Here is a 72,089-nt window from a genome sequence, read left to right on the forward strand (position 1 = left end):
ACCATTGAGTATATATGTTGATATTTGAAAGAAAAAAAAGTAGATCTCTAAGGTATTTTTCATCTTATCATATCCTTAATTATACATTTATTTTCCTTTGTGCGATTTCTTTCAGTAGACTCTCAAATTGTTTCTAAGACACACATTTGTTATTTTTTAATACTTGTATTGTTGTTTATTTTAATCATGTAGAATACTCTTTTGATATATTTATCTAATTATTTTTTATTTTCTAACTCATTATCAATCATACTGTAATATTTTCACTATAATTGTATAAATAACTTTTATTTACTACAATATAAAAATTTAATGTAATTGCCATGAATATTTTTTTATCACCATCCAACATATATTGGAGTTCAAAAGATCTTTTGCGGCATTTTGATCAAGTGATGTATTATAACTTTTAGGTTAAATTATTCCTTTGGTCCCTATTTTCGTAGTAAAATATCAATTTGATCCCTATTTTGGGAAATTCGATGCAATCAAGTTCTTTCCGTTAGTGGTGTAGTAACTGTGTCAGTTTCTGAATTTTTTGAATTTTTTATTAATTTTTTTTGAATTTCTTTTTTATTTTTTTAAATTTTTTTAATAAAATTAAAAATTTGCCACGTGTCAAGCTGACATCGTGCCACATGGCAGTGATAGTAGTGTCACGTGTCACAATTATGCCAGGTGTCATTTCCCTATTCTCAATTTGGTCCTGGTATTTTAATTTTTGTTTCAGTTTATTCCCAATTTTTGTAAAAATGGTGTAATTTTGTTCCTCTCCAAATTTAAACCAAATTAAATTTGTATATAAATGTGCACAAATATTCCTATCAAAATTGATATTTCAAGTTAATACTTTTAACAAGATTAAGTTTATTTTAATTTATATTTTTACATTAAACTTTATTTAAAATTATTTTAAAGCTTTTAATATAAAATAATGTTAATAACAAAAAAATCATAAATTATATTGATATTTTATTACATCATACTTTAATATTGTTTTTTATTTGAATTTATATTTTAAATAATTGCATATTTTAAAATGTGTAAAATTCAATAATTTCTATACAAATGTTTTAGCTGGTGTAGAAAGAATAATTATATAAATTTAAGAAAAATTAACTAGTTTATGTAACAATAAAAAATAAATAAATTTAAAATTTGAAAACAATTTTAAGTAAAATTGAATGTGAAACAAATTTAAATAAACTTAGTTTTGTTGAAAATATGTAATAAAAATATCAATTTGAATAAAAAAATCAAATTTAATAAAAATATTTGTATAATATTTATATAAAAGTTAATTTTTGTTTCAATTTGGAAGAGACAAAATTGCACAATTTTTACAAAAATTGAGACTAAATTGAGACAAAAATTAAAATATAGGGACCAAATTGAGAATGAGAAAATTACATCTAGCATAATTGTAACACGTGGCACTGTCACAGCCACGTGGCACTGTCACGGCCACGTGGCACTGTCACGACCACGTGGCATGATGTCAGCTTGACACGTGGTAAATTTTTAATTTTTAAAAAAATTTTAAAAAAATAATAAAAAAATTATAAAAATAATAAAATATTCAAATATTCAAAAAATCTAGAAACTGACACATGGCACCCCATTTAACACGTTACTACACCACTAACGGAAAGGACTTGATTGCATCAAATTTTCCAAAATAAGGACCAAATTATGATAAAAAAATATTGAGGGACCAAATTGATATTTTGCTACGAAAATTAGGACCAAAGGAATAATTTAACCTAACTTTTATTAGTGTATAAAAAAAATATTGATTAGAATTTAAGAAATTGAAGTAAACAGACATTTAAAATATATTTTAATTTGAATATTTGTTTTTCTTTTATATTTTTAAAAAATATTTTTAAATTTTATCAACTAGGTTTCATTAATGTTTGCAAATTTAATAAATATTTTTGTTCTAATGAAATTTTATTTGGTATTCTAATCTAAAATGTAAATAATTATAATTTATTTAAAAGTAATTGATATTGAAGAAACAATCATCGTCCTAAATATTTATTATGTTTCTTTTACCGTAATTTTGTATTTTTTTATAAAAATAATTAAAATTAACATTGAAGTAGTAAGACAATGGGTATGGGTATGGGTACTAAATTATACCCATTACCCGGTGGGGATGAGGATGGGACAAAAATTTGATACCCGTTGAATTTGGATATGGGGATGTGGATGAATTTTTTTTATAGGGATGAGTATGAGATAACGAAACCCGTCCCCGCCCCGCCCATTGCCATTCCTAATCAAAATATAACACTGCATTTTAGTTTGCGGTAACCACTCTTTAGGTATGTATTTATTTATAATAATATTATCTTTGTAATAATTAATATTATTATTATTATTATTATTATTTATTATTATTACTAACTATAATATACGAAAATCAATACTTAAATTAATCGTAAAATTATTAGTTATTACATTTATATTTTATTATTATTAAAATTATTAACATAATTAGTAGTAGTAAAATTATTGATATTATTAATATTATTATTATTAACAATATTAGTGTATAATATATTAATATTATTATTATTAAATTTATTAATATTATTAATAGTAAAATTGTTAATATTATTATTAAAGTTATTAGTAAAACTAATATATAATATATTAATATTATTATGGTTAATGTTATTATGTACTTTTATGGATTATTGTTAGAATTAATAGAAATATGAGTAAAATTTACTGATATTATTATTGTTATTATTAAATTTATTAATATTATTAAAAGTTGTAAAATTATTATTATTAATATTAATATTATTATTATATTTTCCATTATTGTTATTATTAATTTCATAAAATTATTAGTATTAAAATTATTATATATATTATTATTGTTAGTATTATTTGTAATATTAATGTATAATATATTAATTAGATAATAATAATAATTATTAATTATAATATATGAAAATTAATATCTAGATTAATAGTGAAATTATTATTGTTACTATAAGTATTATTATTATTATATGTATTATTAATTTTATTAGTATTATTACTAGTATATATTACAATTATATAATGTATATTATTATTGTTAGTAGTAATACTAATATATAATATATTAGTTTTATTATGTTGTTATTATTATGTTTTTTAGTGATTAATGTTAAAATTATTAGTAAAATTTATTAGTATTATTATTATTATTATTATTAAATTCATTAATATCATTAGTAGTTATAAAATTATTATTAGTAGTAAAATTTAATATTATAATTATTAAATTTAGTAATATCATTAATCGTTGTAAAATTATTATTAGTAAAATTTAATATAATTATTATATATCATTATTATTAATATTATAAAATAAGTAGCTAGAAAAATTATTATTAGTTTTATTATAATTATTGTTATTATTAAATTTATTAGTATTATTAGTAGTAGTAAAATTATTAGTGATGATTGTAATATTAATTAATATATAATATATTAACATTATTATTATATATTATTATTATTATTATTAGAAAATAAGTAATAAAAAATAATTACTATTATTATGATTGTTATTCATTTATTTATGTATTATTATTATTATTAACTATAATATCCAAAACTCAATATTTAAATTAATAGCGAAACTATTGGTATTATTATTGTATTTTATTGTTATTAAAATTATCATTGTTATATTATTATATTAGTATAATTATCATTATTATATTATTATATTAGTATTACAACCGTTAGAATTATTATTGTAGTATTTATATATATATATATATATATATATATATATATATTACTTTTATTTATTATAGGAGATTATATTTTAATCACTTACATTTTAATTTATTTTGTTATTATCTTTACATTTCAGTAATCATTGAATTGAAAAAAGTAGTTATTAAAACTAGTAAAATTATAAACTAAAAAGTAATTTTTTTATTAGTATTGATATTGATATTAATATAATGATAATTCCGAGAAATATTTCTTAAGAGTAGGGGAAGGAAAGTTCTTAGAATTCATGATAACCCAACGAGTAATAGAGGCCAACCCAAATAAATTTGAAGCAATATTCAACATGGGGAGCCCGACCAACCTTAATGAGGTGGAAAGACTAGTTTCATTGGCTTGTTTTCAACCATGTCTGGCTCAGAAGGAAAAGCCTCTCTTTAGGCTCTTGAAGGGATCCCAATCTTACAATTGGAATGAGGAGTGTGAAACCATGTTTCAACAACTCAAAAAAGAGGTCGTAACTCTACCTATCTTTAGTAGTCCTCAACCCAATTCTCAACCTCAATAGTCTTAAATTTTTGCGATTGAACATAAGACTTGTACCTACCCAGCCCAATAGATGATGCTAAGTAATGGGGCCTAATAAGGCCCAATTAGCCTCATCTCTAAAAAGACTACAAAATATTTTAAGATACATCTATTGGGAAAAATACTCCTTATTAATGGTAATTATGACAAATCTCGGTAGTTTGATTATGTCTTGATATTCCTTATTACCGAATATTTTAAAGGCTTAAATACCTTTTTGGTCCTCATTTTCGTAGTGTTTGTTGCGGATGGTCCTCATTTTGACAGAATGTTTAAAATGGTCCTCATTTTTACCAAATGTTTAAAATGGTCCTCATTTTCGCAATTCGTATTTTATTTGGTCATTTTCTGTAACGCCATTTAAATCATTAACGGACCATTATACAAGTGGCACAGTTTGTATTAGGGTGTGTTACATGTACTGTACAGGTGTGATAATTATATATTTGGGGATAAATAAGTGAGCTAGGGTTTTGGTAAGGAATGTTTGGGCAGATAGTGAGTTTTGACAATCTTGTTCCTCCATTCCCAATTGGTGTTGCTGCAATCTTCTTCTTCCTGCAATCCCATTATATAAGATTTGACAATTAAGGAAACTACTTGATGTTCATTCTTGTAGCATGGGGAGTCAAGCAACACCATTACCAACATCAGAAGAACCATCTTAGCAGTTTATGATGAAATTACAAATTAGGAGGAGGCCATGATAGTAGCTACAAACGTCTTAGTTATTTTTTGGAATTTCTGATGTAGAATTCATTATTGATGTACTGCATTTTGACTTTCCTTAAACTTCGTTCAATTTCAGGCATGTCTGGATCATTAGGCCTGTCTGGGTCGTTGGGCCCGTTCGGGTCGTCGGTCCCGTCCGGATCGTCGGGTTCGTCCCGCTCGTCGGGCTCGTTTGGATCATTGGGCCCGTCTGGGTGTCGGGCCTGTCCGGGTAGTCGGACTCGTCTGGGTCGTCGGGCTCATCCGGGTCGTCGGGTCGTCGGGCTCGTCCTGGTTGTCGGGTCCATCTGGGTCGTCGGACCCGTACGTGTCTTCGGGCCCGTTCGGGTTGTCGGGCCCGTCTGGGTCGTAGGGCCCGTTTGGGTCGTATGGCCCGTTTAGGTCTTCGGGCCCATCCGTGTCGTCGGGCCTGTTCATATCGTTAGTCTCGTCAGGGTTGTTGGGCATGTCCTGGTTGTCGGGCCTGTCCCGGTTGTCGGGCTCATCTAGATTGTATGGCCTGTCTTGGTCGTTAGGCCCATCTGACTTGTTGGCCCCATCTGGGTCGTCGGGCCCGTCTGGGTTGTCGGGCATGTTTGTGTCGTCGGTCCCATCTGGGTCGTCAGGCCCGTTTGGGTTGTAGGACCCGTCCGGGTCGTCGGGTCCATAGGGGTCGTCGGGCCCGTTCGGGCTTGTTTGGGTCATAGGGCCTGTTAGGTTCGTCGGTCCTGTCCGGGTCATTGGGCCCGTCCAGGTCATCGAGCCTGTCCGGGTCGTCGGGCCCTTCCATGTCGTTGGGCCCGTCCGTGTTGTCGGGTTTGTCCTATATTCGGGCCCGTCTTGGTCGTCGGGCCCGTTCAGGTTGTTGGGCCTGTTTGGATCATCGGGCCCGTTCGAGTCGTCTTTCTTGTCGAGGTCGTCGGGCAGGTCCGAGTCGTTAAACCTATTCGGGTCGTCGTGCTTGTCCGGTTCGTTGGGCCTGTCCCACAGATAGTAATATATTTTAAAAAATAATATATTTTTCGTGTGGAAGATGAAAGCCCATGGGTTGGCCTTGGCCCACAGGGCTTTTGTAGGGTTTTTGGCCTTGTAGGCTTCTTTGTTGGGGGCTTTTTTTCAATGTGGGCTTTTTTGGCCCTAGCCCACATGGGCCAGGGCCAAACCCCGTGGGCTGGGCCAAATTGACACCTCTACTTGTGTCTCAACCCTTGGAAACATCTCATCAAGGTCTGTCAAAGCCATCCAAATCTTGCCACTTGTCCGAAGGCTCACCTCAAGATCTAGTAAGAACAAGACTAAAAAATAGAACAACTTGCATTTTCAAGAGTAGAAAATTAATATAAGAAGAAAATTATCACTTGAATTTAATAAAAGTGGTTAAATATGTTTTTGGTCCCTTAACTCTAGTAAAAATCAGAATTAGTCCCTTATGAATTCATATTTTTGCCCTCATTTAAAAATGGTTAAATATTTTTGTCATATAGCTTACGAATAAAGTACAACATGTAAACTACATAATCTTCACTTCATTTCCAGATTTAACACAACAGAAGCTTGACTATCAAATGAATATTCATCAATCTTCATCAACCTCATGTAATCTCATGCACTTGCTTTATGTTTCATCAAATTCATGCACCAATGTCACTTGTGTTAACATTAAGATTGTATGGGCGAAAGCCAGAGTTAATGTCAGGCCCAAACTCCACCATAGAAGGGGGTCATTTAGCTAAACATCGGATAATGAACGGTGTAGGGGTAGAATTCCATGTCATATATATATATATATATATATATATATATATATATATATATATATATATATATATATAGATAGATAGGTTTAAGAAATAACTTCCACAATGTCCTATTTTCACGCCTCCTAGGGATTCACCGCATTAAGCAGGACAATTTCCACTCAAAGGGACCATGTACTCACGTGCTGAAGTGGGAAAATGTGGGAAACTGGACTGATGGCAAGGAACATGTATTTAAGGACATCAAACACACAAAAGTAGACATATTTGACAAATTAATTAGACAGGAGAAACACTAAATGTTCTTTACCTAAATTTACTCAAAGGTTTAGGCAGAATACTAACGCCATTTTCTTAGAATCCATAAAAAGGTTGTTTTTTTCCTTCACCTCTCATCTTTTTTCCTACACCCCATCAAAGCCATAAATCTTAGATTATTCTTCATTAAAATTATAATAAAATGATTTGAGTGGGAGGAGGGTGGTGAAGATAAAGGTGAAGGGTGAAGGAAGAAAGTGTGGATTAAGAAGTCACATACATATACATATGATTCTAAACATGACAACTTATCAAGTACTCACCGAAATTGCCTTGCTTTATTTGAAGTATTGTGTAGGTTGGGAACTAAAAGCTTTATTTTTCGGAACACAATAAATAATTCTGAATTATTCTTTTTCTTTTTCTGGAGAGCAAAAATTCTCTTTTTTTACTAAAAACATTTTTCAGAAAGATTTTAATGAGGTGGGAGAAAAATTTTGATGGGTGCAGGAAGTAATTGCTTTATCTTCATCTTCTATATCACAATATTATATTTTGGAAAAAACTAAAAATAAATGAAAGTACATTAGTAGAATTTGTTGGTGTAAATAACACATGTTGGATAAATATCTAGTTTGTATAACATTTGTATTAGTTTACCCTCACAACTTGGTTCGTAAAGTCCAAAAATCATTTTTATATTTTAACGTATTTTATCTTCAGGCAATTACTTCTTGGAGCATATCTTGCACTATCATCTTCAGAATTTATCTTTTGGAACACAATAAATAATTTTGAATTTTGTTTTCTGGATAGTAAAGATTCTTTCCTTCTGTGGAAAACATTTTAAGGAAACATTTTGATAAGGTGGGGGAAGAAGTTTGATGGGGTGCAGAAAATTCCCTTATCTTCATCTTCTATATGACTATATTACATTTTGCCACCCATGGTTTATTCCTCCATCCAATGGAATGTTAAAAAGGTTTAAGATGCTTTAGATTGTGAATGATTATGAAATTTAAAATGTATTTTTAGATATGAAAATATGTTCTAGATTTTATAATTCATAAGTCAATTTCGAATTATAAAATGTAGAATGTTAGATTATGAAAATATAAAAGAACAATAAACCTACAATGAATTAAGCAGTTCCCAATACCCAAAGGATTTAATGCGGAAGCATATTTGGATTGGCAATTGGGAATAGTAGATGAGATTTGGTATTTGGTCTTCCAACAATAGAGCACCTGAAGTTTTTTTCTTGAATTTCTCTTCTAATGGGTTGAAAGAGAAAGGAACATACATTTTTGTGCATGTCCTCATATAAGAACCATAATCCCTTGATGTAACCTTTATTATTTACTTTTTTTAAAAGTCAATATCCCTAATTTGACCCCTTAAACAAATTAGAATATTACGAATATCTATAAAATTATTATTTTTACGACATTTATATACTCTTAGTCATAGATATAATTAATTAGATTACTTTAACAAATTGATTAATAAAATATAATGGTTCTAACATATTTAATTATTTATCATATACATAGATTTCCATATTATGTAATCTAGTAATCATTTTTAGTTTACATAATTCAAAAATATATTATAAATTGCATAAAATAAAAATGAAATCTAAATTACACAACTTAAATTGTATTTCCAAATTCTGCAATCTGAAAAAGTATTGAGAATTTACATCTTAATGTATTTTTAAATTATTCAATTTGAAAATATATTTTTGATCTAGAACGCATTTTTGAATTATTTAGTTATATAATTCAAAACACATTTTAAATTATATAATCTAGAAAACATTGTCAAATTCAAAAATATATAATGCATTGTACAATCTATAATTAGTAATATATTTTTAAATTGTAGAATCTATTGCATAATATAAATATATTTCTAAATTATATAATCTAAATATTTTGAGGATAATTCAGACTTTTCAATAGACATGTAAAAGGATGGTAAGGAGGTGCTAAAAGAAATACCCACCCCTCTGTTCTTATTGAACCTTTTTGTTTGATTTTTCATATCGCTTCTCATCTATTTGACAAAAACTAGTATTTAATAATGCATATAATACAATAGAAAAGACCCATTTGTATAGACTTGCTATTTTTATTTATATAAAAAAGGAGACAAGAAAAAAGAAGAAATAAAAAAGGAGCGAAAACAGCATGTTCCAAAAATAACCTATGAGTGTACTTTTATGAACTCTAAATGTTTGTTTATATGAATTATTTTTTGTTATATCTCTCCTTTTAAATAATTCTTTAAATGTTTTTACAAATTTAAGTCCTAAAAATATCTCTTCACTTGGTGGTGTAAAAAGCAATTACATTAGGACAACAGTTAGAAGTATTCACCATTACATAAAGCATCACATGATTAAGGGAAGTTTCCTTGAGGTGCTGGTCCAGATATGGGACTAGGTTCGGATGTAGGTTCAGATGTAGGTCCGGATGTGGGTCCGGATATAGGTCCAAATCCAGATCTAGGAACAGATGCCTACATTAGACCAATAGTAAGCTTCTTCAATATGAATTTTCCCTAACTATTAATATCTCTCTTCCATCCGATCATTATTTCCATCATTAACAAGATAAATGAACTAAAAGATGTTTACTTTTATACTGCAAACATGTTAAAAATGTATTAAAATTATGCTAAAAAAATGTCATTTTTGTACATAACACTGTACTTCATACGCATTGAATGAAAAGTTGTGATTTTTGTAAAAGTGAAAAAAAAATGTACCTCTTCGGCAATGAAAACACCAACATCGTAAACGGGAGTAAGATCAGGATAAAACAAGCCATAATTACGCTCAGAAACTGTGGGCTTCAGATTCTCATTGAACAGAGAGAAGATGAAAGTCTCGAAAGTTCGACCAGGCATAAGAGGGGTCCCTTTGCCAGAGTTAATGTGCTTGATGAGATTCCCATTATACGACGCCGCATTCTCAAAACTTACACCCTCTTCGTGCGGCTCACCAATAGAGGGCCAACCCGTTTCGGCCACCACCAGTTCCACGTCACCATACCCCAATTTCTTCATCGCAGAGAAAATCGCGTCCATTTGCGTGTCAAACATGTTCGTATAGTGCAACCACGTGGCCTCATCTCGAATTCCGTTGTTTGGTTTAAAGAGCGCGTAGTTCACGGTCTCAGGTTCGGTTGGGGTGATGCCGGCGAACGGATATGGGTTCACCATGAAGGGGGACTTGGTTCGTCGATGGAAATCCAGCATAGGCGCAATGATGGCTTTGTCATGGCCACGACGAAACACAGTGGCACTGGGAGTATCTGATGAGTCCAAGATCCCGAGTGAGTGAGGAGTGGAGACTTGGATAGTAGTTTGGTTGGCGAGGGAGAGAGCCTCGTGGAGGGATTTCATAGCTGGAAGAATGTTGGTGATTAGTGTTTTGTTGTTGCTTTCCACAACCTCGTTCCCGACACAAATACGCGTCACAACGGTTTTCGGGAGGAAGGGTAAGATATTTTGGGAAAGCCAAGCCTGCGCGCCAGGAAGTGATGAGAGAGAGGTGATGGCATCATTCGGCACCGTGACAGTTACAGAGATTCCAGTGCCTGCAAAGCCACGGAGGATGTCGGGGTTGGCATCGAAGATTTTGATGCGATCGATGGTGGTTTTAGATTTGAGGAAGGTGGCCACCATTGAGGGTGGTGGGAGGTTGTCTGCCATCGTGCCATAGTTGACACCAATTTTAGTGTTGGATGCATAAAGTTGTTGGAAAAGGATGCACGCTAAGAGAAGCAGAAGGGAGTGACATGAAGATAGTTGAGTTTCAGCCATGAAAGGGAGAGTTTGTGGGAACAATGTGTGTGCACGCGTTGTTTCAGTCGATTAATTGTGGAATTGTAACATTTGATGGGTCCCATTTCTAGGTTCCAATATAACATCATTCCAAGATTTAGCTTTCACAACATTTAACACGTGTCTTCTATGGTTGGATTTTGTATATGAAATGTTATTTTATTAAGCTTAGTCCTAATGGGACTTTTTTTTAATGCTATCTTATATACAAGAATTTGTTATTTTCTTTCTAATTTTAAAGAACTTTTATATTTTAATTACACACCATGCTTGGATTTGAAATTTGTAGTAGATATATTTTGAATTGAGAAATTCAATTATCTTTTTAAAAAAATAATAATTTTTAAATAACTTTTAGTGAAATGAATTTTAAAAGAATTTTAAACTTTATGAATTTTGAAAATTGTCTCCTTATTTAAAATTTTATAATTTTAAACTCCCCTCAAAATATAAAATTGAAATATTATATATTTTTTTGTCTCAAATTATTATTTTTTTCATATTTTTTCTTGATTTGATTGTAGTGGACAAAGTTACTGGAAATTATATTTTGACACAATTTTATTTGACAAATTTTAATAAACAATCATTTTTAGTAAAAAAAATATTAAAATTGTATTACTTAATTTTTATAAATTTTATAAAAAATAAAAAATCACTCTATTTAAATAATTTTGTCAACAAATATTTGTAAAAAAAATCTTTTTCTAAACTTATCGGTTGACCGTGTTGAATACTGTCGAAATGTTGTCTAGTGTAAGTTTTCTTAGTATTGTTGTTGACAAATTCTTTTAGATTAAAATTAAGTGTGATTATTTTGTGTCAAATTATTAATGTTATTTTTTATTAATGTATGTTGATGTTATTTAATGTCAGTCGATGTTTCTTGGTTAGTATCAATAAAGTTATTTTATGATATCAAACATAACTCTTTTCATTAAGATCATCTAAGAGTTATGTTTGATCTTTATCAATTTTAAATTGCTGGTCTCACTTTATAAAATGAGTTAGTTTTAATTTTGGTTCCAATAAACATTTTTTTTTTTGTTTCATATCTCTCTAAAATTGAAATTTATCACTTTTGATCACAAATATTATATAGTATTACTTAAGTATTTATGTAGTGGAAAGAAAAAAAAGTTAAACGATCCTTCCGAGTAATGCATACCGCTATGATAATAATGTCAGCGTGTGTTATCTTATAAAAACACTACTTAGTTTATCTTAAAATGAATATTAGAAACGTAAAAGAGGTGAAAATCATTTTATTGGAATAAAATAAAGCTTCAGTCATTTTATAAAAATTTAAAAGAGTAATTTTAAATTTTATAGAAGATTAAAACAAACAAAAAATTATTAGAGCCAAAATTAAAAATCATTAATTATGTAAAAATGAAAGTCATATAGTCTAGTAAAAGAGTGACATTTTTTTTTAATTAAAACATTCAATATTAGTATTTTTCTTTCATAACATAATTTAAATTTACTCGCACCATGATTGATTATGAATCAACAAAAATAGAAACCAAATCAGATAAAAATAATACAAACAAAGGCACATGAGGAAACAAAACATATGAAATGAAAATTTGACAATAAAAACTCTTAAAATCTTGCCACTGAATATAAGACTAGAAAATAGAAGAACTTGCATTTTCAAGAGAAAAGAATAAATATAAGAAGAAAAATTATCACTTGAATTTAATAAAAACTTAAGATAAGATTTTAGAAATATTACTATTCTTATTTTCATTATCATTAAGTTAAAACAACAGTTATTAATATTTTCAATTTGATACTTTATTTTTAAATAATTAACATTTATTTAATGAATATTTTTAAAATTAAATTATAAATTTTCTTATAGAATGAGATTTTAAAGTAAGATCACCATTGTATTTTATATTCACCATTATATAAAAGATAAACAAATAATTACCCCTTCTTCTGACAAAAGAGATAAAAAAAAAAAGGTAAAAATAAACTCTTTAACTAAACATTTAAAAACATCTTCGAACCATAGGTTCGCCTTACACTAGGTTGATGGTTTAACCTGGTTTTGAACATATTTGAGGATTCAAATTTTAGTATACTATAAATGTATTTAGTTAAAGTAACTATTTCGACATTTATTCCTGAACTAAAAAGTTATCCTCCTCCTTATTTTCTTTTTACGTTAATCAATTTATCTCATTTTTTTCTCGAAGAATATATATATATATATATATATATATATATATATATATATATATATATATATATATATATATATATATATATATTTGTACATGTACTTGCTATTTTACTATTTTACTTATTAATTATATATATTTTTATGAAAAAACTAAAAGTCATATAAAAAATATAAGATTAATAAAAACTCAATGTTAAAAATATATGTTCTAAATATTTACATGATTTAAAATTTGAGAGACATAGATCTTTATGAATTAAAACATAAATAACAAAAAAATATTAGAAAGGAACATAATTAGTGAAATGCGCGTATTAAAAATTATTTGATTTAATGAAGTTGGACTTTGTGTTTCTTGAAATACAATATATTATTTGAATAAAATTATACAAAAAGAAAAAAAAATGTAATTATTGTACCACACCCCTGACCTAGCCGCCGTCCTGGACGGTCAGGCGAAGATGCAACAAGAACTTGCAAATCTGAAGAAACGCAGCGCTGATGAGATGGAGGTGCTGCGGCAAGAGAACTCTCGCCTTAGGCGAAAGATCGAAGTTGATCCCACTCTGAAGGGAAAGACCAAGGAGGCGTCTGAGACTGCAAGGTCCCTGACCTTCCAGCCCACAGAAGAGGAAAGCGAATACAACCCCACCCCTCACACCTTCACCACCACCCAACAAACACTCATTCCCTCCACCCATCCCACTCACTTCCCATCCACTCAACCAGGACATATTGCAGCCCTAACCCCTGCTGCTACCATCCCCACCACCCAGATCCCCTACAACGTACCCACCACCCTACATACTACACATGTTCCACCCTACAACCCATAATACCTTCCAACATCCCACATCCCCCTCACAACTTTACCTCCACCTTCCCCGTTATGATCAACCATCCCATCCCGCCTCATCTGCTCCCACCTCACCAGCCCAAACGTCGTCATCCCTTCACCGACTTTATCGCCAACACCCCCTTTCCTGCCCAATGGGAACCCTTCACACTAGACCGCTATACCGTTGAAACTGACCTTGATGAACACCTTAAAGTTTACATCACCCATGTCGCCCTGTACACGTCTCAAGACACAGTCTTCTGCAAAGCTTTCCCCACCACCCTCTAGAATGGTTCACAACCCTTCCACCCTACTCCATTTACAGCTTCGACGCTCTCTCCCATATGTTCTCCACCCATTTTGTTGGCAGCCGCCCACATTAAACTACCACAATCTCCCTCCTAGGCATTAGATAAGAACAAGGCGAACCTCTCCGAGCGTTCATAGATCGCTTCAGTAAGGCAGCTCTTCGCACCCCACACCTCAACCAAGAAATGATACTCCAATGCATGGCACTCACCTTACAACCCGGTCCCTTCGTCAACAACGTCTACCTCCACCCACCTGCCTCCATGCACGAACTCAAATTGCGTGCGACTGACTATGTCCGCATGGAGGAAATGCAAACCATCCACACCAAATTCTGCAACGACTATGCAGCCACCACCGCCAACCCTACCCCACAACCTCCCCGCCCCGACGCCCGCCCACGCGAGCCCCGCCAACCCCGCTTCACCAGATATGCCCCTCTTACTGTGGCCCGATCCCGCATCCAAATGACGACCCTTACGTATATGCCGGAAACAACCTAAGTACACGACTTGGGCCGACATAGACTTAAGCTCATAACTGAACGAAGCCTAAACTAACAACAGAACGACCAACCTAGAACAGTGCACGAGCAAAGACGACATCCATCAATTGGAGAAGTAACCGGATCAGACCGCTCCTAAATACTTAGCAAAATGAAAGCCCCATGCCATCCAATAAGCCCACGATAGTCAAACTTAGGGCCTGGGCCAAGGCCCAGGCCCACCTCCAGCCCAAACTAGGGTCCAACCCATATCGTAATCAGACATAATTAATACTCTATAAATACGCGTGGACCCCAGTAATTAAAGGTATGCATTCATTACTCCATCAATCACCTGATTTGACCTTTTGAGAGCTTTAACTTACTTGAGCTTCGGAGTCCCTTCTGCAGGTAACCCCTCCTGGGTCCAAGCCGACATGTACCGACCGGGAAGAGGCCAATTGAGGAGATATCGGACTACATGGGTAAGGTGACGCTTGTGCCTAACTTATCTTGTTTGTTCTCTACAGGAACAAGAACATTTACTATCTCCATATTATCTAGTGGGTTCTCTCATTCTGCTCGTCCTCAAGTAGGTACTGTTCCTTAAATACTAGTTGGTCTACTTATCCCATGTTGCCTCACTTGGATACGTGACCCACTCCCTGGCTGTCCTGACACGTGACCTCTACACATAACATTGTCCATAAATCGACTTTGGCTAAATGAACATCTTATATCCGAGATCAATCCTAAGTTGTTCACATGGACCTAGGCCCTCAACTGATTTATGCCTTTTCACTCGCAGTTTACTAATAGGATAACATCAACATAAATCCTTGGATCAAGACCTTGACGATTAACGGATTTATACATCGCCCTCCAAGAGACATATGAATCACTAGCCGCTGAGGCCTAAGCTTGCACTTATACCAAGCATAAGGCCTAGTGGTAAGATGATCTCATCGTACATCCTTAGATTAAGACCTCAACTACTAACGAATATATACATCGCCCTTCAAGAGACATATGAATAAGATATGATGGACTAGTTCCCTATGTCTAAACATATTAACAATATGTTTTTCGTCCCCAACTATTTATTAAAATTCTTTGCTTCACGATATGTACCAATTTTGTCCCTCAACTTTATAAAAGAATATAAAATGTCATCGATAACAAATGACAACTAATGAAATTAAATACTTCTTGTCCTCCCTACAACTCTTTCTCTCTCTCCTCAGTACAACTTGCTTCCTAGTGGTGGCAAGGTTATCTTAGAAATGGTTACAAAGCTTGTTGGGATTAAAGAGATGGTGTATGATGAAGGATTATCTTGTTCCTTTTTAAGATTATTGAATATGGTGTGAGTTGATTAAGAAAGCTAAGTGAAATCCCCACTGGACACTAAGATAGCAAGCTATCTAGATGTGAAGGTTCCTTTCACAAAGATCAAGAGAAGGAGATGATGGATTGATTCAAAACAAAAAGGAAATGGAAAGCACATCAACCATAGAAAACCAAGAACAATTAAAGGAAGAAGAAACATAAAATGGAAAGGAAAGAAATGGTAAAAATGTGAGAAGCACGCCACTACAAGGCTAGGCTAGAAGCCATGGCAACCTTGAAGATGAGTGGATGTGTGCCGCCACTTGTTATGCAAGATAAGGCTTAAAAGTATTCACTCCCAAGGGAGGAAACTCTCTCTCACAAATTGATGAGGCTCCTTCGTCGCGGTATCGCCGGAAAAACTCTCCCAATCGGCGTTCCACCGATTGAATCTCGCAGAGAGCGAGGGAAAACGCAGCGGAATGAAGATTTATGATGTTTAAGCTCGGTTCGCTCTGATTTCTCGCTGATTTGGTAAACCCTAAGAGGCCAAAACCTAATCTAGGGTTTGGGTGAGCTGATGAACGGTGGGAGTGATCTCTACCGGAATTCTCATTCATCAAAGCTAACTGTTTACAAACAATGGTCTGCCCTTTTATAGAATCAAAGGCAACCGTAACAACTAAACCCAATCCCTAACAGAAGAAAAAGGAAAGATACAAACATTAACGGGAAATGGGAAGGAGAACGAAGGTCGTCTAACAGAATCTCCTAACGGCAAGTGAGATTAAATCCTAACAGCTATGATAGAACGCGTGAAGGAGGTGCAATGCTCGCGTGAAACAGGAGCGATGCTCGCGTGAAGGCAGGGCTTGTGAAAGAAACCCTCGAGAAAGGGGTGGCCCTCTTTTACTAACCCTAGCAGACATACTTTAGGAAGCGTGACTCTTGTGTGCGGGAAGCGTGATTCTTTAGAGAAAAATGGGCTGTACGTGGAGAACACTTGTCGTGATGTAAGCCCGGGAAGCAATTTGGCTGATTCACTTTGCATGCCCAACATATGAGGTGCGTTGTTGCAGTTTGAATTGTGTTCTAGAATCAAATGTTGGGCTGCCTTTAGCAAATGGAGGCCCGAGTTGAAGGAGCGCTGTAGCAAAAATTGTGGTGGTGTCGGAAGCAGTTGTGCAACGTGGAAAGGATGACTTGGGCTGCAGCTAGATAATTTGTTGGCCCAATTTCATTATACACGCTGAAGACTAAATCAGATGGTGCAAAAACAAATGGCGTGATCAGCTAGACGCTTGAAAGAATTGGGCTGCTACATGCAGGCCCAATTAACGCTGGTCTTGAAGAAAGTGCCCATTGCCACTTTGCAGATGTATGAGGTTTGCTGCTTGTGTTGGGCTGATTGGTGTGTTGAATTGGGCTGTAGGCCCAATATCAATGGGAGCTTAGAAATAAAAGGCTGCATTTACCAAACAAACCCAATTAGAACAAGTTTTTATTTAATTAAAAATAAAAGAAATTAAAATGAATAGGCCTAGGCGTTGGCCCAATGCTATAAGCCTTATTGGGATCACATCATCCCCTCCCCCTTGAAGAGGATCTGTCCCCAAATCTAGAGGGTTATTAAAGGCTCACAGCAACCAAAATAATAGTACCACCATGATCAAAAACTAATCTGCAATAGTCATCAAATAAAATAGAATTAAAATCATAAAGACCATGCAGTAAAATTGGATGGAAAATTTGTGAAAATGGGCCTTTAAAGATTGCAAAAGATGTTATTAAGCCCATTTCACAAAAGGAATGTTTTACACTTTGACTAAGATAATTTTTGAAAAGAATTTTAATGTCAAAGTGTGTTTTGGCAAAACAAATTGAGGAGGATGAAATAAGGAAACGAGATGAAGAACAAAAATTTTGAAAAGAAAAGAAAACAAAAGATTTAATGAAAAAGTGAGTAGAGTTTAAAGATGGGAAAACTCCCTTTTGAAAATGGAGTCTTCATGTAAGGAATTGGTGAAGAATTGATCACCAAATCCCTAACATAGAGTTCTTTTTGCTCTTTCGAAATGCACTTTAACTCTACCACTTGTGATTGTATTTCAAGATTACTCTCTTGTTTTATTTTCTCTCTTTCCTCTAGTTCTTTTCTCTCATCTTCTTTTGCTTTTCTTAGACTCTCCTCTTTAGCCTTTTCTTCTTCCTCTCTTTTTTTCTTCTCATTTATCTCTTTTTCCTCTAGTGCTCGTTGAGCACAAAACATCTCAAACTCTTCTTTTCAAGCTTTTGATGTTTAGCTTGCTCTCTCTTGTATTTTTCTCTCTTTCTTTGTTCACTCAAGAGCAAGTCTAAATTATGCTTAAAATATTTTTCTAGTCTAGAAAACTTAGCAATGTTTTGGATGAATGCATCCCCAATGTCAATAAAGTCTTCTATCCTAGCTTGTTGTGCTTTAGTGATCCTAAATGAAGGAGGTATGAAATGTTTCCACATGCATGTTTTTAATTCATAAAATGTATTGATGCATGATGTTCTCCCCTTTTTCACTAGATATTGCCTCTCTTGCCACCAATCTAATGCACGTCCTACAAATATAGATGTAACATGCCTAAGAATGTCTATATGACTATATTTACTAAACAAAGGTTGCACTAATTTTTCAGTATCCCACATCCAATCTTTAAATGATATTGGTCCTATATCGTCCCCAAAGAAAGGAATGTCACTATGAATGGTGTGATGCAACTCATGACTACCATTATGCCTACCTAAATGCACACTATTATGCCTATCTACATGCATACAACTAGAAGAAGAAAAACTCATTTTGAAACAATTGTAGCAAAACAATTTTTCACAAAGTTGATGAATTTCTAAAGAGAAAATAGTGGAAAAGAGTTCTAGAGATACTCCCAGGAAAAAGGAGGTGAGTCACATGGACAAGCTTAGGAACCAAGCCTTTCCTAGCCAGAGATCTCTAAAATGCTTTCACAAAATTTCTCAATAAAAATACAAATGAAACAGATGGGTGAAAAACAAATTGACAAAGTGTGTGAAAAGAGTGAAAACTTAAAGACCAGAAGAAGGTCAACTAGGTGTAAAACAAATGGTACCTAGATATCACGGGACCTAAAACAGAAATACAACCAAAGCATACAAAACAGAACCTGGACATTGAAACACATGGCATAAAAGCTGAAAACATAAAGACTGAAATTGGAAAAACTGAAAACATAAACTAGACGAAAAACCTAAGTGAAGATACAAGTGGCCTTTGGAACCCCTTGTACCTCACACTAAACACGCTTAAACTATTACAAACCGAGCTAGGTTGGGATTGCTCTAAAGCATTTTCCCACCTAAGCCAAATGAAACAAAAACTGAAATCTGAAAGAAAAAATTTACAACCCAAAAGTCCATGATATCAAAACAGAAATAAGACAAAAAGAACTATGCTTCTTGTTGCAGTGTGCTAGCTATTGTTCCTCTCAGTCTAGTGTCGGACTTTATCCCAGCTCACTCCTATGACTCTCTCGTGATGCACTCCTTTGAAGTCCCAGCTCACTCCTTTTTCCTCTCGGTGGCCACTCAAACTGTTTGTCCTCACCACAGTTACACTTTGTAGAAAAGGTATCACCTACAAGGCTACCAAAAACAGTGAGTGCAAGCCAAATAAACCAAGAACAAATGAGTAGTCAGCCACGTTTGAGAGTAAAAGCAGAAAACAATAAAAGTTCAAATTTGAGATAAGGACAACATCAAGTGATGGATATAATAGACAAACTCAAGGATAGCCAATAAAGACAAGCAAGAAAACAAGCTAACCAATAAAGAAGGCACACAAAAGGAACCTAAGAAATGTATCTAGAACAAGATGAACAAAACAAAAATCAAACAAAGACTCAAAACAAGTTGAATCAAGAGCACATGCAAATTGAAATTGAAAATGATAGTAGTATCTGTGTGAGTTGTGCTACACTCTTTGCACACTAAGGAAGTAAACAAATTCCAAAGTCTTGCAACACTTATTATTATTATTATTATTATTATTATTATTATTTTCAGATTGTTTCTTTTTTAGCATAATCTTTTCACTGATTTTCTTCCTTTTCGTGCAACTCTCAAAAACTTTTAAGAACAGTTTACAACACTTGTACTACTTCCATTTCAATGACCAAATGCATATGGCAGATGGCAAATGATCCAACTTAAAAACAATGATGAAAAGCACACAAGACAAGAAATCGCAGACAGTGCAATGCAGAAAAGGCAAGTGTTGAATGGAAACTGTCAAACAACAATAAACAGATACCAACTCAAACTGATTCAAGACAATGAATATGACCAAAAACAACACTGCACTAAGAAGCAACATTCAACATAAAAAAAAATTGCAGCACAAATATGAGTAATCTGCCATGTAAAGCTTCGGACAAGGCATCATAAGATCACACTATTGTCATGGAATCAAAACAGAATCTGACAAAAGATAACTCAGTTTGATATAGAGAGTGTAGTAAGTTCAATAACACAAACTAAATCACTAAATCAAGATACTGAATGGAAATCAAAGCAAATGAAAATCCAGCACCATCAAGGCAGATATAGGGAACTGCAGATATATGATAAGAGACACTGTCTATGCTAATCACAGATCAACAAATAGTGATTAAGCAGACACACAATGAAAAGAAATGCAGTTGCCATTATCAACAAGGATCAACATGATTTGACTTCAAATAGTTGGGATATGAACATAGTTAGAGCACGCAAACACCAATCACAAGAAACTAGATTGACGAGCAAGGCTATGCTAAGCACAAACAAACTGCTGCACTCAACAATAATGGCCAAAATATGATGTAGCAAAAGTAATGTGCTATAGCAAATACAAAATCTAGAGCAGAAAAGAATGAATGGTCCAAATAGCAATTGGAAACAACGAGCATATACTCTAAAAATATTTTTGAAACTGCATCAAAGGCAACTAACTGGCCAAGCACTGAGTCAAGAAACCAGAATGCACCAACACAAGGTGGTGATAATGCCTATGCTTCACATGACCAAAACCTCATAACAATCTGAACAAAGCCAGATAGATTGTAAGAGCTGAATATGGAATTCGTCAGCAACAATCATTGGCCAACAATCGCAATTTCCAGAGCAAGAACAGAATCAAACAGCACATGGAAATCAACATTAAGACAACAATAACATGAAGAAAACATGAATCAGTGGCAATATTCACTGCAGATAGTTGCTAATGATCTATTAGCCAACTCTCGATCAAACAAAGCACACACAATACAAAAACAAATGATTCTATCATAATACAAGAACTGAATGAGACGCAAAATAGTGACAAAACACATTGTAGGGACAACAACTATGGAATCAGTGACATAAAAGAACTAAACAATTTCTAAGACAAAACACAGATTCTAAAATTGAAAGCTAGGTAATCAAAATTGAAATTAAAAGCTAACAGACATGCATTAAGCGACGGATTGAGAGAGCTAAACATTTCAACAACACAATTATTGATTAAGGCAAATCTGAACAATGATTTTGAATCAACTTCAGCACGAAAATTTTTTAGCACATATTAACAACAGAGACGCAAAACTCAATAAAGCCAGAACAAGACGGAATCGAACAAAAAAATTGAAGAAATAACAGCAAAGAGAAGATGAAGAACACTTATCTCAGCGCGGTCCAAGCACAACCAGGCTCTAATACCACTTGATGAGGCCTCTCCGTCGCGGTATCACCGGAAAAACGCTCCCAATCGGCGTTCCACCGATTGAATCTCACAGAGAGCGAGGGAAAACGCAGCGGAATGAAGATTTATGATGTTTAAGCTCGGTTCGCTCTGATTTCTCGCTGATTTGGTAAACCCTAAGAGGCCAAAACCTAATCTAGGGTTTGGGTGAGCTGATGAACGGTGGGAGTGATCTCTACCGGAATTCTCATTCATCAAAGCTAACTGTTTACAAACAATGGTCTGCCCTTTTATAGAATCAAAGGCAACCGTAACAACTAAACCCAATCCCTAACAGAAGAAAAAGGAAAGATGCAAACATTAACGGGAAATGGGAAGGAGAACGAAGGTCGTCTAACAGAATCTCCTAACGACAAGTGAGATTAAATCCTAACAGCTATGATAGAACGCGTGAAGGAGGTGCAATGCTCGCGTGAAACAGGAGCGATGCTCACGTGAAGGCAGGGCTTGTGAAAGAAACCCTTGAGAAAGGGGTGGCCCTCTTTTACTAACCCTAGCAGACATACTTTAGGAAGCGTGACTCTTGTGTGTGGGAAGCGTGATTCTTTAGAGAAAAATGGGCTGTACGTGAAGAACACTTGTCGTGATGTAAGCCCGAGAAGCAATTTGGCTGATTCACTTTGCATGCCCAACATATGAGGTGCGTTGTTGCAGTTTGAATTGTGTTCTGGAATCAAATGTTGGGCTGCCTTTAGCAAATGGAGGCCCGAGTTGAAGGAGCGCTGTAGCAAAAATTGTGGTGGTGTCGGAAGCAGTTGTGCAACGTGGAAAGGATGACTTGGGCTGTAGCTAGATAATTTGTTGGCCCAATTTCATTATACACGCTGAAGACTAAATCAGATGGTGCAAAAACAAATGGCGTGATTAGCTAGACGCTTGAAAGAATTAGGCTGCTACGTGCAGGCCCAATTAACGCTGGTCTTGAAGAAAGTGCCCATTGCCACTTTACAAATGTATGAGGTTTGCTGCTTGTGTTGGGCTGATTGGTGTGTTGAATTGGGCTGTAGGCCCAATATTAATAGGAGCTTAAAAAAAAGGCTGCATTTACAAAACAAACCCAATTAGAACAAGTTTTTATTTAATTAAAAATAAAAGAAATTAAAATGAATAGGCCTAGGCGTTGGCCCAATGCTATAAGCCTTATTGGGATCACATCACAAATGGTTGAGACACAAGAGTGTTTTTACTTCAAAATGTTCAACCCTTTTACATGTCTAGGAGCACCCCTTATATAGAAGAGTTTAGGGGCCTCTAAGCAAATAAAAGATACCTAAGGATGTCTCTACAAAAACCTAACCCTAGCTTCTAGAAACTAGGTCAAATAAGGTTACAAAAAATGAGAGACAAAAGAGCTAACTATGGTGTGTGCAAGGCTAATTTCGTTCTAGCACAAAAGGAGACAAAAAATGTGTCTCATATGTCTCCAAAAAGTGGCCAAAGTGTGCTAAAAACAAAGGAGACCAAAGGTACATAGGTACACTTGCTTCATGCCTTTTACTTTATGCCTTATGCCTTTGCTTTACTCTCTCTTCCATATCATTTATGCTCCTCAATCACCATGCGCCACCTAGCATTGCTTTCTTACTCCTAATTAACCTACAAAGCAAATAAACATAGATTAGCATGTTGGCTTAAGTCAAGTCAACTATAGTCAACAAGTCAAACCTAGTCAAAGGTCAACAAGTCAACTAAAGTTGATTCAACTAAGTCAACTTCGGGAATCAAAAATAACAAACACAAATAAAAGGGATGAAGGATTAGTGAACTTCCTTTCTAAACATGCTTAGATTAAGCATGTGCCTCCATCCTTGGTTGGGGTCAATCCTTCATCATCGTCCTCTCCTTGGAGAGAATTTGACCACAAATTCTTTAAGCCTTTGTAGATGGAGCTTGACTTGATTTGGGGGAGGATTTGCGCCTCCCTTTTATGAGCTCGTGTTCCATTCTTTCTAAGGGTATTACCCCTAGCCTTGGTTAGGTCATTTTTGTTTTCTAGACTACTCTTCCTCTCTTGCTTGTGCTTTGGGCCTTCCTTTTTGGCTTCGGAAGGGAAGGAAGGGTGATGCACATCTTGCTTTGGAAGAATTTTTTTGTAGACAAGTAACACCTTAGTGAAAGCTTGCCCCTTTTCTTGTTCTTCTTTATCTTTTCTTATTATATTTATATCCTTATTAACTTCTTGAGGTGATAGAGGTTGTAAAGTGGTCTTTTTCCCATTTATGAAGAAAATGTATTGGTTGGTATGACCATCATGTAAAGTTTGTTTATCAAATTGCCATGGCCTACCTAGTAAGATATGTGTGACTTCCATGGAAACAACATCACATAGCACCTCATCTTTGTAGCTTCCTATAGAGAAGTTAATTAGGACTTGTTTATTGACATCTATTTCTCCCTCTTTACTTATCCAAGCAAGCTTGTAGGACTTAGCATGAGGAATGGTCTCTAAGCTAAGCTTTTCCACCAATCTTGTGCTAGCTACATTGGTACTACTTCCTCCATCAATAATTAGAGAGCAAACCCATTTGTTAATTTTGCATCTAGATTAAAAAATGTTTTCTCTTTGAGTTGGCTCAAGCTCACTTTGATCTTGACCTATCATGCGCCTTAATAACATTGGGTTTTTCTCAAAAATTTTAGTTTTACTAGAGGAAGAAGATTCTTTTGAAAGAGAATAGGGAGATGAGTGTTCACTTTCAACATCATTACTCTTCTTTAAGATCATGGTCCTCTTGGTTGGGCAATTTAAAACAATGTGATTATAACCCAAACATTTAAAACATTTAATGGAACTTGAACTTGAAGAAGTGGAATGGTGAATGTGATCACTTGGTGACTTACTTTTACTTGGTGGTTCTTGATGAGAGTTAGAAGGGAACTTATCATGTTTCTTTTTATCCTTTCCCTTCCATGAGTGACTAAAGTAGTGGTTGGGTGAGTAACTCTTCTTTGCCCTTCTTTTTCTTTTCAATTGAATTTCAATCTCAATGGCAAGTGTGAAAACATTTTCAAGAGTGGAGTACTCATACAACTCTACTTGGTCTTGTATGTCTCTCCTAAGACCACTCACAAATCTTTTAATTTTCTCTTTGTTAGTTTCTTTTATTTCAACCCTACGCATTTGAGACTCTAATTCTTTAAAGTACTCAATCACACTCATAGAACCTTGGTGAAGCCTTTGCAGCTTCAAAAGAAATTCCTTCCTATAGGAGGGAGGAACAAATCTAGCGCGTATAAGATTTTTAATGTCCATCCAAGAAGTCGCGGGTGGCCCTTGGTCATAATTCTTACAAACTTTATGCCACCAAGTATTGGCATACTCCAAAAATCCTAAAACTACTAGATCAACTTGTGCTTGATCCTTTACATGATTTTCATTGAAAATTTGATCAACATTAGCTTCCCAATCAAGGAATATTTTGGGATCACTTCCTCCATAGAACTTAGGAATCTTTGGAGTTTGCTTCTCTTGCGATGGGTTGCGCCTAGAATGCCCTCTTTTCCTAGCCTCTCTTTCTTGCTCTTTAGCTTCAAGCCTTTGAATGTGCTCTTGGATTCTTAGGTCACTTTGCTCATTTTCTTTTCTCAATTGTTCAAAGGACTCCTTTCTAGACAACTCTAAATCCCGAAGCAATCTCATCAATGTATTGTTTTTGTTTGGAATAGGTGCATTTGATGAACTTGCCATGATTCCTACAACAAAACACTCAAATCCAAGACAAAATAAATGAATTAGAGGTTAGACAACATGAAAATCGGACCAATTCCAACCCAAAATGCAACCCAAGTGTTTAGATCACACTCCCAAAGTAACAAGGCAAGGCTAGCGCTCAAAATTCACCAAAGGATTGAAGAAAACACTTTTAAAAACTTGTGCAAAACCTTTCAAATGCAAGACAAGTGATTCGGCCACAACACCCCAAGAGTTTCAAAAAAATAAAACTAGTAAGACAAAACAAAGAACACCTAGTGACAAGCAAGAAAAGCACAAAAAGAAGGAAAGCTAAACTCTAAAGAAGAAAAGTTTGAGACAAAACTTTTAACAAGACTAAAACAAGAAAAGCACATTTTAAAGACTTTATGGAAAGTACTTGACAAACATCTTCAAGTCTTAAATCATGCATACACCAAGAAAGATCATAACCAAGTTAAAACATGAAACTAATTAGCCAATATCACCTAATTCTCAAGTATGAAAACTAGTAGCATAACACCTAGTGAAAAACACACTTTAGTTCACCAAGAAGCAAGGTTGCTCTTCTTTCACAACTAGTTTCATAAAATGGTGAGAAAGTGTTTTAGGTGGCTTGGACACTTAGTTCCTCAAGTTTTAGGCCAAAATCAATTTCATGGAGCTTACAGAAGCAAGACATAAAGTGAAAGCAAGATTCAAATACTTGGAAAAACAAGAATAAGAAAACTTCAAGTTAACATATGCCATATGACTCAAGCAAAAGTTAGGCATATTTAAAGACTCAACATGACATACACAAACACAAACATGTAGCTATCATGCATTTAAACTCATGGATTTCATGCTCAAAGACTAAGCATCTAAAGACATGTTATCCAACCACATTTAGGAGCTTAAAGAGGTGCAAAAACCGTAGCCAAACTGCCACAACAAAACCTGAAAACGCTGATTCACGTATTCTTGGCAGATCTGACCTTTGCTCACTAATTTGATCATACCTTTCTCCATAGAACTCCAAATTCGTTGGTTCATTTTTTTTCTGGAAACTAGACTCAAAGAGCTTTCTTTTGACACCAAAAATGTAATTTTTGAACCGCTAAACTGTGCAGTTTAATGTTTTAAAATCGTCACGTTTTTCTACCAGCACTGTTTTTGTGTGTCATGGAAGTGGATTTGAACCATACCAAGATAGCTACAACAAGACAAGGTTAGAACATGAAAACCACCATATTCAAGATAACCTAGGCTCTATATACCAAGTGATGAAGGATTATGTTGTTACTTTTTAAGATTATTGAATATGGTGTGAATTGATTAAGAAAGCTAAGTGAAATCCCCACTGGACATTAAGATAGCAAGCTATCTAGATGTGAAGGATCCTTTCACAAAGCTCAAGAGAAGAAGATGATGGATTGATTCAAAACAAAAAAGGACATGGAAAACACATAAACCATAGAAAACCAAGAACAATTAAACGAAGAAGAAAACATAAAATGGAAAGGAAAGAAATGGTAAAAATGTGAGAAGCACGCCACTACAAGGCTAGGCTAGAAGCCATGGCAACCTTGAAGATGAGTGGATGTGTGCCGCCACTTGCTATGCAAGATAAGGCTTAAAAGTATTCACTCCCAAGGAAGGAAACTTTCACAAATGGTTGAGACACAAGAGTGTTTTTACTTCAAAATGTTCAACCCTTTTACATGTCTAGGAGCACCCTTTATATAGAAGAGTTTAGGGGCCTCTAAGCAAATAAAAGATACCTAAGGATGTCTCTACAAAAACTTAACCCTAGCTTCTAGAAACTAGGTCAAATAAGATTACAAAAATTGAGAGACAAAAGAGCTAACTATGGTGTGTGCAAGGCTAATTTCGTTCTAGCACAAAAGGAGACAAAGAATGTGTCTCATATGTCTCCAAAAAGTGGCCAAAGTGTGCTAAAAACAAAGGAGACCAAAGGTACATATGTACACTTGCTTCATGCCTTTTACTTTATGCTTTATGCCTTTGTTTTACTCTCTCCTCCACATCATTTATGCTCCCCAATCACCATGCGCCACCTAGCATTGCTTTCTTACTCCTAATTAACCTATAAAGAAAATAAACATAGATTAGCATGTTGGCTTAAGTCAAGTCAACTGTAGTCAACAAGTCAAACCTAGTCAAAGGTCAACAAGTCAACTAAAGTTGATTCAACTAAGTCAACTTAGGGAATCAAAAATAACAAACACAAATGAAAGGGATGAAGGATTAGTGAACTTCCTTTCTAAACATGCTTAGTCTTCTTAAGCATGTGCCTCCATCCTTTGTTGGGATGAATCCTTCAAATTCTCTTTAAAATGAAGTAGCTAATAATAATAATAATAATAATAATAATAATAATAATAATAATAATAATAATAATAATAGTAATAATAATAAATGTTATCTTAAGGGTAGTTTGGTCATTTTACAATATCATCTATTAAAATAATTTTTTATCATTCACTAATTTTCACAAACTTTCCTCTCATTTTCCTACATTTCACGCTATTGTTAAAACGAAAAAGGGTTTTTCCATAACCAATAAGCAATGAATTGGTTGTTTTAAGGAACACCTAATTCTTAAACACAAAAATTGATTTTTAAAATTCCTTAATAATTGTTGATTAGCAAGTTCTAAATATAATGTTTAATAGCCACAATTTAACTACAAAGATACTAAAAGAAGGGACAAAGAAACAACACATACATAATTTTAGACTAGTTCGATTCCTTAAGAATTTACATCCAATTTTATAACTACAAGCTTAACTAGATTTTCACTAAAATTTGATTAAAGTCAATTTAATGGATCCACCTATGCAAACTAGACCAAGAACATACAAAACAATCTTGAAAAACTCTTCAGGATACAACAGAAAATACAAGGTAATACAAACCATAATTACCTATGAAACTCAGCAAACAATTGGTACAAAATTCAAACTCAAGATAATATAGAAGAAACAAATAACACCATTACTTGGATTGTGATGGATGTTACAATGCAAGACCTATATGCATAATCACCTCCTTAAAGAACTTTGAGCAATCTTTCTTTCAAAACAAATGAAATATGTAAAAGTACTCTCAGAAATATTTATAAATCACAATAGAGCTCTATAGATTTGAAATATATGAAAAATGTGATATTGAAAGGGTGAGAGCTTTCCTTTTAAAGAAGTTTGAAGTAATTGATTGATATAATCAATTATTTGAGAATTGAGATCATTTAAATATAATCAATTATTGTTTGAAATAATTAAATATTTGTGAAAGTTGTGAAAATCATATTTTGACCAGGATAATCGATATTTTTTTAATATAATCAATTATACTTTTGAAAAGTAGCATAACATTAGTTTTTTAAGGCAAATGTACTCAAGATTACCTCAAAATTGATTTATGCTTTACATTTTGATCAAACTAAAATAATGAGCCATGGAGAGACAAACCAATAACAAGAGGTGTAGGTATCATCAAATCAACACTTCATGCTTTTCCAACAACTAACTTTTCCTTAAGCCAAAAGTCTCACTTTCACCTCTATTTCCTTTCAAATCCAACATTTTTCACTCCCTCATGTTCATCCTCCACCCAAACAAAGCCTAAGATTTCTCAACTCATCTCTTTTAGAATTTGATCACGTCTTACAATAGCTAAGGGGCCATAAAACATTTCTACCAAATTATATTTTCAAGCATAGTAAGTTCTCATTTATTCTAAATATTTTTTTTTATTCTCTCCTTTTTCTTATTATTCTGTTATCGATCTTGGTTGGGTCAATTGAGGAAAGTGGTCCTCTCAATTTGTTTTATTACATGGTAAAGTTTTGTCATGTTTTCATATTTTTGTTCTAGATCCCTAGATTTTGGAAGTTATTTTGAAGATAAACATTTCAAGTAAAGAGACTATTTGTGTTTTTCTTATAGAACCTTATGATAGATGATCTAGATATGAAGGTGATATAGTTATAATATCTTGAATTTGATGCAGGAATTGTGATTCGTTGAGAATTTGTTTTAACATTTGAATTTGAATGTTATTGAGTTTTATTTGATGAATTGAATAATTTTATTGATAAGTTGATCTAGTAACTAGATTATGCATGTGAAATTTAGAGTCTCTTTTAACCGAGTTTTAATTATGGTTTATATAAGTATAGTAAATTATTATATCTTTCCTTGTGATAGTTTAGAAATTTTATGTAATTGTATACATGCATACTTTGAGTTAATGATGTAAGATAATCTTGTTCCTTTTAGAAGATTAATGAATATGGTGATGATTGATTAAGAAAACCAAGGAAATCCCCACTGAACATTAAGATAGCAAGCTCTCTAGATGTGAAGGTTCTTTTTCAATGTTCTAGAGAGGCAAAGAATGGATTGATGGAGAGTAAGAAAGCAAAAGGAAAAACATATAATAAAAACAATATAAACCAAGAAGAGTAAAGAAACATAAAATGAAAAGCAAGGGAAAGGAGAGGAATGGAGGATTCACGCCACTACAAGGCTAGGTTAGAAGAAGCCATGAAAACCTTGAAGATGAGTGGTGTATGCCGCCACTTGCCAAGGCAAGATAAGGCTTGAAAGAACTCCACTCCCTAAGGAGAAATGCTCTCACAAAAGGTTGAAATACAAAGTATATAATTTCTCCAAAATGTTTAACCCTTGTATAAGTGTTAGAGGTCCCCTTAAATAGACAAGTCTAGGGGCCCCTTAGCAAAACAACAAAGTAGAAGGTTAAAAAAGAAACCTATCATGTTCTAGAAAGTAGGTCAACATAGGGTGCACATGGGTGCGATTTCGTCCAAGCCTTCTAGGTGGCAAGTCTTCATGGCCAAGGCTCCCAAAGGAGGGTTCTAGAACATTCTAGAAGACTTGGTGTCCAAGGCATGTGGGCCTCCCCTTTCTAGATGCTTCTAGAAAGTCTTGTTCCTTCTCTCTCTTCCTTAGAACACCAAGTGTCTCCCATGTGGTCCTTCTGCTTTCTTATTCCTACAAAAAGTAAATTAAGGAATTTATTAGCATGTTGGTTTAAGGTTAAGCTAATCTTGGGTCAACAAGTCCACCCTTAAGTCAAGGTCAACAAGTCAACTCAAAATAGTCAACCACAACCAACTTCAAGAAATTAAACTAAAGAAATGCAAAATAAAGATAGTGAGGATAATGTCTTCCCTTTTGTCATGCTCCTAGTGATCCTCCTAAGGTTGGCCTGTTAGAATTAATTGACGAATTAATTCTATTAGTGACTCATTTGAAATATTATGATGGGCCCAATTGTGATTTAATAAAATATAAAGACTTATTGGTTATTATTATGGGAAGTGATAATAAAATAAAATAAAGATAAAGATAAAATAAAAACCAACTTGATGGACGTTGGTATAAGAAAAGAATAGGGGTTCTGTCTCTGGCCATAAGGTTCTTTTCATTGTAACCCATCAAGAACGTGTGAGAAGAGAAAGAAAGGCAAAGAGATAGATTGGGAAACGGTGGTTGAAGAGCACACAATATTATAAATTGAAGAACGCATATTCACAGGATCTCTTATGGATCAAGGTTAGTGCTCTATTATGTTTTATCGAGTGAGAATTATAAATCTTAAAGATCCTTAATTAGTTTTACATCTGATATCAGAGCAAGATTGTAGGATTTATGATTCTCCTATTATGTGATGTTTCTCCCTTATTATGTTTTTCCCTAATGTTATAAGCCCTAATTTAATTTTATGAATGATGATGATGCCATGGATCAAGTGCATCCGCTGCTGCCATTAAAATGCCATTAATTAGAATTTATGCGTGCGCGTGCTTTACTGTAATGGAGTTTTGTCTTTAATTGGAATAAAGGAATGAATGAAAGTTAAGAACTGTTACCTGTGCAAGTAATATGGCATTGATTGAAAATAAAAAATCGTTACTGTTTGAAATGAAGCAAAGTGAATGACATATTGTTAATGTGTGAACGTGTGCTGCCATTGTGTGAACGTGTACAATTGGAAGTTTCAGTTTTCCAATTTTGGTTTTTCTCCTGACGCACGAACACGAACGTGAATGGGTTGTAGTTTATTAAGATTAAAGTCTAATGTTTTTATTGGATTATGTTATCAATAAAATTAATATTAATTATTTTTGTTTATATAAATAATTAATAATTTTATTTTAATTTGCAATAATATTTATGTTTGTTATTGTTAAATTAAAATTAATGAAGATGCTATATAAAGTTTATAGCAATTAAATATTTATTTATTTATTTGAAATCAAGTATGATAAATTTTGTTAGTCACCAAAGTGGCCAAAATTTTAAAGTTTATATGATTTCAAATTATTAATGTTTTTTATTTTAATTACCCATAGTATGGATGCTAAATTATGAATAATTAAATTTATGGGTTAATTAAAATTCATTAATTATAAGACATTTAAGGATCGCCCAAAGGTTGATTAATTGTTCTCATAATTAATGAACATGATTGTAGATAATTTTGTATGCGTCACTAGTTTTATTTATATACCCAAAGGTAGTAGGTGATTCTAGTTGATGCATATTTTAATTATCAATAATGTTATAATGTGATTAGCATCATTATGTTTATGTTTGTGTATTAGTGGATCTCCCAAAGGAGAACATTAGTATGCATAGAATGATTGTTTATATCTGAATCTAATTTTTTTTTACGTTTAGTTTTATGACTCAAAGCATTAATGTTAGGCATGTGTTAATTGCAGTCTCTGTTCCGGTATCTTTACACGCGCATGCTTCGTCTGTTCCAGTCTTTAATGGGTTAAATTTCCCTGACTGGAGTGAGCAAGTCCAATTTCACTTAGGTGTGTTGGATCTTGATCTAGCTCTTCTAGTTGAAAAGCCGGCTGTTATCACGGATGCTAGTAGCAATGAAGAGAAAGCCCATTACAAAGCTTGGGTAAGATCAAACAGACTTAGCTTAATGTTTATGAGAATGAGCATAGCAAGTAGAGATGGCAAATAAACCCGTCCCCGTGGGTATTGCCCGAACCCGTCCCCGTTTTGACGGGAATCCCCGCATTGACTGGGTATGGGTATGGGTATGGGGAATCCCCGACTTTTTCAGTTGGGTATGGGGATGGGTATGGGGATGTACATATACCCGCCATAATACCCGTCCTCGCCATATCTCCATTCTCGTTTAAATTATTAAAATATTCACAATTAATCAAGTAACTCCTATATATATATATATTTTTTTTTTTTCTATTTTTTTTTCTTTTAATTATTTCATTTGTCATGAAACTCATTCTCATCTCCAATATATTTTTTATCTTATCATAACCTTTATGTAATTATGTTAAAATGATGTATGCTAATAAAAAAAATATATTATGCCTCACATTTGAATATTTATATTATTTTTTAATATTTTGATTTATTATAAATTTTCCTTTCACATGAGAATGTTTATACTCTCAATTTAAGATAATATAAAAAAAATTCTTTACTTATTATTATTATTATTAATTTTTATTTAATTTGAAGAACTCTTTTGTTTCATTAAAATAATTTTCGTTATTTTTTAACCATTAAGTATATATGTTGATATTTGAAAAGTTTTCTTAGTTCTCTAAGATATTTTTCGTCTTATCATACCTTAGTTATACATTTGATTTCCTTTGTGTGATTTTATTCGATGGTCTCTCAAATTGTTTCTAAAACACACATTTGTTAGTTTTTTAATATTTTTATTTATTGTTTTTATTTTTATCATGTAGAATAATATTTCGATATATTCTATCTAATTATTTTTTATTTTATAACTCATTATTAATCATAATGTAATTTTTTCACTTTAAATTCTATTTGAAGTGGTTAAAATTATATATATATATATATATATATATATATATATATATATATATATATATATATATAATGATATTTAGGAATAGTATATGATAATTCACTACAAGAAAAACATGAAATGGTGACTGATTTAGTTAGTAACCCATATCAGTCATTATTTTTCGTCATTGGTGGTAGTAGTTGATTTATTGTCTGAATCAATGACTAAATTAGTGACTGATTCAATGATCGAATCGATACTTGATTTAGTGACCAATTTAATTACTAATTTATTTGTAATTTAATGACAAATATTTTGGTCACTAATGATATTTCTATTTAATTTTAACCACTTCAAACGTAATTTAATAATTAGTTCTCTAAGGTATTTTTTATTTTATGATACCTTAATTATACATTTGATTTCCTTTGTGCGATTTTTTTCGATAGTCTCTCAAATTATTTCTAAAACACACATTTGTTAATTTTTTAATATTTTTATTTGTTGTTTATTTTCATCATGTAGAATAATATTTCGATATATTCTATCTAATTATTTGTTATTTTATAACTCACTATTAATCATACTGTAATTTTTTTCACTTTAATTGTATAAATAACTTTTATTTACTACAATATAAAAATTTAATGTAATTCCTATGAATATTTTTTCGTCACTATCCAACATATATTGAAATTCAAAAGATACAAAATCTATGTCAAAATTTTATTATTATGTTTATTATTTGTTCTTTGTGTCATTTTGATCAAGTGATGTATTATAACTTTTATTAATGTATAAAAAAGAGATTTATTATAATTTAAAAAAATTGAAGTAAACAAACATTTAAAATATATTTTAATTTGAATATTTGTTTTTCTTTTATTATTATGTTTATTATTTGTTCTTTGTGTCATTTTGATCAAGTGATATATTATAACTTTTATTAGTGTATAAACAAGAGATTCATTAGAATTTAAAAAAATTGAAGTAAACAAACATTTAAAATATATTTTAATTTGAATATTTGTTTTCCTTTTATATTTATTTTGAAATATTTTTTAATTTTATCAACTAAGTTCATCAATGTTGTAGTTTGCAAATTTAATAAATGTTTTGGTTCACATGAAATTTTATTTGGTATTCTAATATAAAATGTAAACAATTATAATTTATTTTAAGGTATTTGGCATCGAAGAAAATCCTCCTAATATTGAATATTTCATAATATTATGTTTTCTTTACCGTAATTTTTTTTCTTTTATAAAAATTAATATTGAAGTAGTTAGAACACGGGTACGGGTATGGATACGAGATTATACCCGTTACCCGGTGGGGATGGGGATGGGAAAAAAGTTTGATACCCGTTGGGTTTGGGTATGGGGATGGGGATGAATTTTTTATGCGGGGATGGGTATGGGATAGCGAAACCCGTCCCCGCCCTGCCCCGTTGCCATCCCTAATAGCAAGTAATATAAAGTCAGCTCTTCCCAAAACTGATGACGCAAAAGAATTTATGAAATTTGTGGAAGAGCGCTCCCAAACTACTGATAATCTCTCGCTGGGACACTGATGAGTACGTTGACCACTATGAAGTTTGACGGTTCGCGTACTATGCATGAGCATGTGATCGAGATGACAAATATCGCAGCAAGACTTAAGTCTTTAGGAATGGCAGTGGATGAAGGTTTTCTCGTGCAGTTCATTCTGAACTCATTACCGTCTGAGTATGGTCTGTTCCAGATGAACTACAACACCATGAAAGACAAGTGGAATGTGCATGAATTGCACAGTATGCTAGTTCAGGAGGATACCCGACTGAAGAACTTAGGAAGCCACTCTATTCAGTATGTGAAGAATCAAGGAGCTGTTGAAAAGAAAGTTGCTAAGAAACATGGAAAGGGTAAAGGACCACTGAAGATTGACGAGTCCTCAACCAAAATCCAGAAGAAAAATGACAAATGTCATTTCTGTGGGAAGTCTGGACATTTCCAGAAGGACTGCATAAAGCGTAGAGCTTGGTTCGAAAAGAAAGGTGAGCATAATGCTTACGTATGTTTTGAATCAAACTTAACTGAAGTTCCCCATAATACGTGGTGGATTGATTCTGGATGTACGACTCATGTTTCTAATGTGATGCAGGGATTTCTTACAACCCGAACCATAAACCCAAATGAGAAGTTTGTCTTCATGGGTAATAAAGAGAAAGTTCCAGTGGAAGCGGTCGGGACTTATCGTCTAATCCTCGACACTGGATATCACTTAGACCTTATGGATACTTTTTATGTACCTAGTATCACTAGGAATTTAATTTCTTTGTCTAAGCTTGATATTGCTGGATATTCTTTTAAGTTTGGGAATGGTTGTTTCAGTTTGTTTAAGCGTACTTTTATGATTGGATCTGGTACACTTTATGATGGTTTATATAAATTGAATTTGGATAATTTATATGCTGAAACTCTTATGACTTTGCATCACAATGTTGGCACTAAACGTAGTTTAGTGGATGACGATCTGCTTTCTTGTGGCATAAACGTTTGGGACATATTTCCAAAGAAAGAATGCAAAGATTAATAAAGAATGAAATCCTTCCGGATTTAGATTTTACTGATCTGAAACTGTGTGTGTGGATTGTATTAAAGGCAAACAAACTAAACACACAAAGAAAGGAGCCACGAGAAGCACTCAGCTTCTTGAAACCATACACACCGATATATGTGGTCCATTTGATGTAAATTCTTTCAATAAAGAGAAGTACTTCATCACCTTTCTTGATGATTTTTCGCGTTATGGACATGTCTATCTACTGCATGAGAAATCTCAGTCAGTAAATGCCTTGGAAGTTTATATAAATGAAGTGGAAAGGCAATTAGACAGAAAGGTGAAAATCGTAAGGTCTGATAGAGGTGGTGAGTATTATGGAAGATATGATGAAAGTGGACAACACCCTGGTCCGTTCGCTAAGTTCCTTGAGAAACGTGGTATTTGTGCTCAATACACAATGCCAGGCACACCACAACAAAATGGTGTATCAGAAAGGCGTAATCGAACCTTAATGGATATGGTTAGGAGTATGTTAAGTAATTTATGTTTACCTGTATCATTGTGGATGTATGCTTTAAAGACTGCCATGTATTTGTTGAACAGGATTCCTAGTAAAGCTGTTCAAAAGACTCCTTTTGAGTTATGGACGAATAGGAAACCCAGTTTGAGACACCTGCATGTTTGGGGTTGTCAGGCAGAAGTAAGAATATACAATCCGCAAGAAAAGAAACTGGATGAAAGAACAATCAGTGGATTTTTCATTGGTTATCCAGAAAAATCAAAGGGGTATAATGGTGATAATTCTGATAAGTGGTTAGATGCCATGAAAGATGAGCTTAAATCAATGGCACATAATGACGTATGGGACCTTGTGGAATTGCCAGAAGGATGCAAGAGAGTTGGGTGTAAATGGGTCTTTAAGACTAAGCGTGACTCTCAAGGCAATATTGAACGTTACAAGGCCCGTCTTGTTGCCAAAGGTTTTACTCAGAAAGATGGCATTGACTATAAGGAAACATTTTCGCCTGTTTCTAAGAAAGATTCTTTTAGAATTATCATGGCATTAGTAGCTCATTATGATCTTGAGTTACATCAAATGGATGTTAAAACTGCTTTTCTGAATGGGGATTTAGAAGAGGATGTCTATATGGACCAATCGGTGGGGTTCGCTGAAGAAGGAAAGGAGCACATGGTGTGTAAACTTAAGAGATCGATATATGGACTTAAACAAGCTTCTCGGCAATGGTATCTTAAGTTCAATGATACTATTGTGTCCTTTGGATTTAAGGAAAACACCGTTGATCGGTGTATATATCTGAAGGTCAGTGGGAGTAAGTTTATATTTTTGATTCTGTATGTTGATGATATCTTGCTTGCGACTAATGATCTTGGTCTATTAAGTGAGACTAAGAGGTTTCTCTCTAATAACTTTGAAATGAAAGATATGGGTGAGGCATACTATGTGATTGGAATAGAAATATTCCGTGATAGATCACAAGGACTGTTAGGTTTGTCTCAGAATGCATATATTAATAAAGTTTTAGAGAGATTCAGAATGGATAAATGTTCAGCATCTCCTGTTCCAATACAGAAAGGAGACAAGTTTAGTCTCATGCAATGTCCAAAGAATGATTTGGAACGGAAACAGATGGAAAATATCCCTTATGCATCTGTTGTTGGGAGTTTGATGTATGCTCAAACCTGTACGAGACCAGATATTAGCTTTGCAGTTGGTATGCTTGGTAGATACCAAAGTAATCCAGGTCTGGAGCATTGGAAAGCTGCAAAGAAAGTTTTAAGATACCTACAAGGAACAAAGAATCACATGCTTACTTATAGAAAATCTTATCACCTTGAGGTGATAGGTTATACAGATTCAGACTTTGCCGGCTGTGTGGATACAAGAAAGTCTACATTTGGTTATGTGTATCTTTTAGCCGGAGGAGCGATTTCATGGAAAAGTGCGAAGCAGTCTGTCATTGTTGCATCCACCATGGAAGCTGAATTTGTGGCATGCTTTGAGGCCACAGTTCAGGCTAATTGGTTGTGAAACTTTATTTCAGGACTTGGAGTAGTCGACAGTATTTCCAAGCCGCTGAAAATTTATTGTGATAATTCTGCAGCAGTCTTCTTTTCTAAAAACGACAAGTATTCTAAAGGTGCTAAACATATGGAGTTGAAATACTTTACCGTTAAAGAAGAAGTTCAGAAACGTAAAGTGTCAATAGAACATATTAGCACAGATCTTATGATTGCTGACCCTTTAACAAAAGGGTTACTGCCCAAATTGTATGCTGGTCATGTAAAGAATATGGGCATTATGTCTACTAGTGAATGTTAAATGTTGAATGTTAATGTTTTTAATGTTTATGTGACACTTTGAGCTCCCTAATGTATAAATTTCTGAAATCTGTGTTTTCTTCTTTATGTTTATGCATGCAAATTATGATGAAGAAAACAAATTATGTTATGTTATTACTTTGTAAAATGACATTATGTTTGAACCCATTATGGACTTCTCGCTTTTAAGGTCATATTAAGGAGAAATGGATGATATAGTAGTACATGGAAGGGATCATGTCGATCAAATGATGTGTGACCGCCATGACTCTTATTATTTCTATATCTTTAATTATGAATAATGATGGAACCAATTTATGCAAGGTCTTTTATTGCGCATTATGTTTATGTATTAAATCACATAATGTTATGACATCATATGAGTCAAGTGGGAGAATGTTAGAATTAATTGACGAATTAATTCTATTAGTGACTCATTTGAAATATTATGATGGGCCCAATTGTGATTTAATAAAATATAAAGACTTATTGGTTATTATTATGGAAAGTGATAATAAAATAAAATAAAGATAAAGATAAAATAAAAACCAACTTGATGGACTTTGGTATAAGAAAGGAATAGGGGTTCTGTCTCTGGCCATAAGGTTCTTTTCACTGTAACCCATCAAGAACGTGTGAGAAGAGAAATAAAGGCAAAGAGATAGATTGGGAAACGGTGGTTGAAGAGCACACAATATTATAAATTGAAGAAGGCATATTCACAGGATCTCTTATGGATCAAGGTTAGTGCTCTATTATGTTTTATCGAGTGAGAATTATAAATTTTAAAGATCCTTAATTAGTTTTACATGGCCTCCATGGAACTTTATGAGGTGGTCACATCTTCATCATCCTCCCCCTCTTGGAGACAAATCGACCACAAATTCTTAAGCCCTATATCAAAAGGAGAGAGGTCATTTACATTGAAAGAGTTGCTTACATTGTAACTTGAAGGCAAATGCAACTCATAGGCATTATTGTTGATCCTCTTGAGGATTTGGAAAGGTCCATCCCCTCTTGGAAGAAGTTTTGGACTTTCTTTAGGTAGGAAATCTTTCCTTCCTCAAATGAAGCCATACCCAATCCCCTTCCTTGAAAAGGAATTCCTTCCTCCCCTTGTTGCCTAATTCTTGATACTTCATCACTTTCCTTTCAATGGCTTCCTTGACTTGTGTGTGCAAGTCTTGGATCATTTTAGCCTTTGCCTCCCCATCTTGGAAAGTCCATGCCTCTTGAATGGGAAGTGGAAGAAGATCAAAAGGAGTTAAAGGGTTAAAACCATACACTATTTCAAAGGGAGAGTGGGAAGTGGTAGAGTGCACAACCTTATTGTATGTAAACTCTACTTGGGGAAGAAGCGCCTCCCATTCCCTAGTGTTGTGGACTATCATGCACTTTAATAGTTGACCCAAAATCCTATTGACCATCTCGGTTTGAACATCACTTTGAGGGTGACAAGTGGTGGAAAAGAGGAGTTTGGTTCCAAGTTTTCCCCACAAGGTCCTCCAAAAATGGCTCAAGAACTTTGTGTCTCTATCACTTACAATGGTCCTAGGTAGGTCATGAAGTCTCACTACTTCCTTGAAGAAGAGATTGGCAATATGTGTTACATCATTAACTTTGTGGCATGGAATAAAATGAGCCATTTTAGAAAATCTATCCACTACCACAAAGATGGAATCCCTACCCTTTCTATTCCTTGGGAGCCCTAGAACAAAATCCATTGAAATGTCTACCCAAGGCTTGGAAGGGATGGTAAGGGAATGTAGAGACCATGAGGTTGAACCTTGGATTTGGCTCTTAGACATGCTAGACAATAATTGCAATGGCTATCAACATGCTTGAGCATGTGAAGCCAATAGAAGTGTTCTTTGAGGACTTCAAGAGTTTTGTTAGTCCCAAAGTGACCCATTAAGCCTCCCTCATGTGCTTCTCTTATGAGTGATGCTCTTAGAGATCCTTGGGAAATGCAAAGCCTTTTACCCTTAAAGAGATATTGGTTGGAAAGATAAAATTCTTTGCTTCCCCCTTGGTGGAATTCATCATAGATAGAAGCGAAATCATCATCCTTTTCATACAACTCCTTAATATGATCAAAGCTAAGAAATTTGGTTTCAAGCATGGAAAGGAGAGTATGCCTTCTTGAAAGGGCATCTGCCACAATATTGGCCTTTCCTTGATTGTGTTTGATCATATATGGAAATTGCTCTAGGAATTCTACCCAGCTTGCATGTCTTTTGTTGAGTTTGCCTTGGCTTTTCAAAAACTTAAAAGCTTCATGATCACTATGGATCACGAATTCTTTAGATAGAAGATAATGTTGCCAAGTTTGCAAGGTCCTCATAAGAGCATAAAGCTCTTTATCATAGGTAGAGTAGTTTAGATGACTTCCTTTGAGTTTTTCACTAAAGTAGGCTATGGGGTGGTCCTCTTGGAGGAGCACGACCCCAATGACCACATTGGAGGCATCACACTCTATTTCAAAGGTCTTGGAAAAGTTAGGGAGGACTAGTGATGGAGCTCCAATGTGTGGTGGCTGGTAGGAACTCCATAGGCAACGAAAAATGGCATGGAAAGAAGTGTTTAAGGCTCTTGTAGCAATGGAATTTGGAGTGATGAAAGGAAAACTAGACTAGAAACTAGACTAGTGGAAGGTGGCTAGAGGAAATGTTGTAAACCTCCAGCTTAGGTGCTTTCAAAATAATGGAAGAGTGGAGTGATCTCAACACAAACATTCTATTAGAAATTTCAAGAGTAAAATGTACAAATGGTCTACTTTTGGCTTTTATATATGAGCCTAAAAGCTAGGCTAATTCTTGGCCCTTAGATCAAGCTTGGAGGAGAAGCTTTAATCATCACCCTTGGATGGTGGCTTGGAGAAGGAGACATCTTCCTAGCCTTTGGATGAAGACTTGGAAAAGAAGACACTCTTTTAGCCCTTGGATGAAGGAGGCACATGGTTGGAGTGTGGACTTGGCTCCATGGGATGCATGATCCATGAGGAAGTCATGGCTAGAGATGGCAAATAAACCCGTCCCCGTGGGTATTGCCCGAACCCGTCCCCGTTTTGACGGGGAATCCCCGCATTGACTGGGTATGGGTATGGGTATGGGGAATCCCCGACTTTTTCAGTTGGGTATGGGGATGGGTATGGGGATATACATATACCCGCCATAATACCCGTCCCCGTCATATCTCTATTCTCGTTTAAATTATTAAAATATTCACAATTAATCAACTCACCCCTATATATATATATATATATATATATATATATATATATATATTCTATTTTTTATTTCTTTTAATTATTTCATTTGTCATGAACCTCATTCTCATCTCCAATATATTTTTTATCTTATCATAACCTTTATGTAATTATGTTAAAATGATGTATGTTAATAAAAGAAAATTATGCCTCACATTTGAATATTTATATTACTTTTAATATTTTTATTTATTATAAATTTTCCTTTCACATGAGAATGTTTATACTCTCAATTTAAGGTAATATAAAAAAAATTCTTTACTTATTATTATTATTAATTTTTGTTTAATTTGAAGAACTCTTTTGTTTCATTAAAATAATTATCGTTATTTTTCAACCATTAGGTATATATGTTGATATTTGAAAAGTTTTCTTAGTTCTCTAAGATATTTTTCGTCTTATCATACCTTAGCTATACATTTGATTTCCTTTGTGTGATTTTTTTCGATAGTCTCTCAAATTATTTCTAAAACACACATTTGTTAGTTTTTTAATATTTTTATTTATTGTTTTTATTTTCATCATGTAGAATAATATTTCGTTATATTCTATCTAATTATTTTTTATTTTATAACTCATTATTAATCATAATGTAATTTTTTCACTTTAAATTCTATTTGAAGTGGTTAAAATTATATATATATATATATATATATATAATGATATTTAGGAATAATATATGATAATTCACTACAAGAAAAACATGAAATGGTGACTGATTTAGTCAGTAACCCATATCAGTCACTATTTTTCGTCGTTGGTGGTAGTAGTTGATTTATTATCTGAATCAATGACTAAATTAGTGACCGATTCAATGATCGAAACGGTACTTGATTTAGTGACCAATTTAATTACTAATTTATTTGTAATTTAATGACAAATTTTTTGGTCACTAATGATATTTCTATTTAATTTTAACCACTTCAAACATAATTTAATAATTAGTTCTCTAAGGTATTTTTCATTTTATCATACCTTAATTATACATTTGATTTCTCTTGTGCGATTTCTTTCGATAGTCTCTCAAATTATTTCTAAAACACACATTTGTTAGTTTTTTAATATTTTTATTTATTGTTTATTTTCATCATGTAGAATAATATTTCGATATATTCTATCTAATTATTTGTTATTTTATAACTCACTATTAATCATACTGTAATTTTTTCCACTTTAATTGTATAAATAACTTTTATTTACTACAATATAAAAATTTAATGTAATTTCTATGAATATTTTTTGTCACTATCCAACATATAATGAAGTTCAAAAGATACAAAATCTATGTCAAAATTTTATTATTATGTTTATTATTTGTTCTTTGTGTCATTTTGATCAAGTGATGTATTATAACTTTTATTAGTGTATAAAAAAAAGATTCATTATAATTTAAAAAATTGAAGTAAACAAACATTTAAAATATATTTTAATTTGAATATTTGTTTTCCTTTTATTATTATGTTTATTATTTGTTCTTTGTGTCATTTTGATCAAGTGATATATTATAACTTTTATTAGTGTATAAAAAATAGATTCATTAGAATTTAAAAAATTGAAGTAAACAAACATTTAAAATATATTTTAATTTGAATATTTGTTTTCCTTTTATATTTTTTTGAAATATTTTTTAATTTTATCAACTAAGTCCATCAATGTTGTAGTTTGCAAATTTAATAAATGTTTTGGTTCACATGAAATTTTATTTGGTATTCTAATATAAAATGTAAACAATTATAATTTATTTTAAGGTATTTGACATCGAAGAAAATCCTCCTAATATTGAATATTTCATAATATTATGTTTTCTTTACCGTAATTTTTTTTCTTTTATAAAAATTAATATTGAAGTAGTTAGAACGCGGGTACGGATATGGGTACGAGATTATACCCGTTACCCGGTGGGGATGGGGATGGGAAAAAAGTTTGATACCCGTTGGATTTGGGTATGGGGATGGGGATGAGTTTTTTATGCGGGGATGGGTATGGGATAGCGAAACCCGTCCCCGCCCCGCCCCGTTGCCATCCCTAGTCATGGCCTAAGGGAGACTCTTAGTGGGTCGAGCCCATTTGTACATGTAACACCTATTTTTATGTCTTACACCATTATTAAAAGCAAAGCCCAAATATTGGCCCAATTTAAAATCTATTCTACTGCGCTTTGATGCACTTCTTCAAGTCTTGTTGATTTCTTTGGCCCATGAAAATAATGTGACAAGCCCATTAGATTTGTGTCCTTCTATTGGGAGACCCATTTGAATCTTCTTCATCATACTTCTTATTATTGGGCCTTTTAATGGGCTTGGGCTTGGGCTTGGACTTGAAGGTGCAATTGGGCTTTGTGGAGTCACATCAACTAGGAGTGGTGCTTTGATCAATTTCTATTTTAATGTTTCAAAGGCCTTTGTTTGATCAATACCCCACTTGAAGTCAACTCCCTTCTTTACCAACTCATTCAAGGGTGCGACTATGGTGCTAAAATTAGGCACAAATCTCCTATAAAAGCTAGCCAACCCATGAAAGGACCTTAGTTCACTAACATTCCTAGGTATGGGCCAATTTTTGATGGCCATGACTTTCTCTTAATCCACATGGACCCCATGTTTGCTAATTTTGAACCCAAGGAAGATCACGTGATCCATGCCAAAAACGCATTTCTCCATGTTGGCAAATAAAGATTGTTTCCTTAGGGTACTTAGCACATCCCTTAACTGTTGAAGATAGTCTTCTCTAAACATACTATAGATGAGTATTTCATCAAAATAGACCACAACAAATTTTCCCAAGTATGGTCTAAGCACATGATGCATCAGCCTCATGAAAGTGCTTGGTGCATTAGTCAACCCAAAGGGCATGACTAGCCATTCATACAATCCAAACTTGGTTTTGAAGGAGGTTTTCCACTCATCTCCTTCCTTGATTCTTATTTGGTTGTATCCACTCTTCAAATCTATCTTTGAAAAGATGGTTGCACCATGAAGCTCATCAAGCAAGTCATCTAACCTAGGGATTGGATGCCTATATTTGATGGTGATATTATTAATGGCCCTACAATCTATACACATTCTCCATGTTCTATCCTTCTTTGGAACTAGGATCATGGGCATAGCAGAAGGACTCATACTATGTTGCACCCATCCCTTTTCTAACAAATCATTGACTTGGCTTTGAATTCGTTTGGCCTCCTTGGGATTGGTCCTATAGCCTGGCCTATTGGGCAAAGATGATCCTTGGATGAAGTCAATTTGATGTTCTATACCTCTTAGAGGTGGAAGTCCCTTTGGGGGATCTTGGAACACATCCTTAAATTCATCTAAGACTATAGACAAGTCTTGAGGACACTTAGGAGGAGGGTTTTGAAAGGAATGAGAAGGCTCACTTGGATAAGCAGGAAAAACTTGTTTTTGAGAAAGTATTATCCTTTTAGCTCCTTTGAAGGAGATCAAGCTCTTCCTTGCTTCTTTGGTGTGCGCCATTAGTTGCGTCTTCTCTTCCTTTCTTTTCTCAAACATTTGTTTTTGGTCACCACTTACTTCTTTGGGGGATAAAGGTAGTAATGTGATCCTTTTGCCTTGGAAGTTAAAAGAAAATTTATTGGAAAGGCCATCATGGAAATCTTTTTTGTCAAATTGCCACGGCCTTCCAAGAAGTATGTGAGTTGCTTCCATGGGCATTAAGTCACACAAAACATCATCCTTGTAATTCCTAATGGAGAAAGTGATGAGAACTTGTTTATCCACATTTATTTCACCATTTTCACTTAACCAATATAGTTTATAGGGCTTGGCATGAGGGATGGTGTTCAAGCCAAGCTTGTCCACTACTCTTGTGCTAGCCACATTGACACAACTTCCACCATCAATAATGAGGGAGAAAGTCTTTCTGTTGATGAGGCATCTTGTATGAAAAATATTTTCCCTTTGAGATTCAAATTCCTTTGGGACTTGGCCCAACATGTGCCTCACAAGTAAAAGACCTCCTTCATGAGGTTTGATCTCATCTTCACTTGACGGGGAAGAAGTGTGTGATGAACTACTCTTGGGGGAAGAGTGTAACATCCCGGTAGAATATTACTTAAAATAAAATAAAATAAAATAAACAAGCAGAAATAAATACATCATTTATTAAATAAAGCATTTCCCAAAAACACGGGAAAATTCAAAACCTTTAAATTTAATTTCCAACATAAGTAAATAAAGTATTAATAAAATACTCAAATCCTCCTATTACAAATTTGAAATCCAAAACCATAATGAAATTACAAAAAATTATTTAAAAAGGCTTTATAAACAATCCCATGATCTTTGTTCCCACTCTCCGCTCCTAGGCGTCTCTTGGCCCACCTGAAACATCATCTGCTCTCGGATAATAAGTTACCCGATCATCGCCACACACACAGATAGGGTGAGCTATGCACATAGACATAAATAAATATGAAATAACCCCCAGCCCCTTCATAATTATTTATAAAAAAAAATACGCATTTTCCCACACTCATAACCAACATGAGTTCATGCATGTACTCTAAATCTTGGATTTCATGTGCTTCCACGACCCTCCTCGCTCGTGGTCCAACCTACAAGCCTATCCCGCTTTTAGTCCTGCTTCACGGACTCTTACGCCCGTTTAGCTGAACTCCACGCTCGGACCCGGACACGCATACCCACCTTTCCTACTATGAACTCTCTCGCTCGTAGCATTCCCAAGTTGAGCATGAAATGAACTCCCTCGCTCATTCATCCCAACAAGGGTACCTCCAGTGAACTAATTGTTCACGTTCCGCATGCAGTCCACCCATCACGAACTCCTCGTTCGCGACTCATTCCAAGCACATCCCAAAATCCTATGGACTTAGTCCTTCAAGCCCAAACATCACCACAAACGCATTCATATACTTTCTATAAGTTAGGAAATACCAAGCAAACAGTCCAAACAGTGCATAAGAACCTGGCTCCTTGCCATTCTCGCTTAAGCCATGCTTGTTCACCCAAGCGAGTGCATTTGTCTCGCCCAAGCTGAATCACCTCGCCTGAGCGAGTATGAAACAGTGGCCTCACCACAATATCTCACTTAGGCGAGGTCTGTTCGCCTAGGCGAGGTCATCTCTCGCCCAAACTCACAATTCTTTCTCGCCTGAGCTACCATGCAAGCACACAACAATATTTATCACGATATCTCGCTTAGGAGAGACCTTTTCGCCGTCTCGCCTGAGCGAGACCCTGGTTCGCTCAAACCCACACAACTCCTCACCTGGACGAGGTTTCGCGCTCAAAACACACAGGTCACGTCGCGACCTCGTTTAGGCGAGTGTCTATCGCTTGAGCGAGAGACAAGTCACTCAACCCTAACCCCAGGTCGCCTAGGCGAGAAATGCGAACCAACACCCAAACACAAGATTCTGCAACTCTTGCTTAGGAGAGATGGGCTCGCTTGGGCGAAAATTGCAGAGGTTCTCCTTTGTCTACACACGAAAACAACCAAACCATGCCCACTCACAGCATAAAACAATACCAAACAATTATATTCACAAGCACATCATATGAACATGGTATCACTACATTTGAATTACCCAAAACTAAAGGTTTGGCCATAATTAATCAATACAGTACAAAAACCCTCCTCATGTTTATATAAGACTTTAAAAAGCTTTGTGCACACCATCAAACCAACCAATTCTCCCACACAATGCACATTTTACCAAAATCCATACAATACAGAATTCAACTAAAAATACAATGCCACAGAATCATACATAAATCATCAAATTTACACACACAAGGAACAACTCCCCTAACCTGTAATTCTGGAATGAGATTGAGAAAAAGGAGAAAGTTCCTGGTTCACCAATACTTTGCTTCAACCCTTTGCACACCCAATTCAGCCTCTCACTCTCCAATTTTCGCTCTCCTCTCAAGCCAAAACAAAACAATTGTAGAAACCCTTCTTTCCACCTAAAATTTGCCTTTTATATGTGTCTTAAGGTTGGGTTAAAGAGCCGAAACGAAATTGGGCTTTATGGTATGTTTAATTCTCATTTAAAGATCATTATAGGATGTTTTCCAGCCCCTCTTGGTTGCCCCTTCTAGGTTTACATTTGCCCTTTCACATTCCCTCCAAAACTACACTTATCAAACAAATAAAGTCTATTTCATATCTAACAAGGTTTGAACCCGTGACCTCCACCCACCCATAAGGCCAAGCGCAACCATTATTTCAATTTATATTTATTGATAACTATTATAATTCTATAATTATAATATCACTCGCTATTCACAAATATATTATAAAAAATACTAATAAATCAAATAACACACAAGAGGCATACATAGGACTCGAACTCAAGTCCTCTCACACATTTATTAATTATTTAATTATTTAATTATTTAATTTTAACGAGTCTTACAAAGAGGGAGGGGAATGTTCACTTTCAACTTCTCCTTTAGAGTTCAAGAACATGTTCCTCTTTGAAGGACAATTGGAGGCTATGTGTCCAAAGCCTAAGCATTTTAAACATTTGATATAACTAGTTCTTGGCTCTTGAGAAGAAGTTGGTTTATCATGCATAGTCCTAGTCGAATTGGGTTTAGGTGTGGGGTCTTGGGAGGGTTTGGAAGGTGTTTTAAAATCCTTTTTCTCCTTACCTTTCCAAGGTTTAGAATAGTAGTCATTGTATGAAGAACTCTTCTTGGCCTCTTGTTTTCTTTTCAATTGGTTTTCAACTTTCAAGGTCAAATGCAAAACTTTGCTAAGAGTGGAGTACTCATACAAGTCAACTACATCTTGAATTTCCCTCCTTAGACCACTCACAAACCTAGTGACTTTCTCTTCTTCATGCTCATCATGGAGTCCTACCTTTAAGAGCATGGACTCCATCAATTTGAAATATTCTTCAACACATAGATCCTTGTTGAAGCCTTTGGAGCTTCAAAAGAGTCTCCCTCCTATGATAGGAAGGTATAAAATGTTCATGCATTTTAACTTTAATGTTCATCCAAGAAGCCGCAGGTGGCTCTTGGGTATAATTGTCCATACAAATTTGATGCCACCAAGTCATGGCATACTCTTCAAACTCTAAAACTACCAAGTCTACAGCTCTTGATCACTAACTTTATGAATGCTAAAAATTTGATCTACTTTTTTTTCCCACACCATGTAAGCATTGGGTTCATGTTCTCCTTTAAACTTTGGGATTTTGATGGGGGGAGGTTGTCTTTGATGTTGCACTTGGTGCCTTCTTTCTCCGCCCCCTTCGGGCCTTCTTCTTCTTTCCTCACTTCCATAGGAGTCCACCGGAAAGAGATCGCCTTTTTGCCCTTCTTTCCTCTCTTGGTTGGATTTGTTGATGTTGTTGCACTTGTTGAATTTGTTGTTGCACTTGTTGTATTTGTTGCATTTGTTGTTGCATGTACATTTGAAAGGCTCTCTCTTGTTGTTCCCTATCTTCTTGCCTTTTAAGTTTCATTTGTTGGAGGAGACTAGTGACATCAATGATGGTCCCTTGATGTGCCACAAGAGTCACCACTTGAGGTGAGTATGGAGAAGTCGAACCTTCTCCCTCTCTTGCATCCTCCAAAACTGGACTCAAATCCATGCTTTCCTACAAAACAACTCCAAAAATTCGAGACAAGTAAAGAAGTTGGTTAGCAAATGATAAGAAACTTGTGACCAAGTGTGGTCAAAATAAACAACCCAAGTGTTTTGGTCACACTCCCACCCCCACACGGCAAGGTAGCACTCAAATTCCACTAAAAAGGAGTGAAATACTTTCAAAGTTTTTGGAAACCTTTTCAAGACAAGTTCAAGTGGCTCGGCCACTACACTCAAAGGAAAGTAAAGGAAGAAAACTACTAAGACAAAACAAAGAACCTAAAGACAAGCAATAAAAGTACTTAAAGCAAAGAAAGCTAAACTCTAAGGAAAGGATATCAAGGTGACAAAACTTTAAATCAAAACAAGCAAGAAAAAACACATGAAAAGACTCTATTGGAAAAATACTTGAACTATGCATCACCATTTCTCACTCAATCATATACCAAGAAAGAAAATAACATTTAAAACGAATTTGGGCTAATAAGCCAATTTCACCCACATTCAAATCAAGAAACTAGTAGCATAACCCTTTAAAGAAAACTGCACTATGCTTCACCAAATAGAAAGTTCGGTCTCGGCTTTAGGAAGCCAAATGTTCAAATTAATTTTGTTTTCTTTCTTCTTCAAACTAGTTCCCAAAGGTTTTAAGGCAAGAGATTGTGGTGTCTTGAACACTTAGTCCTTTCTTTGTAGGTCAAAATCCATTTCAAGGTACATACACCAAGTAAGATATATGGTTCATGCAAAAGTTTAAGCACTTTGAATACAACAAGAGAAAACTTCAACTAGCATATGACATATGACTCAAGGAAATGTTAGGCACATTTAAAGACTCAACTTGACATACACAAAGATACAAACATGTAGCTATGATGCATTTAAACTCATGGATTTGAAGTTCAATGACTAAGCATCCAAAGACATGTTATCCAACCACATTTAGGAGCAAAAAGAGTCACAAAACCGAAGACAAAATTGTCACAACATAACCTGAAAACTTTGTTTTCATATTCTTGGCAGCTCTGACCTTTGCTCACTCATTTGATCATAACTCTCTCCCCACTCCAAATGCGTTCATTCTTTTTTTGTTGGAAATTAGACTCATAGATCTTTCTTTTAATATAAAAAACATTACTTTTGGACCACTGAGCTAGCTGTAGTATTTTTTTTCAAAAACGCACACGTTACTGCCAACACTGTTTTTATGTGGACCATTCAAAGATAGCTACAAAACACAAGGTTACAACATGAAAACACCATATTCAAGGACAACCAAAGCTCTATACACCAAATGATGTAGGATTATCTTGTTCCTTTTAGAAGATTAATGAATATGGTGATGATTGATTAAGAAAACCAAGGAAATCCCCACTATACAATAAGATAGCAAGCTATCTAGATGTGAAGGTTCCTTTCCAAGATTCTAGAGAGGAGAAGAATGGATTGATGGTGAGTAAGAAACCAAAAGGAAAAACATATAATAGAAACAATATAAACCAAGAAGAGTAAAGAAACATAAAATGAAAATCAAGGGAAAGGGGAGGAATGGAGGATTCACGCCACTACAAGGCTAGGCTAGAAGAAGCCATGACAACCTTGAAGATAAGTGGTGTATGCCGCCTCTTGCCAAGGCAAGATAAGGCTTGAAAGAACTCCACTCCCTAAGGAGGAATGCTCTCACAAAAGGTTGAAACACAAAGTGTATAATTTCTCCAAAATGTTCAACCCTTGTATAAGTGTTAGAGGTCCCCTTAAATAGACAAGTCTAGGGGTCCCTTAGCAAAACAACAAAGTAGAAGGTTACAAAAGAAACCTAGCATGTTCGAGAAAGTAGGTCAACATAGGGTGCACATGGGTGAAATTTCATCCAAGCCTCCTAGGTGGCAAGTCTTCATGGCCAAGGCTCCCAAAGGAGGGTTCTAGAACATTCTAGAAGACTTGGTGTCCAAGGCATGTGGGCCTCCCCTTTCTAGATGCTTCTAGAAAGTCTTATTCCTTCTCTCTCTTCCTTATGACGCCAAGTGTCTCCCATGTGGTCCTCCTCCTTTCTTATTCCTACAAAAAGCAAATTAAGGAATTTATTAGCATGTTGGTTTAAGGTTAAGCTAATCTTGGTCAACAAGTCCACCCTTAAGTCAAGGTCAACAAGTCAACTCAAAATAGTCAACCACAACCAACTTCAAGAAATTGAAACTAAAGAAATGCAAAATAAAGATAGAGAGGATAATGCCTTCCCTTTTGTCATGCTCCTAGTGATCCTCCTAAGGTTGGCCTCTTTGGAACTTGATGAGGTGGTCACATCTTCATCATCCTCCCCCTCTTGGAGAGAATTTGACCACAAATTCTTAAGCCCTATATCAAAAGGAGAGAGGTCACTTACATTGAAAGAGTTGCTTACATTGTAACTTGAAGGCAAATCCAACTCATAGGCATTATTGTTGATCCTCTTGAGGATTTGGAAAGGTCCATCCCCTCTTGGAAGAAGTTTTGGACTTTCTTTGGGTAGGAAATCTTTCCTTCCTCAAATGAACCCATACCCAATCCCCTTCCTTGAAAAGGAATTCCTTCCTTCCCTTGTTGCCTAATTATTGATACTTCTTCACTTTCCTTTCAATCGCTTTCTTGACTTGTGTGTGTTGGTACTAGGGGCCCTGTTTGTAATACTCTAAGTCTGGAGTGGTCAATAGATGTCGTTCTGTTTTCTGAAGCAGGCGGCCTAGGCCGCTAGGTGCTTTCGCTTGATCGGTTATTCACTTGATAATTTCATTTGTTGGGTTATGTGTAAGCGGGCTTGGTCGTCGGTTTTATTAGTTCACCTAAGTGTAGTACAAAAATGCTTTTGGAATTGTCTTTCAAATCTAGTTTCGTTTGAGGTTGATTTTCTGATATCTTCACTTAAGCATAGGATTTTCGCATGAGAAACAAATAGAAAAGAGATCTAAACCTTGCTTTCAATCCTATTTTTTCTCAAAACAAAAAATTTTTCGCTCAAACAAAAATATAGTTGAAAACAACCATACTTATGCCGTAATTTTGCTTAAGTAATAGATTTTTTTCTTTCCTTTTATTTTCTTGATTATTTAATTGATTATATTTGAATATTTATTATAAATTTAAAATTAATATTAGTTTATATATTTATTGATTTCTAATTTTGTTTAAGCGATTTTTGTTGAATCGAAATGAGTCTTAAGAATGATGAAACTTATATCAATTTGTGATCACATATATGACATAGTATGTGAAAATTGTTGTTTAGTTTGTATATTAATACCCATGTTGTAACAGATATCTTATTGTTTCACTAATGATTTAAATCACAAACTAAGACATTAGGTGGCGAAAAGTTGAAGGAAAAGTTTTTACACAATGCAACATCGGTATATGTGTGACATAGGTCGCAATGAACTTACTTTGATTATTTATTTGTGGATTCACTTATAAATGCAAGTTTTGAATTGAATCAAATATTAGTCTATTTTAAGATGATGGTGTTTGTGGGTGGTAATGGAGGTGTTAAGAATAGTGGTGACGAAGAGATTGAAGATGAAATAAGATGGAGATGGATGGAATCGTGTGTTGAAACGAAGGAAGAAACAAATGGAGATGGTGAGTGACGTGTAACTAAAAGCTTTGTTATGACAAGAAGCCAGTACCAGTAATGTGGCTATCTAAACAGTGTAAAGGTTATCTCCTGAAAGACAATTTTTCCTAAAACTTGGTTTCCAAGTAGTACATTTTGAATTGAAAATTTTAATATTATGTACTGAACTAAAACATGTAATACCCTGGAAAGCACCTTTTAAAAGTGTAAAAAAGGTTAATATTTTGCAAAGTGCCTTTTAAAAGGAATTAGAAATTTCACATTTTAAATAGTACTTTCCAAAAGTGTTAAAAAAATTAATATTTTATAAAGTAATTTTCGCCATTTTGTTTTGAAAATTTAAATTTTTTGAATGTATTTTCCTGGAAAGGGGGATTCTGAAAAAAAAAATAAAAGTATAGTAGTGAAATTAGTAGGTGTAAATAACACCTGTATCATAAATCGGTAGTTTGTAAAATATTTGTGTTGGAAATCTCACACCAGTTAGAAATAAGACAATTTTATAGTATATAAGTAAGATGTAAACTTCACCTAACTGATTTTATGGGTTGAGATAGGTTTAAAGCTTATTTCTAACAATTTGTGTTAGTTTACATTCACAATTTGGACCCATAAAGTCCAACAATCATTTTGATATTTGTATGTATTTTTTCTTTATCTTGTATATGACAATATTACCCTTACTCTTTGCGACCATGGTTTCTTCCTGCATCTCATGGGATGTTAGTCCTTTAAATTTTTAGATTGTAAAATTTGAAAACATGATTATAGAATTTAAGATGTATTTTTAAATATACAAATATGTTCTAGATGGTATAATTCATAAGTATATATCGAATTACGTAACGAAGAATATATAGATTTCCATCTTGTATAATTTGGTACGCATTTACATAATTTAAAAATACATTTTGAATTGTATAATCTAAATTACATAATTCGACTTGTATTTTCAAATTTTGTAATATAAAAATGTATTTTGAGTTTAAATCCTAATGTATTTCTAAATTATATAATATAAACATATATTTTATATTGAATAATCTAAAATGTATTTTTAAAATTATGTAACTTTATAATTCAAAATAAATTTTAAATTGTATAATTTAGAATACATTTTTTAATTAAAAATATATAATACATTGTATAATTTATAGTTTATAATATATTTTTAAATTACACAATCTATAATATATTTCTAAATTATGGAACTCAATAATTTTCATATTATGCCATCCGAAATACCCTTTTGAGTTCCATATTGCATAATATAAAATATATTTCTAAATTATATAATCTACAATATTTCGAGCATAATTTTAGACTTTTCCATAGAGATGTAAGAAGATGGCGGGGAGGTGCTAAAAGAAATACGCATCTGTATTCTTATTGAGCATTTTTGTTTGATTTTTCATTTTACGTCAGAAAAAACAACAAAAACGTATTTTTGTAATACGATTATATCTGCATCTTATATCTCTCCTTTTAAGTAATTCTTTAAATGTTTTTTCAGAATTTATGTCCTAAAAATATCTCTTTCACTTGGTGGTGTAAAAAGTAATTCATTTAGGGCTTCCCGTTAGAAGTATTGACCATTACATGATGCATGGACCTCTATATCTATAAACATCGAGGCAAAAAGATAATATATATATATATTATTCAATGTTATCTTTATTTATGAAATCATGCTTAAGAAAATTAAAAGGGCTTTGAGAAGTCAATATGATCCCTAGTCAAGTTAGGCCAAGAAAGAAAGAAAAACATTAAAAATTAAGAATCGTCACCAACATACGGTAGCAGCAAATAATACAATTATTAATTAATTAGTTATCCGATCACAGTGCTTAATTAAATTAAAAATAAAAGCATCAATTTAGTCGGCATTTTATATGACATTGGATTAGATGGATATAGAAATGATTAATTATTTGTAACGTTCATGTTTCACCTAACAATGGATTTAATCCAATGCCATCTTCATTCCTTGTATCTGAAGTTAGATTCAACGTGTTATAGATGAAAACCACGTTTATATAATCACAAATTGCGAGAGGGTTAGGAATATGGAAGAAAAACAGCTTTATTTATATAATATACCTAAAAGTCTCCTATCATTTATTTTCTAACCAAAGAAGTTGAATATCTTAAAAGCCACAAAACTTCAAACTATTTTTTTTCCTTTTAGTAGTAAGCTTAAGGTTATTTATATATAAAAGTATAAAAACAATACATAACATTTTTTTTCAATTTTTTATACTCATCGGATCTTGTTGAACAAGGTAAGGTAAATTAATGTTTTCTACCTTAAGTTGGCATCATGCAGATAAAATTTTATTATTATAGTACTTATTATGACTAATAGGCATTCATAAGTATTAAAAAGTATTAAGAATATAAGTGTGTTTTAAGTCTCATATTAAATAAAAATAAGAAAAAAATTAAAATTTTTATAGAATAAAAATAAAAACTCTTAAATCTATTATTTTAGAGTTTTAGATTATGATATCAAATTTTTATTGGTGGTATATTTCTCCGATAAATCCTCTTAGAAAAAACTCACTTTATGTATCTCAATTATTCCTTCAAAAGACTAATCATTAAAAACAAGATCTTAATTTATAAATTTAAATTTGAAACTACTTAAAGATGGTTTTAAAAAAATTGACGTGGAATTTAAAACCAACAATCAACCTCTAGTACAGTTATTGAGCTGAGGAGTGAGGATAAAATGAGACATTTTGATCCCAATATATGTCTTGGTCTTATTGGAAATGTTTGTGTGGTCATTGTTTTCCCGAAATGAGTGGTCCATTAACAACGTAATTATGACATTTGTCTTTGGTTTAATGAGGATGGACCATAACTTATCACATGAAAGGTGAATTCTTGGAGCAAAGTTGACTCACACAAATTAACAACGACCATAATAATATTATTATAAAATATTCAAACTCTTTTTTTTTTTTTCAGTGTTCAATATTCCTGCTTTGATTTTAATCTGATTTGTCATCAGTTATTGTCTCTATAAATTAGCTATTCGAATGTTGATCCTCTTCGGACACTTTGATAAAAATAAATATCAATATTATTTAAATTGGAACATATTAAAGAGTACAGATTTAAAATTGAATAGGGAATTATAAAAATAAATCATGAAAATGATTAAATAAAACAATATTTCTGAAAGGAATAAAAATTACAAATTAAGAGAAACAAATGTTTATAATCTTTGAACGGTTAATTCTCACTTTCATATTAAGGTAATGTTATATGCATTATAAAATAGCAAGCACAATCTTAATAGTTGCATCCTCCACTCAATTATAAATCTTTTCTTCTTCTTTTTTTATCTCTATTGTGTAATTACTTGGACAACTGAAAATTAATTCATTTTACACTATGATCCTTTGCCCCTTTAGAAAATAAAATGTCTCTCATGTGAAACATGCGCCAATATGCATATGTCATATGTTTCACTTTACACAATATTAATATAATTATACATTATCAAAACCTTTTCATTAATCTAAAAAGTTAAGATTAAAACAACGAAAAAAAAAACAAAGGTTTCAAAAGTAGTTACTCAATCTTAATAGCTCAAACTTAATAAACTTAACGTTATTTACAAACTTTGCTGAAAAAAAAAATGTATAAAAACTTTATTTTGAAATTCTGTGAATCAATTACTTTAATTAGGACTTTCATCATAGATAGGGTGCAAAAATTGATTTCTTATTTTTAGGAAGAGAGCTTATTCTGAAAATTTTCATTGCTTCTATGTGTGTATGTAGTTTCCTTTTCATAAGGAAACTACATATATATACATTTCAATGAAAAACTAAACAAAAACAAATAAGCTCTTTTCATATCTCTCATTATATCTTTGTTGAGATTTTTTTTCTTGAAATTTTATATTCTCATGTGTAACACATGATCATCAGAGTTGAAAGCGACACACAATATCACACAAAACAAGGTAAGTTAGTGTAATCTCGTATTCATGCATATATAAAAATCACATACACTTTCACAATTTATATAATTCATTTATGCATTATTATAGACACATATTCAATTTATTTACTAAACATATATCAAATCAAGTATCAAACGATCAATTTCCCAATCACATCTCATATCATCATACTAATATTAACATTACAAAACTTAATTATGCTTATGAATGACCAAGATTTGAATTAAATTGAGAGATTTGCACTTGTCACACTACATTCACGAATTTGTCTAACAATTATGCTATGTAATTGGAATGAAGCCCCTTATGTGAGAGGGTGAATCCATATTACCTATTCGATACAATTTTTTTTCGCATTGCATGCTAGGCTATGAAACATTCTTTGACTCTCATCACTTAATACTTTTCTTTATGTGAGTTACTAAAGTTGGACATCTGTTCTAGAATCCTAAATTCAATGCATACAAATTTCAACATCATATTCCTTCGTAGGAAATGATTATGTCTACAAAACATCACATGCCATATCATAATATAATCATCATATATTCTTTGTCATATGCATTTTAACTCTATTTATATTTTGATTCCATATTATACATAATTTACATCACGCATTTAAGATTCTACATCTCATCATGTGCTTCATCAATTACAAAATAACTCATACATTTCACATATAAAATGTATCATTTAAAACTAAACATTCCAACATAAAAATAAACACTAAAAACATTTAAATTCACCATTAACTATAATGATACTAACAATTTTAGTATTTAGAAACATTTAAAAACATGTTATTTAAAGTATAGAAAATACTATCTTTGCTCAACCAACAATTATGCTTGCACAAGGACTTTTTTTCACTTAAAGAACAAAACTTTCATGTTTTCACTGAAATGAATTTAATCTAACAATCAAATCTCTTGCGTTTTTGAATATATGAATTTTGCTTAGTGAAAGAATGGTCACCAAACAACTATTAAAAAGCTTCAATTCTACTATATTACACAGATTGTGTCAATTTGGTTTGACAATGTTCCAATTTATTTGAGTACTTGTTTCTAAATAATACCATATTGAACTAAATTGGTCCATATTTAACTACCAAAACACGCAATATATCACATCTAACTTAATTCAACTTTAATTAATATTATTAAAGATATCCTAGTAGTGCATGTTTTTTGTGCAAGTATTGTTATAGTCTCATTCGAAATAACAAAGATAATCATCATCAATTTCATCTCTATACTAACATATTATGTCATATTACAAACCATTTAGAACTTCACACATATAAACTGCACAAATTCACTATTTCCATCATCGCAACAATTCAATCTCATTCATGCAACATATTACTAACTAATAATTACTATAAAGAACATCAATTTAATTCTAAATATATAACCAATCTTAAAAATCTCTTAAAAATTATCACTACATATGTTATCCATATCAAAACTAAAAAAAAAAAACTGAATATTTTCAAAAGAACACATTTTGTGCACAAAACTCAAAATATTTTGACCAAGTCATTCTTATAGGCTAAATCATATGTCCTAATGTACTAAAAGATTAACTAACTCCCCTTACCTTTACAACTTGGATTAAATTCAGTCGAGGTCGACTCGTCTAAATTTTGCCAAATTTCGTCTGCAGTGAATTTAGCTGAATTTTGGACGACAATGGCCAAAATTGGTTGTACTCGACCAAATTAGCTTCGGCTGAATTCAGCCCAATTAGTCCTAGATAATTTTTTATCAAGTCGGTCCTGACCAAATTTGGTCGAGTTTGTCGAGTTTGTTGACATGTGAAGCCAAGGTGGTGTGTCTCATGAAGATTTGATGAAGCTTTTTGAACTACTTAGAAGTCATTACCATTGGAATCAAGCCTACATTGATGTAGATAAGGAGATTTGATGGTATTCATGTTGATCAAGTCTACAACGTGTCTCCACATGGATAAATCATTAAGAAAGAGTATTTGATGTTTGTAATTCATATTGTAGACCTTGTAGCATTAATTTGATGTATTTGGTCTTTGATATGTTTTTTAATCTGTTGAATGATTTTCAGCTGAATTTCGAACGACACCAACAAAAAATGGTACTACAAGAAATACCCTGGTAATACGAATTTATCAACGAATTATCTACGAAGTAAATTTCATAGGTAATACCCTGGTAGGTAACTTTATCTACAAAAATATGCTTCGTAGGTAACTTACCTACGACAGTTATCTACGAAATTGGAGCGTCCATAATTATCTACGAAATATTTCATAGGTAAATTATCTACGAAACATTTTGTAGTTATCTACGAATACATACGCAGATAACTTACCTACAAAATATTTCATAGATAACAATAAATATTAAAAAAAAAATTTAAAAGCCCAAGATTACTCGAATCTCTACAACATTATTAAATATTTTTAAAGATCACCAGTTTTTATCTCATCATCACAATATTAAATAATTCTACATTTATAAATAATTCTACATATTTCTTATAATGGGTTATATGGTTCAGGAAAATAGCAACTCTAATTCTTATTAAATAAAATTCTACATTGCTAACAATTGGTCAAGACAAAAGATCTAAAATTCTTTATTAAATTGTAACATTACATATACACAAAATACATACATCTAACTAGTTAAATAAAAAAACACAGCTATAAATAGTAATTAAATTAGAAAAAAAATCATTTCATTTTGTGTTCCACTAAAATAAAATACAAAAAAAAATATATATATTCATTGATACAATATTGAAGGCCCCTTGCGTAAAAAAAAACAAATGAGAAACCTATTGGAGCCTCGATAAAAAGGGCCACCATAGAGATTTCCACAAAAACCTACAAAAGCAAGAAATGTATATCATGTCAATAATAATGTTAGAAACATATTATTATATAAATTTACAAAAGTCTCATAAATACAATACAATTATTCCATCACTAAAAGAAGAGTCGTATGCAATGAATGTTTCAGCTAAGATCTATGATCTTAAAAACAATTAGACTTTGAATATAGACTTTCCATTGACTTTTTTTTTGTCTGGACTCATTAGACTTTTTTTGAGCAACCTGTCATAATGCTCATACGTTATTATAAGTCTTAATTGTTTAACACTTTGTCCTAATTGTTTTATCTTTTCCTTGAAGACTTGGAATAATAATCAATTTTCAAGATTGATAAATAATATTGTCTAAAAATGCCCATGTGGAAATTTCAGCAAAAAATTTACAAACAATACCATTTGAAAAGAGTTACATATTGGCCTGTTAATGACAACACTAGCAATATCTGACAATGTTCCAGAAAGGCAGAAGCATGTCTTTATACCTGCAAATGAAATTAATCAAATTTTCGTGTCCCAGCCCTGAATTCCTCCACTCAGAATTATGTTAGAAACCTACATTAAATCAATAAATAAAAAGCAACCAATTTTGCAGATATTAGTAGTGGAGTATAAGTTATGAGATACTTTTTATCTAATCTTTTGGTGAGGAAATCAAATCTTCACTTACATGTAATCTAGCTTATCCAAATTTTGTATTGAATCTGGAGTGGATCAGTTAACATGTTTAAGCATAGGTCCCTGTAAGCAATATAAGATTATAAAAATATCAAGAACTAAAAATACCAAGTACTAACATGTGAAAACACACACACTCAAAGAATTGCTAGTAATTTTTATTAACTAGTATGAGCAGTTGCATGATAACCAAATAAAGAATTACAGCGATATAAATCTAACCAACAATATCAGTGCTTGAAACCCCTTCAATGCACTTTATCTGCTTATGCCGACCAAAGTTCTTAACTTGAGAATAAGGATTAATTTCAAACACATATCACAAGAAGCATCCAAAAGCATCTAAATCTAAAATATTACTAAATATAAATCAATATCAAATACCACAATGAGATCCACTTTCCAAAATCTAATCAAGATCAATACAGAATCACCACATACTAAATATTGATGATATGTGCATTGCAATGAACAGAAGAAGGAACAAGAACCAATAGAGGCAATGACAGAGCAAATAGGGAGGGCTTCTTTAAGTGCCCAATGAAATGTCACTCAATGTCTTGCAGAAGCTACATGCATATATTCACAACGAAGGAAACCAAACAACGTAACAATTTTAATTTTAATCCTAAATACACACCACAATATTTGAGTCATGCGAACTACCTCGCTTTAGATACTTGCATAAAACCCCAATGCTTTGACGTTGCTCCAACTATATAAGCACAAGCCCTTATCGCATAATATGGCCAAAATTACTCTCCAACTCCACCTTGTCGCTACTTCCCACCATTGGATTTTCCCTCCATCAATTCTGATTTTGTGATTGTTTTCAATTAGAGGGTTTCAAAACAAAAATCATAACCCTAAATCATTTTTTTTTCAATTAAACTTATCCATGGCGATTTCGATTCCGATCGGGAGTCCAATCACGACTGCGTGGCATTCCGTGACGGCCTCCTAGAGCCTCCCAAACATCGTAATGCCACTACGTGTTGCTCTGGCACGCCGCGTTCCCGAACGAGATTGCCACAGTGCAATCGTACAATGCCAACACCTCCAAGAAATCCATTCCTTCATTCACTTAGAACAACGATTTAGCCGTCAACATACATAGAAGCTACGACATCCCAAAATGAAAAACCATAAACCCATCACTTATGTTTTTTTCCCAATTCGCGAAGGGTTTCTGATTCCTTTCCTATGCACAAATTTATGGTTTGTGAAGTGGGTTTTGTTTCACGAGCATGAACCTCATTTTGGCTGGAGTTGGGTCGTGTTAGTATGTCGATGAACCTCAACCTCAATGGGACCCTTTGCTACCCAAAAATTAGTCATGTTATTGCCGACGAAGTTAGTTTGCGTGGGTAGATAAAGGTCAATGTGAGTTGTTGCGTGGATGAAGGCCAAGTTGCCATGTTGCTGTGACGAAGGCACGATCCAACATCGATGGATGTTTGGAGTGAATGGGGAGGTCTCGGTTACTAACTTAGAAAAACAATTGTCTTAAACAAAATTAGGTAACGTCTCTGAGTCAAAAAAGTTATATCTTTACAACTTTTAATAAAGAAAACAAGGTGTCATACTCTCTACCAAGATCTTTAGGGTGGGCTCAAATCTATGAAAATATGAATAAGGGGTAAAATAAGTGATTTTTAAATTTAGATTGATGGTGGTTTTATGTAAATGAAGTCTAAATATTCACATTTTTCTATTTATAACCTTTTTTCACCTAACTAATAAAATATTCAAGTTTTATTTAAATAAACCAATTCTACTCTTAGACAAATAAATTACTAGTTTATTTACACTATGTGCTTTCTAATTTCAATGTCCTGTCAACCCCTTTCATCCTTTCCTACTTTCAGAACACACTATATAACTTAAAGCACAAGTAACATTCTAGAAAATCCAAAGCCTAACCAAATAGTGGAGGAAGAACATAAGTGAAAAGTCAATCGTACACTACACATTTACACTAACTTTTGTGTGGTGTGCATGCTTATATGCCTTATCTTCTTCCCACTACATTGTGATGTTTTCCCACCTATACTTCAATAGTAATATGCTACATTACGTTTGAATGTGCTCATCTATTGAATGTTACCTCGTATTTGAACTTACAATCAACTTCGATTTAGAGTTGAGTAAATACATCCAAAATTGATAAAACAACATTTGGTTTTTTACCTTACACTACATATCAATGTACCTACAAAGGTCATTACTCTCATAATTTCAAGCTTGAAGGAGAGTATTTAGAGGAACTAATATAATCTCTCATCCAACATCCAAAGAAATAAACTTCTTTTTTTAAGTCTTGATTGACATTACATATACCCTACATAAATCATATTATTAGGAGAATGGGTTCTTGATTTACTCCACAATCCAAATTCACCTTCAACCTTCTCTTCTCTATACTAATAAATAGATATGTGTAGCACTATAAGTATTTCATCATCATTTCAAACCAATTTAGCACATAGACCACATTTACCACAACCTAAAACCAACTTAAAAATGTCCCCTCTCCATTAACCTCCCCTTCCTTACCCCTACACCCTATTGTAAGGCATAACCGTGGATTGACTTTTCATAAAAGAAAAGGTAAGTTAAAAGGAATTGATCTTCAACTTCATCAAAGACCAATCCATAAAACTTATCACACATTTTATCCATGTTGTGATAGGTGAAATAAATATGAACTATTATTTTCTCTTCAACCTCACATATAAAACATTTTGAATGACCGAAGAATATTTCTCTTTAAAAGATTATCTTTAGTTAGTAACCTCTGTTTTTAAAAGATGTCCAATTAATAGAAATTACTTTAGGTTGAACCTTTATCTTCTAAACCTTAAACCAAAAATGTTTTTGTGTGAATCTTATTCCCCTTTATACAACGCTTCACATGTTGAACACTAGTACAGGGAAATCATTTAGCACTGGTTGTTTTGGATAATCTACTTTAGTTTATGTATCAAGGCATATCAGAGCGAGGTAAAAAGGGTGGATTTTTGGACATGTTTGATTATGTACCGAGGCATACCAGTAAGGATGACAATATGATGTACATGTGCATGTTTGATTATGTATGTCACCATTTTTGAAGGAAAAATTAATAAAACTTCTCGTCTCCGTCGAGTAAGAAATTTGTGTTTCATTTCCCTATCGGGTAGTGAGTATGTTGTACCTATGGTTGTAGCCCTTGTAATTAAATATTCTTTTTTACAAATACTAAGGAAACATATTATGATCAAGGATTCAGTATAAAAAAGATACACATTGGTCAAATATTAAGGAAGAAATTATATCGTTTAAATCTTAAAATAGAATACTAAAAAACAATTGCATAAATGTCAAATAATTATAAAATAGTAAACAATTACAAAAAAAATTGATATTTCATGACAACTATGACAGCTATAATATTTTTCAAATGTTAAAAGGAAAAATACTTTCAAGATTTAGACAAACTTGGTGAATATTGATAGATTTGAGTCATTAAGAGAGATAATGAAAGTTGAGAGAGATAATAAAGATTCTTGAAATGAAATGAAACTAAGAATAAAAGAAAAAAAGATGACAAGTTTTCTAGGTTACCTAAAAATGAAGCTTACTTGATTGAATACTCAAAAATTAATGACCAAATATTTTTATGTGACAAAAAATAAACAATAAATAAAAATATTAAAAAAGAATACAAATGATGAAGCATGCGTCCTAAAAATAATTTAATTTGATGAAATTAAGATTTACATTTCTTAAAATGTTATTCTTTGTACAAACCCGCTAAAAGAAAATTGTGTAAAACGTTTTGATTAGAAGAAAAATATCTTGAAAATATGAATAAATTTCATAGATATTAAATGAATCTAACACTTGAAAATAATAATGAAAATTATATAAAAAATTGTTGTTAAAATAAAATAAAATGTATAACCAAATATATTACTAAAAATAAGTTTTTAAATTATCTAATAAGTTAAAAATGTTTTAATAATTTAAATCGAAAATATAATGAAAAAGAGAACATGATGAACAAATACATACATCTTATTAATTTAAAAAAAAAACATATTAAATGATGTATCTATATTTATCCTCGTATCTTATCTATAGAAGTACTTGTTGTAAAAGATTGAAACGGTTTGAAACATCACGGCAAGTTTGTCATTCTTAAATACATATTAAAAAATAAATAAATGATAGATTATTTAAAAGAGTTAGCATAGGCCATGTGATTAGTGCATGAAAAAGACCTATAATAGTTGTATTCCGCCAAATGTTAGAAAAATGAGGGCGTGGAGCATTCCACTTGTGTTAAACAAACAAAACGCATGTCTTATCATATCAATTTGCTCACTAAAAACCAACCAAGTACTCTGCCATCAATTTACAAATTTATTCAAACTCACAATGAAGACAAACAAAACAATCATCCCTTACCTACGTCACTGCAACAGATTCATCTTCAGATTCCTCCTCACCCTCTTCCTTCTCGCCTCCAACATAATCACTCTTCATAACACCAAATATTACTTTATATTTGTTACATATCGCATAATTGTTTAGTGACACAGGTCAAATAGGTCAGGTCACAGGTTAAGAATAAGATTTTTAACAGGACAATTGTTCAGAAAAATATTGTTACAGGTGACATCAAAGATCAAGTGGACCGGATCTCAATCGAATCGTGATGCTTGAATGTTATACTCTTAAGTAAAAAGAGTTACACCAAATTTAATGACTATAAGTTTTAGACCAATGATAAGTGCTCTATTCTAACAATTAGTATCAGAATCCATGTCACGAATTTAATTTCTAGAAAACAATTGATAAATAATTATAATACACAATATAAACTCTAACATATTTTTATTTAAAAAAAAGTAAAAAACAGTAAATATATGATGACAGAGTTGAGAGGTGGAATTGTGTTCCTTGTATTTTTTATTATTTTTTTTATAAATATTTGTAATGCAATTATGTGAGTATATATTTTGAATTTGTAGCTATGGCTATGCATATTGGTGATGGAGAAATGTTGTTGGTTGTGGTTGAAAAGATGGATCGAAAGATGATAATCAACAAATTGGGTTTCAAATGTCTAGTCATTCTTGTTCTTGTAGTGCCACTAAGTTGGAATTTAATTGCTTGATTGATGACTAAGGCCATGTTTGCGAGAAGCCTACAGGAATTTAATAATGCTTTTCATCATTGTCGATCTAGACAAATGCTTCAACAACACAAGTTTATTCATTATGTCTATATCAACACAAGAAATTGCGTTTTTTACATAAATGAATTGTAAGGTGGTATTGGGTTTCATGGGATTTAAAAACAAAATTCTTAGAAATAAAAAATAATGTTTTCATAAACTAAAATAGGAATTAAAAATTGAACTTTAAAAATATTAAAATATTATTTTTATAATTTGTGTACGTGTAAAGTAATTTAATTTTATGAAGCATTAGTTTTTTTCTTCTTCGTATCTGTTTTATAAATGCCTATGCAAGAGGTTTTCCATGTAAATAGGAAACTTAAATGCAATCACCTTCTTAGTTTGTCTAATTGGTTTGTTTCGTTTCAATTTTGATAAGATAATATTGTTAAAATCAATTATCGTATTTGAGCTATTGCACATTTTAGAGTCTGAAATATAAGAAATTGATATATAAGAAAATATTCCTTATGGAGACTATTAAGTACAGGGAAATAAAGTTCAGTATACTTACAACTTCAAACGAAATGATATTTACTTTTTCAAAAAATGTGTGAATAATCACAATTGCATTTGGTCAAATAATTATTTTAAGAAAAATATATAATTAATAAAAACTGAAATGTAATTTTTATTATTAACAATTTTTTAATTGTTTATATTTTTCTATTATTTATTGTGAAAACTTTTTAACATTCAACATTATAAATCTTTTACTAAGTAATAAAAGTTAGCTCACCTTATTTTACTATATTTTTTGTCAAGAAGGAGTTATAACTCCACTCTGTCTAATAGGTTGTTTTCACACACTTTTGTTTTGTAGATGAATGGAAAGGAAACATATTTAAGTCATAGGTGCTCACAATTTGAAAAAGACAGAAGAAATCTATAACAATAGTAAAGAGATACCTATTTTGTATTCTTATTTTACTATTCTAGTTTTACCCTTAATTATTTTAAAAATTATTTTTTATAAATAATTTACTTTTAACCGTTATTCAAAAAATCTCTTATATCTTAAATCATTATTTTAAAAACTTTTTTTACATATTTTATTTTTTAATTTTACATTAACAACTATTTTAAAAATCAATTATATATTTATTATTGTTCTTAACTTAAATTTTTATGAAAATTAAAAAATGTAAACACACATATGCGATAGACATATTAGATAATTAAAGCACATAAGAAAATATTTAGATGTTGTTGCTACCTAATTCCATCTTTTCATGCACAACGATAGACATAAACCCAAGAGATGCATATCCTTATAAGATAAGAGAAATAGTTCTATAAAGAAACATTTTTTCTATCTGGATCATTCATATTTTTTAATTTACACTCTCTCATCGTCCTAATGTATCAACCTTCATTTTTTTTATTTCTCAAAATCTGAATCATCTTTATTTTTCTTTCATCTATTTTCAAATTTAACATTTAAATCCCAGTTGTAATTCTTCAAAAAGTATAAAATAATTGTAAGGCCTACTTTTTTCTGTTCCTAATGTTTAAGCACCTAGCCTTATCTGTTGGGCCTAAGGTCAGCCCATAGGGTGTCCCAAAACCCCTTTTCCATGCCCTAACCCTCTCACTCTGCCCCATTCCCAAAAGCAGGAACCCTTCTCTCTTTTCTCCAACAAAGGTCTACTAGGAATTGAGCCAGTTTCCCCTACGGGCTAGTCAGAAGTCTTCTCCAAATTAAACACCCAACCTTAAGGTTTTCTTCCTTTTTCATCGTGAGTGCGTCAGTTCTGTATAAGGTTTATCCTTATAACCCTATCTTCGTTTTGTATGCACTTTTTAGCTCCTTAATATGTTCCTGGAGCTGTGGTGCTCTTCCTTGGGGCCCTGTTGCATTTCGCTAGCTTTTATCAAGGTAAGGGAAGATATGGTTTTCAAGTTTTTTAGTATGTTGCTTGTTTTTGTTTGTGATTCGTGTTTCAAATGCCAGATTGATGTTGTGCTTGCATGAAATTGAGTTGGATGTTGCCTTGAACTGTATTTCTTGTTTTTGCTCGCGTGAGAACAGACGAGACCTACTAAGCTCGCCTAGGCGAGTGTGTTTTTCACCCAAATGAGAAGCTCTCGCCCAAGTGAGGAGCTTTCACCTAAGCGAGAATAGCAGTAACTCGCCCCCTTCTCTGTCTCGAGTTATCGCCTAGGCGAAGGCCTCTCGCCTAAGCGAGAGTAATCTCGCGAGATGGGCTGGCTTGAGCGAGAACTCGAAGTGCCCTCTATTTGAAATCTCGCCCAGGCGAGAGTTGTAAGCTTGAGCGAGATTGACAGCAGAGTGTTTAAAGGCTTTTATGCTCCCATGTTTGGTTGGTTTATTGTTTTAAAAGTATGAAGTATGATATGCATATGCTTAAGGTGATTAAATGAGATTGTTACATGTTGAGTTTGGAATGAATAAAATATGGATCTTGACTGGTTGGATGGGCCTTGGTATGATGTAATAATGTGTGAGATACAATGTGGTTTGGTATGAGAAACATGGTTATGGAATGAGATAGACGTAATTCCATGAAACTCTTGGTGAGTTTTCATGGTGGTATTTAGTGTATATAATTAGATAAGGATTCAAGTAAGGATTGCATCCTAAAACTCTAAAGAATCAGTTAGTCTCACGTAGAGCAGACTGATTCAAGTGATGAGAGTACGGGAGGCTCTAGTTTTTGGCAGGAGAATAGTCTTAGATGTTTGAAGGCTAACCTTGTGTGTGGTAGGGTGAAATCCATTGGCAATGACTCTGCAGAGCAATAAAGGCCACCACAAGTGCAAGCATCTAGTGAATTCGATCTATTATATGTATCTCGATAAATTGAGTCTTAGAGTCTTGTTGATTGCTATCACATGCTTGGATGACTAATGTGTTCTTGGTTTTAAATTGCTTACTCAATTGTATGATAAAAATCTTTTTACTCTAGCTTACCCTTTTGCTTATGTTTGTCTTCTTGTGTGGTTTTCCTTTTTGCAATGATCATCAATTCCTTGGTTTGAGCAGATATGGAAACTCCTGGTGATCGTAGTGACGATGGGAACGCTGCAACTTAATTGGTCATGAGTTGAAGATATCCATAGGTACCAACTATCTGCCACAAATTTTATTCGTGGATACCCTAGACACGCGTATTTTAGTTCCATAGATACCAACTATTAAGTCATATTTATTAGGTTATACTAAATAATCAAATATTTACAAATATTTTCATTGTTATTTATGACTTACACGAATGTACAAATGTTGTCCACTAAATTATCCATGTGTTTAGTAAGTTTAGTAATATGTACATAATATTTGTCCGGTATGTACTCAAATCCTCTCGAGCCTAATACTAAAGTTGTTTTTGTAAAAGACTTCACACTTGGTTGATCAAATATAAAATACGATATGCTCCTTTCCTAGAATCTAACTTTACATAAATGTGAAGAATATACGACTCTCTGAGAGATTACCTAATAGAAGAGATTTCTTAAGCGTTAAAAGATTTAAAAAATGAGGAAAAATATTGTGAACTTAAGCACATAAAAGTTTGTGTAAATGTTTTATAAAGTTGTTATATGCATTGTAGACTTCTATTTAGAAGTGTCACAAACAAAACTTTGTCAAGACTTAGTGCTTTTGTGCTGCTTTTTACTAAAACTTTTCAAAATATTGTTTGACTTATAGGCCACTTCACTATTATACTTAACCATTGTATTAACTAAGTAGAGTCATTTTATGAACTAAAAATTGTTGGTATCTAAAATATTTTGTATTATTAATAAAAAAAATTGTAATTGGTTTATAAATTGGAATATAAATTGGTGTCCTACATTAACTATCAATGTTTTAATTTATAAAATAGTGTCTAATTAACTTAGTCAATATAATGACTAATTATTTTTTGTCACTAAATTTGATTATTATTTAGTGATTTTCTTATATTATTTATTATTATGATGTATGTCTAATTTTGTTTTATTAAATATGTTTTCTCTTAAAATTATTATAAAAAAGTGTGTTCATCTTTAAAGTAAATTATAAACTATTTCATCCTTAAACTTTATGAAAGTAATGTAAAAAAGTAATGTAAAACATCTTTCCAACAAATGACATGTGGAGTGTTTTTCATATGACAAACCGAGTTCCACATGGAATATTATATAACTTCCAGATGTTATTTTTTCGGGAAGGATATGTGTTCTTGTATGGAAACGATTTGTCCTACAAGATAAGGTATTGTTATCCTACTGCTTGTCGAAATGTACTTTGTCTTCAAGATTGGGATGTCCTCGTCAAGTATGATATGAACCACGGGTGAGAGGGTACCAGCAAGTACTCTAACACTCAAGTCAGTGGTGAGGAATATATGATCACTTTAGTAATGATAACAAGGTTAAGATATCTTTTACCTAAAATTGAGACACCTTTATATATCTGACCCTCATTAATTACCTTTAGGGACGTTTGAAACCCTTTGTAAATGCTAATGAATACCCTTGTGTATTTTTCGTAATGTAAAAGGGGAAAATAATTGTCTTGTCGAAGGAGGAATCATCTTGAATGATTTGTCGCTTGACGTTGACACATAAATCTTCATATTTCTAGACTCACAACTTTAAAGGCTGACAAATCGCTTCATTACCCAATCAACATAAATAAGTGGGAGGAATCATCTTGAATGATAAAGCTTCCTTCCCCCAACGAAGAGATCATCTCAGACTAAGCGGGAGGGATAATTCTTTGACGGTAAAGCTTCCTTACCTAAACTTAAATAAGAAATGAAGTTATGATAGTGATCATCTTGGTCAATAACGCTTCCTTACCTAAATTAAATAAGAAATGAAGTTATGGGAGAGATCATCCCGATAAATGAAACTTCCTTACCCAAACTTAGATAATAAATGAAGTTATGGAGGTATAACCTCGGTTGATAAAGCTTCCTTACCCAAACTTAGATAATAAATGAAGTTATAGAAAGGATTATCTCGGTAGATGAAGCTTCCTAGCCTAAAGAAGAGATCATCTCAGACCAAGAGGGAGGGATCATCTCGGACGATGAAGCTTCTTTACCTAAACTTAAATAAGAAATGAAGTTATGGGAGGGATAATCTTGGTCAATGAAGCTTCCTTACCCAAACTTAGATAATAAAAAAAATTATGGGATGGATCATCTCAGTCGAGGAAGCTTCCTTGTCCAAGAGAGAGATAATCTCAGATTAAGTGGAAAGGAATATCTCGGACGATGAAGCTTGCTTACCCAAAATTAAATAAGAAATGAAATTATGGTAGGGATTATCTCGGTCGATGAACCTTCTTTACTCCACCTTCAATAAGAAATGAAGTTATGAGAGGGATCATTTCGATCGATGAAGCTTCCTTACTCAAACTTAGAGTATCCACCATAAAAGGTCCAAGTTGATTATTTGGGGGTAGAGATGAGGTCAATGTAACATCCTGACTTGATATTACTGATTCAAATAAATTTATTAATAAATAATTGAAAATATAACATTTATTCAACACCTTTCCCAAAACGCAGGAAATAAAAACTTTATTATAATTGCCAAAATGTTTAAAACATAAAATTTAATTCAACCTTACATATCCAAATTCAAATCCAAATTCAAATCCAAGTTCAAATCCAGATTACAACGTCATAAAAATAACTGTAGAAATAAAATCCCCAAGTTGCCCCGCTCCGATGCTAAGTCTCACCAGCATCTCCTATAACATCAACTGCTCCCATGTAACGAGTTACATGATCATCGTCAATCACAAATAGATAGGGTGAACTTAACAAAATAAAAGTGCACTACACAATATAATAAATAACCATTCAATAATTCAAACACTTCTAATAACCCTTAAGTCTCACACCCCAAACTTCATCACTTGCTCTATACGCCTCTTGATTCTACACCCTTTGATAATTACTTTGATCGATCCTTACTGTCACGAGTGTCTACTCGCCCCTCCGACTACTGGCCACCACCTATAGTCCACACATGGGAATGATCTTGTCACGGTCACAATCCGCAACACCAAGTGGAGTTTCCCAATACGAATCACAGTCTGTATTTGTCCCAAGACTACCAAACTCATTAGATGACACTAAGGAGGGCAATTTTCCGGAATCCATCCTTACGAGCCCGCACACTCCACTGGACTTCCAAAACTAGCAGACTACAACCTTGAGTGGCCACGTGTTACCCCAATACAAGTTACACTCAAAATTGGGCCCCCAACAAAGTGTCGCATCAAAACCTCTATCCAAAGCTGTGTAGAATCCTCCTCGCAGTCCAATTCAGCACCTGGAACCACTTGGCACCTTGTTTGCATCGCCTGGCGAAAATTGGTTCCAGTAACTGGTAATTTATTGGTTTTTGGAACTCTAGAATAAGTTCCAATGCACCTATTTACACAAGACACTCAATTCATGCAAAACATGCATCCATGACAAGTAAATACACTTTCATATCTTTAAGTTGAACTCAAGTACACAATATCATACATAAAAACATAATCATGTCATTGCTTTCATACATCCCGGAGAATCACAATAAATTCACATAAAACCATCAAAACAAAGTGTTATACCCAACAAGTCCA

General features: G+C 33.1%; 2 protein-coding genes and 1 pseudogene across 2 annotated transcripts; 1 reads left to right on the plus strand and 2 right to left on the minus strand.

Moving 5' to 3' along the window:
* Positions 1-9,279: 9,279 nt before the first annotated feature.
* LOC114175264 (glucan endo-1,3-beta-glucosidase-like) lies at positions 9,280-10,895 on the minus strand. Its single transcript, XM_028060046.2, has 2 exons — positions 9,834-10,895; positions 9,280-9,584 (listed from the first exon to the last, which is right to left on the minus strand). Exons 1-2 carry the CDS (start codon positions 10,890-10,892, stop codon positions 9,465-9,467), a joined length of 1,179 nt encoding a protein of 392 aa, XP_027915847.2. The 5' UTR covers positions 10,893-10,895; the 3' UTR covers positions 9,280-9,464.
* Positions 10,896-34,958: 24,063 nt separating this feature from the next.
* Positions 34,959-35,888, plus strand: LOC146887671 (uncharacterized). Its single transcript, XM_085670589.1, has 2 exons — positions 34,959-35,426; positions 35,534-35,888. The coding sequence occupies exons 1-2, from the start codon at positions 34,964-34,966 to the stop codon at positions 35,566-35,568; spliced, it is 498 nt and encodes a 165-aa protein (XP_085526715.1). The 5' UTR covers positions 34,959-34,963; the 3' UTR covers positions 35,569-35,888.
* An 8,234-nt stretch (positions 35,889-44,122) lies between these two features.
* On the minus strand, positions 44,123-48,731 carry LOC146887672 (uncharacterized; annotated as a pseudogene).
* Between the last annotated feature and the right edge of the window lie 23,358 nt (positions 48,732-72,089).

This window comes from Vigna unguiculata, chromosome 3, assembly GCF_037176805.1.
Source record: "Vigna unguiculata cultivar grain cowpea cultivar isolate G323 ecotype 2 chromosome 3, ASM3717680v1, whole genome shotgun sequence".
Taxonomy (NCBI): Eukaryota; Viridiplantae; Streptophyta; class Magnoliopsida; order Fabales; family Fabaceae; genus Vigna; species Vigna unguiculata.

Excerpts from the sequence above, each read along its gene's own strand:
- LOC146887671 (XM_085670589.1), top strand. The coding sequence starts at position 34,964 with ATGAGTACGTTGACCACTATGAAGTTTGACGGTTCGCGTACTATGCAT. Across the intron at positions 35,427-35,533 it reads AGCTTGGTTCGAAAAGAAAG|GGATTTCTTACAACCCGAAC; the intron begins GTGAGCATAATG and ends AATGTGATGCAG.
- LOC114175264 (XM_028060046.2), bottom strand. The coding sequence starts at position 10,892 with ATGGCTGAAACTCAACTATCTTCATGTCACTCCCTTCTGCTTCTCTTA. Across the intron at positions 9,585-9,833 it reads GTGTTTTCATTGCCGAAGAG|GCATCTGTTCCTAGATCTGG; the intron begins GTACATTTTTTT and ends GGTCTAATGTAG.